At 54.1% G+C, this 66,470-nt stretch overlaps 8 protein-coding genes across 8 annotated transcripts in view; 6 read left to right on the top strand and 2 right to left on the bottom strand.

Moving 5' to 3' along the window:
* The window catches only part of LOC113147519 (probable serine/threonine-protein kinase mps1), a gene marked incomplete at its 3' end in the record, with an annotated part of 2,384 nt that extends 318 nt beyond the window's left edge, over window positions 1–2,066 (top strand). Inside the window, exons 2-5 of the mRNA XM_026338346.1 lie at window positions 88–315; window positions 464–585; window positions 1,665–1,799; window positions 1,962–2,066. Coding sequence (XP_026194131.1) covers window positions 88–315; window positions 464–585; window positions 1,665–1,799; window positions 1,962–2,066 — 590 coding nt within the window. The remainder of the gene's footprint in view (window positions 1–87; window positions 316–463; window positions 586–1,664; window positions 1,800–1,961) is intronic.
* A 27,439-nt stretch (window positions 2,067–29,505) lies between these two features.
* On the top strand, window positions 29,506–37,303 carry LOC34624335. The gene is made up of 8 exons (XM_026338336.1): window positions 29,506–29,803; window positions 29,888–30,524; window positions 32,140–32,436; window positions 33,719–33,978; window positions 34,185–34,430; window positions 36,047–36,132; window positions 36,734–36,934; window positions 37,184–37,303. The coding sequence occupies exons 1-8, from the start codon at window positions 29,506–29,508 to the stop codon at window positions 37,301–37,303; spliced, it is 2,145 nt and encodes a 714-aa protein (XP_026194121.1).
* Window positions 37,304–37,613: 310 nt separating this feature from the next.
* Window positions 37,614–42,905, bottom strand: LOC113147515 (mucin-19-like). The gene is made up of 9 exons (XM_026338327.1): window positions 42,600–42,905; window positions 41,630–42,434; window positions 41,487–41,506; window positions 40,674–41,378; window positions 40,127–40,571; window positions 39,202–39,959; window positions 38,775–39,108; window positions 37,979–38,045; window positions 37,614–37,779 (listed from the first exon to the last, which is right to left on the bottom strand). Exons 1-9 carry the CDS (start codon window positions 42,903–42,905, stop codon window positions 37,614–37,616), a joined length of 3,606 nt encoding a protein of 1,201 aa, XP_026194112.1.
* A 770-nt stretch (window positions 42,906–43,675) lies between these two features.
* LOC34617952 lies at window positions 43,676–45,805 on the top strand. The gene is made up of 5 exons (XM_026338317.1): window positions 43,676–43,899; window positions 44,074–44,220; window positions 44,988–45,108; window positions 45,353–45,440; window positions 45,543–45,805. The coding sequence occupies exons 1-5, from the start codon at window positions 43,676–43,678 to the stop codon at window positions 45,803–45,805; spliced, it is 843 nt and encodes a 280-aa protein (XP_026194102.1).
* Window positions 45,806–48,484: 2,679 nt separating this feature from the next.
* On the top strand, window positions 48,485–50,121 carry LOC34617953 (thioredoxin-like protein 1). Its single transcript, XM_026338307.1, has 7 exons — window positions 48,485–48,553; window positions 48,636–48,761; window positions 48,953–49,085; window positions 49,317–49,342; window positions 49,439–49,532; window positions 49,855–49,928; window positions 50,065–50,121. Exons 1-7 carry the CDS (start codon window positions 48,485–48,487, stop codon window positions 50,119–50,121), a joined length of 579 nt encoding a protein of 192 aa, XP_026194092.1.
* Window positions 50,122–51,049: 928 nt separating this feature from the next.
* Window positions 51,050–54,273, top strand: LOC113147510. Its single transcript, XM_026338296.1, has 7 exons — window positions 51,050–51,261; window positions 51,436–51,747; window positions 52,096–52,404; window positions 52,586–52,830; window positions 53,253–53,443; window positions 53,658–53,915; window positions 54,055–54,273. Exons 1-7 carry the CDS (start codon window positions 51,050–51,052, stop codon window positions 54,271–54,273), a joined length of 1,746 nt encoding a protein of 581 aa, XP_026194081.1.
* A 788-nt stretch (window positions 54,274–55,061) lies between these two features.
* Window positions 55,062–57,213, top strand: LOC34617954. The gene is made up of 4 exons (XM_026338287.1): window positions 55,062–56,126; window positions 56,326–56,390; window positions 56,647–56,779; window positions 57,106–57,213. Exons 1-4 carry the CDS (start codon window positions 55,062–55,064, stop codon window positions 57,211–57,213), a joined length of 1,371 nt encoding a protein of 456 aa, XP_026194072.1.
* Window positions 57,214–58,159: 946 nt separating this feature from the next.
* Window positions 58,160–59,734, bottom strand: LOC34617955. Its single transcript, XM_022731302.1, has 4 exons — window positions 59,669–59,734; window positions 59,266–59,355; window positions 58,701–58,862; window positions 58,160–58,426 (listed from the first exon to the last, which is right to left on the bottom strand). The coding sequence occupies exons 1-4, from the start codon at window positions 59,732–59,734 to the stop codon at window positions 58,160–58,162; spliced, it is 585 nt and encodes a 194-aa protein (XP_022587715.1).
* Between the last annotated feature and the right edge of the window lie 6,736 nt (window positions 59,735–66,470).

Raw genomic sequence — 66,470 nt, 5'->3', positions numbered from 1 at the left:
GTGTATGTTTATGTGTATGTTTGTGTGTGTGTTTATGTGTGTGTGTTCATGTGTATGTCTGTGTATGTGTGCCACTGCTTGCTGCAGGTGAGTACAAAGTAGGCCTGTCTCAGGTGTTTCTCAGGCAGAACGGCCTTGACAGACTCGACGCCTTCCTCTGTCCTTCAGCCGGAGAACAACAACAGCAGCAACAACAGCAGCAACAACAGCAGCAACAACAGCAGCAGCAGTTTGAGGATCTGGCTGCTGAGATGCTGCGGCTACGGGGGGCCTTTAGGCGGCGTCGCCTCCTGCAGCGACTTCGAGGAGTTGCGCGTGTAGTCCTCTTGCTAAAGCGGCAGAGAGGTTTGTCTCATACTGTTGCTCACCTGCAGTGTGTTGCTAGGAGCACTCAATCTCTTTCATCGTTCGAGAACCTCCAGCCTCTGTCTACGCCAACGTTGTGCTGCCTTCTGCGTTGCAGCGAGTTGCCTTTCCCGGCTGTGCGCTGCCCGCGTATTGCTGTCTCGGCTCATTGAGAAGCGCAGAACGGCCTTACAGAGGCTTTTAGCTTCTGTAGTCGCCGAGCTGCGTGCTGCAGCAGCAGCAGGAGAAGGAAAAGCAGCAGCAGCAGAAGCAATAGCGGCTGCAGAAGGAGAAGGAAAAGGAGACGTATCAGCAGAAGCAGGAGCAGGAGAAGTATCAGCAGAAGCAGGAGAAGTAGCAGCAGAATCAGGAGCAGGAGAAGCATCAGCTGAAGCAGGAGCAGGAGAAGTAGCAGCAGAAGCAGGAGCAGGAGAAGTAGCAGCAGTCGCCAACAGGGGGAGGGAAGGTGATCTGCTGAGGGTGGAAGCGGCAGCGCGTTGCATGCAGGTAATTCAAAGAAAGGCAGCTGCAGCTTTTGTATCCAGCAGCTCGCAGGACCCGCTCACCGAGCTCTGCAGCTAGCTACAGCTGGCTAGCTAGCTAGCTAGCTAGGCCGCACCTCTTGCCAGAATAGCATTCGCAGTTCCTACACAATTATGCATCCCGCCAATGACTTGGAGGAGATGAATCGGACGAAACACGCAGCTAGCTGGTTAGGGAAAAAGCTTTTTACGGGCTTTTAGCCACGCTTGAAGACCTCCCCCCGAGGGCAAAGCGCGCAGACGTCGACAGGTAGTAGCGACTCGCCTTGTGTCTTTCAGTTTCTTGGCTAGCTCTCAAGCGCCGCCGTGTCTACGAAGGCACTTGAGAGCGACTCTACTAGAAAGAGATTGAGAGAGGCAGCTATGCAGGGGTGGAGATTTGTGTTGGGTCGTCTGAGCACACAGAAAAGGTCCACAAGGGCTAAACGCGGCATCCAGCTGCGTATCGAGCAACTCACGGCTCAGCAAGAAATCTTTCGATGCTTCTTTCTGCTTCAGCGCCACTGGAGAGTATACCGCATGCACCGTCTGAAGAAGCTGCTTCAGCGGCAGTTGCAGCACCAGCATGCAGAGACGCAGAAGGACCAGCTGATGATTCAGGGAGGCTTCTTAAGGCCTTCCGTTCTTAACAGGCAGGACGCCTCAGCAGGGGAGGCAGCGAGCCGTCGAAACTTCGTAAAGCGTGGTCGGTATGGGGAGGCGGCGTCTGCGTCTGTTGCTTTTCTAGAGCAGCAGCAGCAGCAGCAGCAGCAGCAGCAGCAGCAGCGGCTGCAGACATTCGTGGAGGCGGCAGCAGTATGCATTCAGAGACACTGGAGGGGCCTTAACAGCAGGAGGGGAAAGGAGGAACTTACACGCCAAGTCATTCTCTTGCAGAGAGTCGCCAGAAGGTGGCTAGCCAGGAGGCAGGACGCCTTTAGGGCTTCTGTCAATCAACACTCTACCCGCTCTGGTATCTGTACTGGTACGTGGCAACAACAACAACAAGAAAAGCAGCAACAACAAGAAATGCAGCAGCAACAACAAGAAAAGCAGCAACAGCAACAGGAACAGCAGCAACAACATGAAATGCAGCAGCAGCAACAACAAGAAAAGCAGCTGCAACAACAACAAGAAAAGCAGCTGCAACAACAACAAGAAAAGCAGCTGCAACAACAAGAAAAGCAGCTGCAACAACAAGAAAAGCAGCTGCAACAACAAGAAAAGCAGGCATCACAGTTGCAGGTTGCAAGAGACGAGAACGTCCGTTGTGTGGACGCCTCTGTCTTACTCCCTGAGTGGAAACAGGCAGCAGTTGATGCGGCAGCAGCAGCGCGCTGCGCTGCAGCAGAGGCCCGCGCTGCTGCAGCTGCGGTGTCTAGACAGCGGACAGACATGGCAGGAACCTCCTCCCAGATTCCAAAGCCCCCGATTGCAGCTTCTCTGCTTAAGGTAAGGAGGCTTCAGGTTGCTGAGCGGGGGTGCAGGCAAAAACTGTTTTACTCCTTGCTTTGACAAGAGTTCTTGCTGTGTGTTTCTTTGCGTGTGTGTCTGCCGCGATGCCTGGCCGTGCGCATGCTGCAGACACGAACGGACTGCAGCATGCGCTGCACCTTTGCTCTGGAGGGAAGGTCGTTAAAGCCACGACGATGGAGCAATCGAATTCCCTCGGCTCCTGCTAGTTCCTCGGGGGGAGGTTATTCTCTCTCTAGCCAGCACTTTCCGCCAGCCTCGCCCCGTGCGGGTGCTGCTGCTTTCGATGGCGACGGCACTGCCGAAGGTACTGCAGAGGCCGTCAGTACACCGCAGCCTTCGGCAACGGGCTTCACAGGACGCAGCGCCTACTGTAACATTGCTCAGTCTGCCCCTGTATCTCCGTTCCAGCCAATGGCTACTCCCAGCGCTGCACTGCCACCTGCTGCTGCTGCTGCGATGCCAGCGATTTCTGTCTCGGAGCTGTTCTACAAATCCCTCATCCCCCAGCCGCGCGTTGCTGGCCGTACGACTCCCCACACGACACTTGAGGGGGCCCCTCCTTCACAGTCGGGGCTTGAAGCCTCCGAAGGGGGGGGGCCCCCTTCGGCTTTTTGCACCAACATTCCTTCGCCCTCGCACTTTGTTCAGCAGCGAAGGAAACGCGCACTGGCTCCCTAGGAACCACCGCAGACGCTTCAACTATCCCTAGCTACAGCGAAGAAGGGGAGTAGATGCATGCTGAAGCCCCTCCCTCTTCGGCGAAGAATCGAGGGATTTCGGTTCGGCCTTCGGAGAAATGTGCAGTGCACTGATGCTTGCCTTTTTGAGCGCAGCACTTTGAATGCAGGACAGAGAAGCACCCCATCCCGCTTAGCAAAGGCGGCATCCAGAAGCAACTGGAGCCAAGCAAGGGCGCTTCAAGATCAAAAACAATTTAGGACCCCTGCTCACTGCCCAACTAGATGAAACCAGACGCTTCGCTAGAACCCAGTCTCTTAGCGGATCCTCACCAGACGCTTCGCTAGAACCCAGTCTCTTAGCGGATCCTCACCAGACGCTGCTTTTTAAGCAAACTGGTGGCTTCGAAAGAGGGCAGTTGCAGCCTGCTGCGCCATAGAAGCGTCTGCAGCTAGAACGCTTTGCATAGGTTCCTATCCCCGGAGGGCAAGCGCGTCCTAAGGATAAGTGCCACGACTTGATAAGTGCCCCTGCAAACTCTGGGGTAGGCACCCCCACTTATGTTTTAGCTTGAGGAGGCCGCCCTTAGGACTAATGGGGAGGAATGGATAAAAATTCTCAGACATACAACCAAATTCTACTCGCACTGGCTTCGCAGAAGCTCCCAGACGCTTTCTTTTCTGCTCTCTTGCTTCCCTCGCTTTCTGAATGGGCCATATGCTAGACACCGCAGCAGCCGGCAAGAACGGCCCAACGTCTATTGTGCTGCCAGCCGTAGAGTCCACCACTCTCACAATAACGCAAAGCCGCAAGCGCTTAGCGCCTTGCGCTCTGAGCGTGCTCTTTGTATACACTTGATTTTCTCAGGGGTGGTACAGCATACACACATCTCGTAGTGCACCCACGTTGCATAGCCAGGGCCGCCACATAACAAACGCTCGGAACATGCAAGGCGCGCTCATGAACGTGTCTTTGCATGCGTGACAACTGCAGCAAGCTCCGCATGCTGAGAGATCGGCCGCACGTGGAGCAGCAGCGCAATACGCAGGAAAGCTGTTCAAAATGCAGCCTCTAGTGAACTTCTCAGTGCAGCTTGCACTGAGAAGTTCACTAGAGGCTGCATTTTGAACAGCTTTCCCAGACATACTTACACAACTATCCGCCAGTCAACGCGCTCGCCCTCCGGTATTTTTTAAATGAGGCCAAGATTAATTTGCAAGGGACTCTCAGGGCGTTGGAACCAGATGTCTTCCAAGTGCTCCTATAACCACACGAGAACTTGCTTTTTGCACCGCTGTGCTGACGCGATAGACATGGGGTGATATAATAAGAACAACTGAAAGCAGAACGGACTATTCAAGTCCTTGAGGGTCGTTCATACGACGGGGGGCACCTGTGCATACCACTTAGGAGTGTGCTGATCATCGTGAAGAAAGAAAACCTGCGCGAGAAAAACGAGGCAGTAGAATAAGCGAGGGTCGTTGGATTTGTATTTTATTTACTTGCACGTATGAGCTAAATCGTCCAGACCAGTGCAGATATACTAGGCTTCCCTAATTTTTGTGCAATCTCTCTGTAGCATTGCTAGCTTGGCAGATCGCTAACACTCTTGCGCTTGCCAGGAAAGAGTGCACCAGCATCCTTGTGCTTTTGTATCTCAGTGAAAGAGAAATCACACCGCTAAATGGGCAACCCTGGCATGTCCTCTGCTGCATCGTCTGGGCTAAAGTCACACAAAGAGATCAAGGCCCCAACTCGAGCTTCAGCGAACGCCACTAGAAGGGGCTTAGTTACTTTGCTGAATTCATGTTATCAGTATTAAGGCCTTTATCGTATACGGTACTAAAAAGAAATTTCGACCTCACGAGGCACGCGTGCAACAAACTTGCTACTTCAAGCCTAACCTCACCAAAAGTGCGCCATCATGGGCAAACGGAGTATGTTGATTTGCAACAGTCCCCAAGCTTCTTATGATGGTGCTAGTTGTGCTCTGAAAAATGAGAATAAGTGTTTCAAGTAGGCCAAAACAGAATTGGCTATCTCTGGTCTATGATTAGAGCTGCAGCACGCAAAACAGGATGTGGAGTAAACGCATCGGTCGACGCACGGTGAAGTTAAGAAGTTTGTGGCACAGTCCTACTTTCACACTCACAGCATCCGGCTGCGCCAAAGGTGTTTGCGATGGCTATAGCGCCTTAGATGTGGGAAACTCCAGTTCTCTCCTAAAGGGTGGAGCCTGGTGCGTTGCTGAGAAGTATTGCCTGTCGCCAATATACGGAGCTCCAAGTCGCTGTAAGACGATCAGCTCCATCGTTAGGCTTGCCGGAATTCTGACCAAGAGGTTTTCAGTAAAGAGTCCAGCAACCAGTAACTTCGCGGCACAGGCCTTCCAGCTAGGCACGCAATCAAGGAATTAGAGTACGTATTTCGTTCCAAGTCAGATCACTGCAGCAGCTAGCGATGCAGCAATAGGCTTAAACTGGCCATATTCTTTTCTCTTGGGAAGTAGCCTTAATCCAATTTACAGCCCCTGTTGTTGGGGAGAAACAATATAAGACTTCCGCGTTCCAAATATAGGATAAGGCGACATCAAAGATTCGAAAACAACATGGCTGTAAAAGAATGGCTGCCGCCAGCCAGTTGTCCTTCTGGCAACTCTTCCGACACCCGCAGCTGCAAGTTTTTAACATTTAAAGGATCCATTAGCCGTGATTTCACAATTTGGATTCGTGTCGGAAATCAAAACCAAGACGCCTTTTCCTCTTCGGGTTAACAGTAGATCTTTGCTGTTGTTGAGCTTGTCTTCTGGACACCTGGATTTTTTTCCAGATGTGTCACCCAAGCCAAATCCATCGCTTGACTACACTCGGCGCTGAAGCTTGCGGAAGACACCCCTGGCAGTGTTATTTCACGAACCCCGACGCTAACGCAAATGCATAATCTCCTCTGTCGTTCCACGAATTTCGACAACAATCCCTCACCTCACCACGGTTAATTTTCCCTGCTGAAACCGCCGAGCCTGTTCCTTTGGCTCTGGCTTCGCTGGATAGCTTTGATCTATTCATGCATGCCACTAACTAATCGATGAGACACTAAGCAACCTTTGAGAGCGAAAATAATATGTGGGTCGCTATTACCCGTGCTTGAATTGAATTTTGTCAAAATTGACCTTCAGCGCGGTGGGCACGCTTCACATTCTTTCAACGCCCTTTGCGGCTATGGCAATGCCTTACAAAGAAAAGACGTGGATCCTTATCCGCCACACCTTAGTTCTTGTCAGCTGCTCAATGCGCACTAAGACCAACGGTTGCACCTAAGTCAGTGACGGCAGTTCGCACAACACGCCTCGTGGCAGGAACAAGCCTTCGCAGCACCGTTGCACAAAGGAAGCTGACGGATGCAATGAGCACCTAGCCCTCATGGGCAATTCTTTTCCCAAAGTTACGGATCCACTTGCTGACTTTCCAAATTTGCTTTCTTTTGTCGAGCATAAGATACCATTTCTGACGGCCTGATGTGCGCAGGGGTATGGCTTTAAGTGCGAAAAAGTGACTTTCTAGTCGTGAAAGCCTCGAATTTGCTGGAAGCAAGAAGATGCTACCGCGCCTTACTCACAGTAATGGGAGAGCACCGTGAGGCTCGTGCAGGTAATCTTTGCCCAAGGCGACTCCCTGCGGCTTGCCCATTCCTACGCGAAAAGTCTGAGGTACTGTGGTACGGCTTGGAGCTACGAGCGCTTGGATGCCTTGCCAAGCATGGAACCAATCATTGGACTCTTTTGACGGCTCAGCACGCTGTGTGTTGTGCCATGTGCTGCATTTCTTCAAGCTTCCCAAGAGCTTGTGTTGGGTAGCTCTCCTGGATCGCTTCTGCGATCTTGACGCTGGCACTGGTGATCAGAAAAATAAATGCAGCGCCACGAAGGTAATTCCATTCACGACGCTGCTCACAGGGGAGGGAAGACAAGGTGCGTAAGCTTTGCACCCTGGGCCGTGTGCATAAGAATGCTGAAGACGAAAAAACTTAGTAATTGCCTGATGGTATACTAATGCTCCACCGCAGCTCCCCATGAGGATTTAGCGGGTTTGCCGACTCTTGTCTGATTTTCAGTGAGGTTGAGAGGTGCAGCAGAGCCAGCGTGAAGCTCATCGTCACAAGCCGCCTTCAATGAGCATTAATTAAGACACCTTTGAATGCGTGCTTTGCTGTAAGTCATTCTATGCGAGCGTGCTTCAAGAGCCCAGGATATCGGTTTCCACTAGTCACCGTAGCACTAGCGTGTGAGGACAAGATATGCATCCTGACTGCCTGTACCAGCAAAAAACTTCATTCTTTGAACAGATCGTTACTGCGAGGCCGTCTCTTGCAACAAGGTGCGTGATCCACAGAAGATGGGTTTTTTCAGTGTGCCCCTCCGTGAGCAGCTCTCCCAAGCCCGTTCCATGTTTGAAAGCCTAATCAAGACGTCTACGAAGTAGGGAAACTGTCGAGCTGAGTTAACGTCCTCAGAGGGCATTGAAGATGCCCATACAGGAGAAGAGACTGACCATTGGTTCGTACACCCCTCCTCTGCACAGCAGAAAGAGATTAGGCTTTCGCACGCAGTCAAGCGGCATTCGAGAGGATTGATATAATGGCATTATAATTTGTTGAGCTCGACCAGAAGGCGAACAAGTGGGTAGCCATAGCGGCATAACAAAACGATCGCGTAGCAATGAAGGGCCAATAAATTGCGATGCTGGGTACGTTTATACAGTTTTTCCCCACAATCCAGGGCGAATAGTAGTATGTCTTTCAATCTAATAAAGTTTGTCGTCATCAGCTTGCCGGAAAGGGACTCATGGAATCTCAAGACACCAGATTACACGGAAACCTTGCTTTCGCAGGTAGAAATGTACAAGGTTCGTCCATAGCGTTTTCACCTTGCCGGCTATCCCATTTTTCAGAAAGCACCTGACGGACTTGAAGCAAGAAGCAACAGTCCCTGGTTTTCCGGGATAGACAGAGAAGCGCATCTATTGGGCTTTTACAAGGAACGAGCTTCTCCATCGTTCCTGTAGTATCTGAGACTAGCACTGGCTCAGTAAGTCTGAGACCACAGATTTACGGAGTGGGGTCGATTTTCGCACTATCTCCTTCATTTGCTACGCACTTAGAATGAGTGGGTGAAGCGTCCCTGCAGCGCTTACGCTGCTGGGCGTTTTGCGTAGGACAACAAAAGGCGAGTTTTTATTTGGCCTCTAATCATCTGTAAATGCCTTAAGCGGGGAATCGTGAACATCTTGACGCTGCTTTGCAGCGCTCAATGGGGCCTACGGGGACGGGATTTTGCACTTTCTCATATCGTCCGCCGTGCACTGTAGAAGGAAAGAAGGAAGGCTTTAGCTCAAGTGGTAGAGTTTGCACGCAGCATGTCAAAGGCAGAGGGATCGAGGTTCTGGTTCAGTCGCTGCCTTGCCCAACTACGTAGCGAATCTAGGGTACATCTGTGTGGCTCTCGCACGTGCCCCCGGGGCAGTTACCGAAAGTATGCTGCCAACTACCGATCAAACACTCTATATGCTGTATCCATACCTGAAAAGGTGGTAAGTCAGTCTCTATACTGAGAAGGCAAACGCATGTTTGCTTCGTTTGCACCTAATGTCTACAGACTCATATACACCCCTTCAGGGGCTCCCTTCTCTCTGCAACTGACTCAACTGAAGCTGCTGCAATGGAGAGTCTCTCTCTGTACTGCCCAGTGCGCATTTCTGAGACGCAGGTCGACAGGCCATGTATGCGGCCTGCAAGGGTCCTAGAGACTCATTAGGATTCAGATCCTCCGAGCAACCGAGAGTCGGAGGCATACTTCAATAGTCCAGCAATCTGCGCAGTTAGCAACTATTTACCTCGTTTGCCATGTGTTGGTGCGAGAGGCCTAGGAGTTGAACTCTTCTACGTTGAAGCTGTTCCTTCTCGTGCTGGTGGGCGGCTGCGGCTTTTTCTTTCCTGCGCCGCAATTCTTCTCCCTGAAACAAAAATAGAACCACGCTCTCGTATGTACTTTGGAGGCTTTTAAGCCTTTTCCCCTGTCGTCGGGTAGCTTGACAGGAAGAAAGGCGGGCGGTTCATACGCCTCTCCAGCGCTGCCAAGGCATATCAGAATAGCAACTTTCAGTCTCACCAGAGCCATCCTGGCGGTTTCTTGCAGAGCCTGATACTCTTCATCTTGGATGCGAAGACGTTCTGTCTTGGCTACGCGCTTGCCGGCTATAAATGCAGCCCGCTGCTCCTTCGCACGCTGATGCACACGTTCTGCTGCGTCCTGAGAGATATTGCACATCGCATGCGGCTTTCAGGTATTCTTGTGCCCTCGTGTAAGGCTGTGTCGATTTATCCAAACTCCGTAACTTTGTCTCGCTCTGTCTTCCTCTGCCCGTTTGGCTCCAAGGCTATTTGCTTGTTCGTAAGGCCGAGTGAGACCGCTTGCCACGCCGCACACCTGCTGAGATGGGCAAATGAACTACGGATAATGCTTTCAAGTAAGGCTTTGTGAGATTGTTTGCTAGTGCCGCTGAGGATCTGTGGGCGTGCTGCTTCAGCTGCACTTACTCCCTCCGTTAGCCACGCCTGCTGCCTGGCCAGTGCCATTCTCTCAAGGCCTTTTACGAGATCCTGCTGCGCTGTAGAATAACACGCAGTGACTCATGCAAGACGGAGAGATGAATCTTAGCAAGTAGGTGAGCGCGGCTGCTCTAAAGCCTCTTAGCGCAATCTGCCGAATTGTGGCTTGCCTGCTTGCTCCGAGCGCTGTTTCTTCCCCTGCTCGTACTGCTGGCAGATTTGTCGTTCTACGAACTCCTGAGGAGATACGCAGGAAGTCCCTTAGCGTGTTTGCTTACATGCAAGCGAACATCTACGCTGGTAATCCTCGGGTTGTACATGGAATTTTAGGGCACGGCTCTTAGCATTTTGGCCTCTACCTGCGCTAGAGCAGCCTGTCTCTTGAGCCTCCTCTCCTTCTTATCCAGTATCTGCGCATGCAACGTGTGCCCAGAGCATTAGCAGTAGCGGCAACACCAAAAGTGGCGGGCATAAGAGCGAGAGACTGCTGCTGCTTGCGGGGAGCACTGGGAAGCGCAGCGTACCCAAGCTGACGCGAGCAGCGCAGCTTTGCCTGAAGCAGACAGGCGAGCCTGTTGAGCGCATTTTAACTTCTCAAAGCGCATGCGTCTGTTATCCTCAGCTGCCTTCCTCAGCAGCGACCTCGCCCTGCAGCAAGAAGATGCAGCAGTAATTGCACCCGCCACGGCAGGTGCAAGTACTAGTGTAGGATGTCGTGCGCCAGCAGAAGCACTAAACACAGGAAAAAATATCAATTAACCTTTCAAACAGCAGCCTGAATTACGTGCTCACGAAGGGCTGCATATACACCTGCACTGCCTCTATGGTTTGTAGTAGATACGAGGGATATATGCTCCTGTCTCTTTCGCATCCCATTGACCCTAAACATTGGCTACGTTCGCATTGAGCGCTGCTTCATCTTGCAGAGTCTTCAGAGCCTCGTTGCAGCAGCATGCCTTACGCGGCAATTCGCGCTGCCTTGTTTGCTAGTGCCTCGCAGCGCCGCTTCCGCGCATCGAGGATTTCTGCGCGGCGATGTTCGACGGCTTCAAAAGCCCTGCGCTGCAACGCAGAAAAATCTCACAAACCCACAGTGCTGTACAGGCGTTGGACACTTCAGCTCGGTAGAAAGTAGGGACTGTAACAACTACTCTTTGAGTGAGAGAAGGCCTGTTCGTCCTCAAAGAAAGGCCTTCTGGAGGTTTTTTTTTTCTGACGCCTCAATGCGCGCCTTATGGAAACCAGCCCCTCCTGCAGGACGTTTTATGTGTCAGGTTTCTCGTAAGCAACCAGCGCAGCTTCCTCGCTGAATCCTGCAGTCCTTGTGTCGGGTGCTAACCTTCATGACTTGAGATCTAATGCGAGTCTCGAGGAGGCTCATTGAGCCGAGGAAGAGCGGCCCATATGTGCCTGTGGAGGTTATATCCTTCTTTGCCCGTACGGCGGCTGCTCGCTTCATCTCTGCTAGAGCCACAGAGGCTTGCTGTAGCCTTCGCAGACGGGCAGTGGCTACGCGCCGCTTCACAGCGGATTCCAGCGACAGCCTGATGACACAATCACGCCACATATACGTGCCGCAGTGAAGCACCAACGGCAGCAGCTACGTACAGCAATGGCTGCAGCAGTGACACGCGCAGAACTAGCGGCAGGCCCATATGCAGACATAGCGCTAGCAGCCACTCAACACAACGCAGCAACCGGTTCTTCTCAAGGATCACGCCTCTAGGCACTGACTTGGCTAGATCCTTTCGAATTTGATACGTCTCGCACTTGATCTGCTCGGCGCGAAGTCGCTTCCTTCCCAGCAACTGCGTAGCCACCGCGAAAGTGGTCCCATGCAGGGAGACAGACCCCAAAGCCAAAAGCTTCTCTGTGTTTGTGTATTCTTGCATACACATGCGTGGACACGCATTAGTTTCAGGGGAGCGCACGCATACGTTACGTGCTCATAGCTCTAGACATTGGCGCATGCAGCTCCCTAATCATGAGCAAGAGGTCTCTTCATCATATGCCGAGTGAACCGGTTGTAAACGTTCATTGGGCTAGAGGGGCTCACACACGCCTTTGCAGAATCGTGTGCCTATACAAATTGAGATATGCATGTGGGTGCCCACGCCGTTAATTTATGTGTGCGAGGGAAGCCTTGCTGTTTTGTACACCTTGTGACGCCACGTGCAGGTTGAGTCGACTTCTAACTCTACGTCTTTCAGCCAGAAATAGGGGGCAGAAGGTAGCGGAAAGGATTCGAGACTGTGGAGAGTTATTTTATCACACCTTTGAGGCCTTACCTTCAGCATTGCTAGGCGAGGTTTTGCTCTCAACGAGTCTCTGACTCCACTTCGCTCGCCAGCAGAAACGAGTGACTGCTTTGAATCAGGGATTTGAACACACTGCTGTCCACTTTGCAGCTGCCGCTGCCGTTGTAAGCGAGCTTCCACTGCAAGGCGCTGCTTGGATTCATTTGCAGCTCGCAGTGACTGGGTCCTGCGGAAGAAAAACATACACACACAGAAACACACACAGTCCTATGCATACGTGCGCGCATACCCACATACACGCGTGCTTCCCCCTTACATGCATACAGACACGCACTCTCAGAGTTATGCATACCTCCATACGAACATGCATGCATGCACGCGGTTGTGCGTCTACGCAAAGAAAGCTAAAGCAGCAGAGAAGCTTTCGAGGCGGCATGCATGCGGTTGTATGTCGACGCAAAGAAAGCTAAAGCAGCAGAGAAGCTTTCAAGGGGGCATAACATTGTCGTGAAGACCCCGATGCCTGGAGCCAAAAACAACCGAGCAGCTGTTGAAGAAGGAGCCACTACAGCAGCGATGATGATACCGACAACAAGAACAAAAACTCAGCATCTGCACCAAAAAGCAAGAGCAACTGAAGCACCTGGAGAGTTGGTCTCGGACTCTGCGGGCAGCTACTCGGCATTTCCTCTCTTCAGCCTCTGCGCAGAGCTGAGTGTGCCTCAGGAGGTTGAGGGTTCTTGCGTCTGTCTGCTCGAAAGGCGATGCGCGTTGTTGAGTACCCTGTCGTGCATCCTGCAGCAGAGCTTCAGCACGTTCTCATGAGACTTGCGTATCCAGCTTCTGACGTGCTCTCGATCGCAAAAACTTTCATCTGGTCCAGGAGGGGTCTTATTTTCTCAATCGCTGGTTCTTAGACTCTGTGTATCGCTTTAGCTCGACCTACATACACTGTCGAAGCTGTGTGCTCGCAACAGAGCTACTGAAAGGTGTGAGGCTTCTCACCTTCAGCAGCAGCAGTCGTTCGGCTCGGAGCAACGAAGTCACCGTGTGCCTGACGGCTGCATGCGGTCTCCTTCTCGCCCGTGCTGAAGTTGAAAGCTGCGCTGCGGAGCACAGCAAGATAATTCACACTATCTGGCTGCGTTCTCGACTGCGATAAACGCGAGAACATACCTACCCTGGTTGCCTGCGTCGCCAGCTGAAGGCTCCCAGGCCCACACGATGTGTCAGGGGCACACTCCACCTGAGCAGACTGTTCAAAGGGAGGGGAACTCCTGTACCAATACAGACGGAAGAAGAAGGAAGGGAAGGATAATCTTACGCTTAAAGATATGCACAGCACGGAACCGTTCCTCCTCTTCGCGAAGTAGCACACCCAGCTTGGATGGCCGTGTAGCAGTTCTTAGTCGAAACGGATGGGAGACTGAGGTGTTGAGGCAAAGGAAGGCGCGAAGGAAAGCATGCGATGCACAGAAAGGTCGCTGACGCATAGCTTGATATCGCTGCAGCTGCCTTTTTCAAGGAAACAGAAGAGGCTGAATCCGTATCTCTAAACACCGTGCGTGGTTGCCTTGTATCGATCTGTGAGTGTCTCTGCCTGCCTCTCATTGGCCACTCCCCTTCCATACGTTTAAATTCGCCTATGCCTACTGTATCGTTTGGCTGCGGCTGCCTCTAGCTCTGTGGCTATCGCTGCTGCACATATGCCTCGCTTTGCCTCCGTGCGTTTCGGGTGCCTCGTTATCTAAAAAGGCAAGAAAGGAGGCATATTAGGACATCCTTGTTACCGGTGCATTGAGTACTCCGCTTTGCTGAGCCACCTTTTACAGCAGCATTAACGGCGACACGAGTGGCAGCACAAGCCTCATCGCGCTGTAACTGCTGCGAATGCGCTTGTTCGTGTTGTTGCAGGCAGTCGTCTGTCTTTGCAAGTCTCTCGCTTTCGCATGATTCGCCATGGGAAGCTGTAGGCGCGCCAGCATCTTCTCTACATTCAGCAGAAAAGTGCCTCGGTGGTCCCTCTATCTGCCGTGGTAAGTGTGCATGCGTGGTATCGAGGCCTGGGGCAACATTACATTGCTCTTGTAAAAACGCAAAGGAAGTGGACTCTGCATGATTTTCTCTTGGAGATTCGGATATGTTTCCGGATGCTATGAGTGTCTTTTCAGACTCGCGTTCTCTCTCTGTGCCTTCTGCGGGTCTTGTGGAAGATCTCTGGAGTCTAGACAAACAGGCATGCACGGTACTCCTACGCTTGTTGACTTCCGGATGTATAGGGCTAATGCCCTTCAGATATCTGGGAAAAACTGCTGCAGTGCTGCGACGGAGGGGGACGCACGCCGCTCCTTTATCGGAGGAAATACGCAGCATTACGTTAGGTGTCTGAGTCTTGCTTCCCCCCAGTGCCTCCGTGTTGGCAATAGTTGTTCCACTTCGTTTTTCTTTGGTTTTGATTGTGACGCATTGCGGAGTTGCCACTGCTTCCAGAGGCTCCACTGCCCCAACCAGCTTCCTAAGACTGGTCAGCAGGGAAGAGAGAATTTGTTTAGAGCTTTGAAGCTGCACAAGAATTGTATGTTCGAGGTACTCTGTGTCGTAGGCTGCCTGCCATTTGGGGAACACGCTACGGCGAATCTGATGCTCGTCGAAGAGAAACTCAAGAAGCAGATGCATCGTTTGAGGGTTATTATACGCCTGCAGTAGCCACACCACAGCATACCTGAGGGCCTGCAATAGTCTCTAGGCGCGCTGCTCTCTCTCCTGCTCCCTTGCCTTAGATCCCTTGGATTCCCCACTGAATCACCCTGTGCCTTCTTCTTCCTCTAACTAATTGGTACACCAAAGATCTGGGCTTTTCTTTGACGGCTCACGTGAACAAACCCTTTAAAGCGTTTCGGACCGATCTCAGGCAACAGGAAGAGCACCATATAGCACAACACCTGATAAACACGACGATGCAGCCTCAGTGGCCCCACCGGGTTCCGATACAGAAAGGCATCAACGAGAGGCAGCAGCAGAGGCTCGTAACAGTTGGACTTGTCAGCCAACTGACATACCAAATCAGCGGCTGGACTTGAACAGTCGCTGAAAAGCAGCAGGCAAAGCTGACAAGCAAATATTTCGGAACATATCCTGACAACTAAACGCAATCTATTTGCATCTAATCGTAGCCATGTCGCATCTCTTATAATTTTTCGCACAAAAGATACGAATACAGCTAGTCGCCAAATAGCTAGCGAACTCCTTATTTACGATGCCAGGACACTTTGACAGGGGATGTCGACTAGCCATGCTCAGCGCCCTGTGGCTGATGCCCCAAGCATTTAATTCATTGAGTCACGTAAGCCAGTTAAAATTGGATTTTGCCTGTAAATATCGTTTGGTTCACTTTCCGTGTATGTCATCTGCTGTTTCTGTTGAGGTTGGCCTCAGTAGTGCCCCATATTTTTAATGTGGTGTATATCGTCTTCTTTTGGGTTTCTTCTGGTGGCACTGCAGCCTTAGACGTACCCTAACAGCTCCTTACAAAGCCCTTGCAGCGTCTGATACACTGGGTTGAAGGCAGCAAGAAGCGTGCCACATTGCTCCAGGATGTTTCTGTAAGGCCAGGGGTGTTCGCCTCGCGCATCGTCGAGGGCATGAGACGTTAAGGAATCCGACGGCCCAGTCAATGCATCCAATGCATGTAGCTTCAGCCGCATCCTTGAGCAAGCCTAGAGCCTTTCAATGGTTTTCATAGGTGAAAGGGCAACTCCCTAATTAGCTGGGTGGCTACTCCAGAAACACAAGCCCCCATTACCGCATCAACGGCGGCGGGAGACCTAGGACAGAGCACCTTGCTTGCCCTTCACACCCTCTACCTGTAAAATATATGTTTCTTCATGGAAAACACCGTTCAGACTTCCAGTGGCGAAGTCTTCCTTGAAAAGACAAAAGTAATCGGAACGCGACGGGATACTAGGTGACCCTGCACTGCTCGGTTCATGCACTGATCCTGGAGAGATCCGGAGTAGCAGCCAGCTATTGGGGGTGTCTGCTTACTGCATTGCCTCTTATGCAAAAGCAAAGAGAACGAGTCACTGCATCGGATTGCATGCGCCCCGGCCCCGGTGGGTGTTTGTATCGAGAAGCAGCGAGCATTGCGTCGTCCTCGCAATGAAGGAAAGATGACTATCTAAGGTTTGGAGGCCTAGAAATGAGGTGTTTGAATGTTTTTTTCGGTCGTTCAACATTGCGATGGTACACATCTTGCGATGGAGACAGGTGAAGATTTATAGAGGGTCTCCTGCCGTGCAGCATCGGGGAGGCAGCAGTAGCCGTGTGGCGGTGACTGCTTGGGGAGGAGGTGGCCTGGTATCTCTCTGCTTCGAAGGAAGACACGGAGAATGTTTTAGTCGTTCAAAATAACTTAGATAGGCGGCGAAGGAGCTCTTACTAGATTCATTTAGCAAGTGAGACAGTGCGCGCTAGCGAGGATCTCCAGGTGTACATGTACCTTACCACTGACAAGCACCGGTCCAGCGACTGCTTCACGTAATGTCTCACCCTGTTTCTCAATTCGGCACACACGTACATTGGAGTAATCTAAATGCCAACAATAAGTAGGTATGTACATTTTCCGCAAGAAAATGGCGTACATGAGAGCGCCCGCTTCCCTCGCAGGCTCCTGGGTAGCATAGCGGGCAGCACTAGAGGGCGAGAGGCTGCGCAGACCATCCAGCTGAGGACTTCTTTGTTTGTGTGAACCCCCAGAGCATCTCCGTTTGGCACTTTAAGGATTTCCACCCAGAGACTTCCTGTTCTTCACTTGACTTCTGCGCCTTGTCGTGAGGCTTGGCACTGCCCTGCACGGTGACGGACGCGAACGGCTCTGCATCCCTGCTGCCGCTGTACTGCCCCTTCCCCGTGTGTAGAAAATCCCCCCTAGGGGTATTTCTGGCCTCTCTAGCACTCTCTTGAGTGTACAAGGAGCCACTGCAGAGACAACTGCTGGTCTCCACGCCGCCCTTGGGCTCCGCCTCGGCAGTGCGGTGCTTGAGTAGAGAGGGAGAAACTGCTTTTCTTCATCTCCTTGTATTTGCGTCGGCTCTTCCCCTATCTTCGAGCCTCGAAACGGGGTAGGAGCAGTGTTCGACCCCCAACGCAGCAGCAGAAGTAGGAGCCGTCTCACGGGCCTTACGTGCATGCCGCGCTGCAGCGGTATTCCTCTCACCGCTGTAGCAGGAGCGCTTGCGTGGTTTGCACGGCGTGCTTTGGAGGTTCTCCGGAGCCTCCGATCCCCTCTGGAGCGGCTGCGCAACTACCATGGAAGCAGAATCGAGAGGATACACCACACTACGCGCGGCAACCTGACTGCGCAGGGGCCCCTATATAGTACTAGGACTCAATTGATTTTTGGCTGAGAGCCGCCTTGGCTTCCTCGAACTCGTCTTTTCCTGCAGTCTGTCTTTAAAGCTCTCAGCAGCAGTAGCAGTAGCAACACGATGGGTTGCATGGTGTTGGCAGGGGTCTTCACCTCTCAGTCCGCTTCGTTGTGAGGGCCCTATTCCTTTCTCCATTTCGTCTTTTTCAGGGGGAGCAGTGAGCGCCTTCTAAAGGATGGCTGCAGAGACAAGTCTTTGGGGGCGTTTGCTGCGGCTGCTGCAGCAAACGCTGCGAGACGCAGCAGTGGCCTCTCTTCGACGGGTGGTTGTGGGGTCGCTGCTGAAGCACTTGAGCAAGCAGCAACTGGACGTCGCAGTTTTGGGGGGCGAGGTTTGTTTTCTCTCGGTTGACATCGAAACAGTCCCGCTCAACGAGGCTTTGCACGCAGCAGGCTGGGGTTGCTTTTCGATCGTCAGCTGTCACATAGAGAAACTCAGCCTCAAACTCCCCCTGACTCTGCGGATCTTCAGGCCTGCAATTGCAATTCGGCTTCAAGCGCCGCAGTCTGTTGCTGTTCCTCCTGCGCCTTCTGCACCGAGCGCAGCAGCAGCAGCCACGCAGAACTGGCGCAGACAGCACCACTCTCAGCCCCCGCACCCCCCTCCGCAGCAGCAGCAGCAGCAGCAGCAGCAGCAGCAGACGCAAGGCCCTCCAAAGCCTCGGAGAAAAACGCGCAGTGGTGGCTGCCGAGAAGCCGCTGCAGAGGCGGGACGAACGGCGGCAGGCGCCTCGAGACGAAGTTCAAGTCGAAAATCCGGAGAGAGACAGAGCGTCACCCCAGCTAAGAAGAGCTGCCCCGGAGGAGGGCGCTTGGAATCTGCTCCTGCAGCCGCTGCAAGAGAAGCCGCTGCTGCCGGCAAGTCGCCGCTTCGTGGCATCCATCGCGTGCTTCCCAGAGACTTGCGCTGCTGGTCAGGGGGCCCCTTGTTTGTGGGGGGACGGGGAGACGAGGCTCTGCTCGAGGCCAGTGGGGTTGCGGGGGGCCCCCCCACGGGGGTGCTGCGAGGGAAGCCAAGGGGCCCCCAAGGGGCCCCCCACAGTGCCTCGAGCAGCGACTCGACTGCTCTGTACAGGATGGACTCGCTGCTCGCACTGGTGCGGCGAGCCCTGCAGAGCGCAGCCGGAGCAGTAGACATGTCTGTCGAGACGGCATCGGTTTGTATTTTTGGGGAGGAGGAGGGGGATCTTGGGGGCCCCTGCGTCTCGGGGGGCCCTTTCCCAAGCGAAGGCGACAAGGACGGCGGCTGCGACGAGAACGACTGCGTAAAATCTTGGGGATTGTCTCCAAAGTCTTTTGGTCGGAATCCTGGCTCCCCGCGTGAAGTGTCAGATGCCTGGAAGCGCGAGAGAAAGGCTGCGAAAGCCTCCGGCGACTGCTCCCACGGGTGCAGGGGGCCCCCAGCGAGGCCCCTGTGGGCCCTGCGCATGCAGCTGGAGCACATGAGGGCATCGGATTCGACGGGGTCGTGTGCGCAGTTGCAGATCGGCACCCTCTACCTATCCCTGCTGCCGTCGCTCCCCCCGGATGCCTTCTCTTCTGGAGGTCGTGGTATGTGGACGAGTGCAGTGGGGCTCCTCCTGCTCGTGACGAAGGCTGCCTTCCCCGCGGCGACGCGGAGAGACTGCCCGCTTGCTGCGCATCGTGCGGCTCGAAGACGCCCCCCCGCGGCTGCCTTATCGACGGGAGGGAGCCTCGCTGTCTCGGAAGAAGGCAGCTCCTTGATTACGGGGAGGGTGGCTGTTCAGGCCGGGCTGCGTGCAGTGACTGCCATGCAGCCCGAGGCTCACAAACGGGAGTGCGTGAGTCTGCTGCAACAGCCCTGGGGGGGGAGCGGAGTCTTCCACCAGGATCCGACTGCGGCTGACTCTGCCGCTGCCTACCAGAGTTCTCCCGTTGCAGCTGCGGCTGCAGCTGCTCGCGCAGCAGAGAGCAGTGGCCATCAAGCCGCAGCGGCAAGGCAGCGTTCGGGAGGAGCTCGACACCTGCCCTATCCCTTCAGCAGCAGCAGCGACGCAGGAGGGGCAGCTGCAGCGGCGGCGGGAGGGGCACGCGCTTCGCCGCATGCAGGGAACTGCTGCTGCTGCAGCTGCGGGGGGCCCACTGCGACAGGAGGCGGGGTGCTGGGGAAGCTGCCGTGCTGCTGCAATCGCGGAGCTGAGGATATCTGGTTTGACTACAGCCTTTGTCTGTCCATCCCCACGGTAATTGTATTTGCGGGGGCAGAGCACCTCCGAATTCTGAAACAAGTCGCGGATGCCTTCAGTCTCGCGCAGGGGGGGGGCGCGCCCTCGTCTGCCGCAGAGAGAGGCTCCATGAGCAGCAGCAGCTGTCACAGCAGCAGCAGCTGTCACAGCAGTCAGCATGTGCAGTGCTTGGGGCATCTTGGAGAGGCCCTTTCAAAAGCAAGACAGCAAAAGCGCTTAGGCGTCAGCGGCAGCTCGCCGACGACGTCGGCGGAAATGTTGATCGGCTTGCAGCAAAACAACACGTTCGCTGGAGTGGGAAGATCAGAAAGCCGCTCTCCGCAAGGCTTTCTGGATCAACGAGGCCCCTCGACGCCTTACACCCCAGCAGCAGGGAGCGCTGCTGGAGTGTCGGACTGTTTCGCGGTGGACCCGTCGCAGACACCCCACGAGCCCCCGGGGGCCCCCTGGGGCCCCCTGGGGGCCCTCCGAAAAGGATCGCTGCGGTGGCTCAACGCAGTGGGCTTTGCCGCTTTCGGAGACTTCGCCAACGCCCGCGGGGGGGGGCGGCTGAGTGCCCCCTGGGAAGCCTTCGAAGACGTCATCCCCCCCCATGACGGCTACTCAGACGATGTCGACGTGCCTCTGGGAGGGGAGGTTCTTCGCTTTCTGGAGCTTGGTCAAACACAACACAAGAAGCAAACGCGGCAGCGGCAGAAGCAGCACTGCCGCCATCATCGAGAGGCTGCAGGAGGCGAAGCCGCAACGCAGCAGGAGCAGCAGCCGCAGAAGCTAGCGGCAGCTCATGCGAAAAGCGTCGGCGCAAACAGACACTGCGCAGGGGCAGCTGCTCTCCAGCAACCCCACCCGACCGACAAGCCTCCAGCCATTCCCGTGGATAGCGTTGTTGCAGCAGCGGCTCCTTGGGCTTTTGTCTGTACACCCCCGCTGGACTGCAGCATCCCTGGAGTGGCAGCAGCTGCTGCTCCTTCAGTACGTGCAACTTTAGCAGCAACTGCAACAGCGGCGACTACTGCTCCAAGTGTAACTGCAGCCACTGCAACAGCAGCGACTACTGCTCCAAGTGTCACTGCAGCAACTGCAACAGCAGCGACTCCTGCTCCAAGTGCACCTGCAGCAAGTGCACCTGCAGCAACTGCAGCAGCAGCGACTCCTGCTCCAAGTGCACCTGCAGCAAGCGCAACTGCGACTGCAACAGCAGCTACTACTGCTCCAAGTGTACCTGCAGCAGGTGCAACTGCAACTGCAACGGAAACAGCACACCAGGCCAAAACTGCAGCAGCCGCAGTCTCACCCCGTGTTTCTTGCGCGATCAGCATCGCTGTCGAAACCTTAGCCGTTCATTTTGTTGCAAGCTCTGAATTCTCGCCAGTAGTGCTGCCCGAATGGAGGAGGGCCCCAAGGGGGCCCAACGCGAAGCCTTTTCCCCGGGGGGGGGGGGCCCCTCGTTCAGCGCAGCCGGAGGGGCCCCCCAGCAGCAGCCGCGATTTCCGCCGCAGAGAGGCGGCCCCTTCTGAAGCGGTGCCTCAACGCATGCAGCGGGAGGCAGGTGCCTCGGCAGCTTTTCCGGGAGACGCTGCCAGCAGCTCTGCAGATTCGTCGATGCAGTGCACAAGGCAACTGAACAGGACTGATGCCGTGCTAGCGTCAGGAGGGCTCTATGGCAGGGAAGCTCTGCAGAGTCTGCTTTATATCCCTCCTCCTGGAGCCCACGTTCTGTCGCTCTGCGTCTTCGACGTGTCAGTCTCTGCCTTCTCGCCGCAGTGCTGCAGCAGGGGCCCCCCTGAATCCGCTGCTGCAGGTTTGCAGGGCCCCCATGAAGGGCCGTGCTTCCCATCCGCATCAGCAGCAGTTTCAGCTGTCAGCACTTCGCCCGCTGCCCCTTCTGAGCCTTCTGTCCTTATCCAGAGGGGCACTTCTTCGGCTCTCAGTTCGGGGAACATGCTGGGTGGGAGCTTCGGAACGAAGAGGGGCCCCCTACTCCAGCACGGTAAGCAGCATGATCATGCTCATCATGATTGCGATCATCGTGAGCATCAGCATGATCATGATCATCGTGATCACGATCATCGTGAGCATCAGCATGATCACGATCATCGTGAGCATCAGCATGATCACGATCATCATGATCATGATCAGCATGATCATGCTCATCATGATCATGATCATCATGAGCAGTCTGTACACCTCATGCAAAGCGTGGTGGCGGTAGGAGAGTGGTCTCTGAAGTTCTACGAGCTGAAGACTCCTGGCAGCAGTTCCTTAGCAGGAGGGGGTCTGTGCGCTGCAGCTGCTGCTGCTCCTGGGGGATATCTCCCCCGCATTCGGAGGTGTCTTGAGAGATTGCAGACAGGATCGGCGAGAGAAGACGTTCCTCTGCCGGCTTTTAGCCGTGCTACACCTGTCGGGGAGGCCCCTCGTTCGACTGGTGTGGCTAATCACGCGCGATGCGTGCAGGGAGCCGGCAGCGTTGGCAGTGAGGAGACAGCTGCTGCTTCTGCAAGGGCAGCAGCAGCCGCTGTCTCCTCACTGCCTGCAGCCAGTAGAGGGAGCACGGCGCTTCCCAGCCCTCACGTTCTCCACACGCCTGCCTCATTCCGGAATTTTCCTCAAGCCTCTCAGCCCGTCGTCGGGAGTGCCTTTGAGTGGAGCGATCCGTTGCTTTCCAAGGATGGCAGCGGCAGGTATGGCTTTCGAGGACGAGGAGTAGAAGCAGCAGCGGCTGCTGCTGCTTGTGCGTCCAGCAGAAGCAGCTGCAAGAGCGCTGCAGGGAGCCACCAATCAGTCGCTTCTCCCGCAGCTGCGAAAGAGAGATGCAGCAGCGTGAGCAGCAACACCACGAGCATGAGCATGAACACGAACACGAATAGCAGCAACGGGGAGAGCAGGAGAACGCGCGGGAAGCCCCCTTCTCGACACAGAAAGGAACGCAGAAGGCGCGTAGGCGTAAGGGGGGAGACTGGTGTAGAGTACCCAGCAGCAGCAGCAGCAGCAGCAGCAGCAGTAGCAGCAGCAGGAGTTCTCGAAGATGCTGCTGGCGCAAGCGAGAAGGCAGAGGCTACGCTACAGGAAGCACTGTTTGCCTCTCATATTTGCAGCAGAAGCAGCAGCGCGTTTCTAACGCCTCAGTGCAGCAGCCCTCCAAGCGAACGCCTCGCAGGGGGTATGCCCCCCCAGGGTGCCTCGGAGACAGCCGCGACGGGGTGTCTCGACGGCCAGAAGTGCTCGCTTGTAGAATGCCATGCGCCGCTGCTTGCAGCAGGCGACGACGCAGCACTCCCTGCAGCAGCAGCCGCGTTGGAAGGGGCTGCATGCCTTTCCGACGGCTTCTACGGGGGGAAGCTTGACGACTCGGAGGCTCCCCCGTGGGGTGGAGGGGGGGGGAGCCTCGGGGGAGAAACGCTCGAGGGGCCGTTGGGTGTGACCTCTTTTTTCGGCTTTTTCGCCATGCAGTCGCAAGGCGGCGAGGGAGAAGAGGCTGTCTTCCCAGCAGCAGCCGCGCGGAGGGGAAGGCTCAGGCAAGAGACAGAGGCGAAAGCGTCTTTCCCAACGAGGGGGTTGAGTGACAGGGAGTTTGCGGCGTTTCCTGAGGAGCTGCCGCGGCGCGTTCAGGATGTCTTGGAGTCTGGTTCTTTTGTCGCCGCGCTGCGAAGCTCGGAGACGCGCGACTCTTCCTCTGCAGTCCACAGCAGCAGCAGCGGCGTCAGCTCCAAGAAGAAAATTCGGCAGCCGCCTCCCGCAGAGGCTCCCAATAAGGCTCTGGAGGGTGCAGCAGCCGCTGGCGGCATTCACCGGCAAGGCGACGAGGCTGTCTACGAGATGCATCTGCTGCTGTTTGGAGCAAGGGGGGAGAGGGTGGGAGAGGCGCGTTCTGCGCCGCGTGCCGAGGATCAGGGAGCAGCAGCCGCAGCGGCAACAGCTGCTGCCGCAAGGAGGAGGCGCCGGAGGAGCAGGAGGCGACGCCTTCAACGCCGCATGGGAGTGTGCCAGAGACTCCGCGATCCGTTTGAAGTGCTGCCCAGCAGCAGCTTCAGCGGCAGCAGCGATCGAAGCACGAGCAGCGACGGAGGGAGCTGCAGCAGCAGTCTCCTCCTTTGCCCCCTCCATTCGGATGGCTTTCCCCACGAGGAGCGGTGCAACATGCGCACAGGGGAAAAACGGCCTCCTTGGAAGGCGTGGGCATGCTCTTCAGAAGCCTCCAGCTGTACTTCCGAGGCTTCTCCTTCGGAGTGCTCTCCAACGTCCCCTGCACGTAGACGTTCGAGGCACTGCCCCCTCTCTAGCAGCAGCAGCAGCAGCAGCAGCAGCAGCAGCAGCAGCAGCAGCAGCAGCAGCAGCATGTCGTGGTTCCTTCGAATACCGGAGGAGACTCCTGAATGGGCAGCTCCAGAAGGCCTTCTTTTGCCTCCCCTTTGTGCCCCTCCCTCTCTGACTGCTTCCTCGCAGACACTAGCAGCAGCAGCAGCAGCAGGAGCAGCAGGAGCAGCAGGAGCAGCAGGAGCAGCAGGAGCAGCAGCAGCTGCTGCTGCTGCTGCGAGGCATTCCAGACACAGTGCCTCAGTGCCTGGGGTTGAGGAGGAGCGCCGTGGAGTGGGCTCCTGTGGCGCTTGCGCGGAGGAAGACTCTTCGGCTTGCGGGGAAGCCTCTTGTGTCGGTTCTCCCCTGATATCTCTCAAGAGCTCCTACTTCTTCGCGCCGCTGCCGTCCTCCTCGAAAGCAAGACTGCCTCAGACGAGCCGCAGCACCGCCCTTGCGGGCACCTCAACGCAGCCGTGTAGCAGCAGGCTGCATGCGACGGCGCCTTGGTCCCCCCCCAGCAGCAGCACTCCCCACACAGACTCAGCAGGAGCTGTTGCTGCAGCTGCATCGGCGCCAGGCTTGCGTCTACTGACCTTCGATGCGTCTTCTGCTGCATTGCAGCAGACTCAATCGATGTTCACAGGGGAAACGCCGACTTTGCCTGCAGCAGCAACAGCAGCAGCAGCAGCAGTTGACTTGCGCTTAAAGGCGGTTGTGATGCATCTGCCGCTTCGGAGTCTTGGAGAGCTTCTACGGGTATGCTGCGTGGATTTGCTGCTGACGTGTGTCTCTTTGATGAGCCCACATCGCCTCGCGTTGCTGTTTCTCTTGTGTCTTTCGCTGGCGGCTGTTCTGTCTCCCTTCGGGAATTTCCTGCATCTGCTCCTTCTGACGGGAGGGTAGTCGTCTAGGCGCTTGGGGGCTGACGTGTAGCTGCAGGAGAGCGACAGAGCAGCAAACAAGGGCTTGTGGGGATGCTGCTGGTAGGTGTCTGGGGCTGCTGCTTGCCGCAGGCATTCGACATTGCCAACGTGGCACTCCGTCGAGCATCCTGTGAGGCAGCGGCAACGGAGCAAGCCAAGGCAAAGAGCCTTCCTGGATTACCTGCTGAGCAGTTTTTAAAAAGGCCTCTCGCGGAGAGGGCACTGCCGATCTTTGTGTTCTTGGCTGCGCCTTGCGTTCGTCTGCACATTGATGCATCGGTCTGTGGTGCTACAGCAGCAGCAAGAGGAGCAGCAAGAAGAGCAGGAGCAGCAAGAGAAGCAGCAGCAGCACGAGGAGCAGCAAGAGCAGAAGCAGCAGCAGGAGCAGCAAGAGCAGAAACAGCAGCAAGAGCAGAAGGAGCAGAAGCAGAGAGCAGCGACGCACGTGCCTCTGTGCAGGAGGTCTGGAGCCAATGCCGCCGTGGCAAGCGTGCATTGGCAGAGAGCGAAGAAGAGGATATCAGCAGCTCGCTGATTGTTGATTTGTGCTGTCTGCGAGTCTCCTACTGGCCAGGACCTAGACTTGGAGGTGAGCGAGGCAGCAGCGGCATTTGCAGCAACAGCAGAAGCAGCAGCAGCAGCATTTGCGACAGCGGTGCTGGCAGTAGCGGCTTCGTGGCTGCTGAGCAGCAGCACGCGTGCCTCGCCTCCTTGGCGTCGGAGCATCATCTTCGTTGCTTCCTTCTGTATCGGCAAGAAGGGCGGGCGCAGCAGCGAGAGCAGCAGCAGCAGCAGCCAGCCTCTCGTCTTGCTTGGAAGTGCCGTCTGCTGTTTTCGACATGCATGCCCAGTGACACCGCAAGGCACTCTCGTGACACGTCGCTAGTGGATCCTCGTTCGAACCAGCAACGCGATCGATTGATACCCCTTAGTGTCGTTTTAAGGACAGCCGCGCCGTCAGTATCATTCTCCTGCCTCGCACCGCTTCCAGAGCTCGCCGCTGCAGCGTCGTCTGGAGGAATAGCGTCTGCTGCATCTGCAGCAGCCGGAGCAGCAGCGGCATTCCAGCGCGTGCCACCTCCTGCACATGCACGAGCTCTGTTCGCAGACTTCCCTTTCAGAGACACCCTGGGAGTGCCTCATGAAGGCACTGTGGACCTCTCGGCTAGCAGCAGCGAGCAGCAGCAAGAGCAGCAGCAGCAAGAGCAGCAGCAAGAGCAGCAGCAGCAAGAGCAGCAGCAGCAAGAGCAGCAAGAGCAGCACTTGTGCGAGACACTCTCCGTGAGCGTCCCCTTCATCGAGACATCTCTGAACGCCGAAGTGGCACGGCTTTTAGGGAGCTTTATTCGAAGCTTCTCGATGGCGAGTGAGGATCTGAGCACGGGCGAAGACGCTGTCAGCTCGGCTGCAGAGAGACAGCCTCTGCCGAAGCAGCAGCAGGCACGGCTCTCGGAGGCGCAAGGGCAGCCGACATGGCGAAGGCGCTTTTGCTGCACTCCTGGCAGCTGTGTGAGCGTCTTTTTAGGTGCCTTTTCTCTGCATTGCGACCAGCCTTCTGCCTGCAGGAGAAACAAAGACAGCCGCGGAGGACCGTCTTCGCGCAGCGGCGCCCTCCCGTCGAATCTCGGCAGTCTTGCAGCAACAACTGTGATCGCCACGGTCGGCGAGAAGAGGCTCAGCTGCAGCAATTCTACGCGGGAGGGAAGGGGAGGAGGCAGGGGGGTTTACGTAGAGATGGGTAAACTGAACGTCTCCCTCTCCTGCCTTCCGCGACTTCCCAACACCTCTCACTCTGCAGCAGCAGTGCCAACAGCCGATAGTCGTAACACTAGCAGTCGTAACACTAGCAGTCGTAATACTAGCAGCAGCAACACGAGCAGCAGCAGCAACACGAGCAGCAGCAGCAGCACGAGCAGCAGCCGCCTTGTGGTATTCGGTTCCTTAGGCAGTGTTGCTGCCTTCTGCTGCACTGAGCCTGTGCTGTATACCTGGCGTGCGTCGCTGTATCGTGGTTCTAGCTCTCCACGGGGTGTAGAGGCAGCAGCAGGAGTGACACTCCAGGCGGAGGGGGCCCCCTCGCTAGCTGCCAGCGGGGGGGGAGAGGGAGGCAGTGCAGACTCCGTGTTGGTGCGTGAGCGCGACTGCGTCTTTTCTATGTGTTTGGATTGCCGCGTCAGTGCGCCTCCCTCAGTTTGGCTGGACGAAAGCAGCAGCAGCAGCAGCAAACGCGCTGTCTGTGTGTCGGTACAGACAGCAGACGTGCGTGCCGAGTGTCTCGTGGGGGTTTGCAGTCTCAGCGCAATTCAGGGAGCAGCCGCTGCTCTTTCAACGCTTTCTCTGTGCGTGTCGGCAGCCACAGCCAGTCAACAGCAGCAGCAGCAACAACAGAAGCAACGGCGGCAACAACGGCAGCAGCAGCAACAACGGCAGCAGGGGGAAATCACGCTGTCATTCGAGGATTGTCGGCTCGATGGCAGCGCTTCTCAAAGTCTGCTGCTCGTTCCACGTCCTTCTGCATGGCTGCTGAATGCAACGGCTGTGCCTTCGCGGGGGGGTAGACATTACGGGGAGGCACTTCAGCGTGCTGACGAGGAGGCTGCTATGGGGGTGTCAGGCAAGTGTGCAGGGAGCTCTCCGCGATGCTGCTGCTGCAGCAGCAAGACGGCAGTGGACTCAGAAGGCGCGGGGTGGTTAGCAGCGGTACATGTGGCAGCGGTGAGAATCGGCTTGGGAAAGCCTTCTCAGCAGCAGCATTATGAGCAGCAGCATTATGAGCATTATGAGCATTGTGAGCAGCAGCATTATGAGCAGCAGCATTGTGAGCAGCAGCATTATGAGCATTATGAGCATTGTGAGCAGCAGCATTGTGAGCAGCAGCATTGTGAGCAGCAGCAATCAGAAGAAGGGGCAGTTTCTGCAGCAGTATCCGCAGCGACGGCGTCTTCAAGAGCAGCATCCTCTACGAGGGAAGCATGCGATCGCCGTTTAGAAGTGTGTTGCAGCACACTTGAGCTTTTTCTGCTGAACGAAGCCACACGCCTTTGCCACGTTCGCACAGCCGAGGGGGAGCCGCTGCAGCAGCTCTCTTCTTTGCCGCTTCCGTCTCCGCTTATCCGGCGACCTTTCGCGGCGCACGCAACTTGGGGGGCCCCCTGGGGGGCCCCCTGGAGGGCCCCTCACGGCTCTCACTGCTACTCCCGTTGCAGCAGCAGCAGCAGTTCTTCTTCTTGCTTCGGAGACGCCTGCGCTTCTAGGGGCAGACTTCAAGAGGCGTCCAGGTTCTCTTCACACACAGCAGCAGCAGCGTTGTCTCCCCCCCCACTACCCCTGTCAGCAGCAGCACACCGCAGAGACGCCCTCCCTGCGCTTGCCTTCCGAGCAGACACTGTGGCTTCTTTGCTGCCTCGCTGTGGCTTGGTTCGTCTGCTTCGAACAGACGGTTTGCTCTTCTCTGCGGATCTCTGGGGGCCCCCCGGGGGGCCCCCAGAGATCCAGTCCAGATCGTCTTCTTCGAAAGGGAGGCGTCTGAGAGGCGCCGTCAACTGCAGTGCCTTTGACGGTCTTCTCTGCCCTGACAGCTTGCGCTGCCTCCTCTTCCTCTTCACGGATCTGAATGCGCTGTTGTCTCTCCAGACAGCTCCGCAAGAGCTCTTGTTCTTTTCTGACGCTTGCGTGCGTCTCCTGGCGGCAGCGGCTGCTCCCGCCGCCTTTCCCCAGACGCCTGGAGGCGAGGCACCGGCGGCGGCTGAGCGTCTTCCCCTTGAAGCCTCCCGCGAAGACGGCGCTGACAGGAGCAGCGGCGAGGGGCCCCCCCCCCCTCCTGCCTGGCGGAAGGCTCCCGAGTTGAATCTCCTGGCAGGCGTCGACGTCGGAGCGTTCCTCGTGGATGCGGACGGCGAGAGAGGGGGGGGGGGGGCCCCCCCCGCAGCAAGGGAACTCGGGGGGCCCCCATCTGGAGGCTCCTTTTACCCCTGTGGCACATATCCGACAGTTGCCGTTCCAGCATTTCAGCGGACGGCTACTGTCCACCTCTCGCAGGTGCGAGCTGCCTCTCCCCCTTGCCGCGGCTTCGCTCTTATCAAGAACTATGTCGCTCCACTGCCTCAGTCTCCTGCAGCTGCTGCTGCAGCTGCTGCTCGCACGCCTGCGACGCCGCAGCGGAACGATGATGCAGACACTCCGTGCGAAGCAGCAGCAGCAGCAAGAGTGCCAGCAGCAGCAACGTTGAAGGCTGCACTAGCTGCTGCAGCAAGGGCAGCTAGGAGAGCAGCGGAAGGAAGAGAGGCGAATGCCAGCGCGTTTTCTGAGTCTTCGTGGGAAGCAGCAGAAAGCGATTCGCGAGGCGCGCCTTCCTCAAGGGGCGTTCGCAGCAGCGATCGCAGGAGTTTTGGCGGAGGGAGAGGCCCCTCCGCAGCGCAACTGCGGCAGATGCAGGCGGAAGACGCGGAGGTGAGATCCACGGTGGCTGCCCTCTATCGCGCAGAGGGGGCCCCCCCCCCTCCCCCCGTTGAGGCAGCAGGGGAGGGCGAGGGGCCCCCACCTGCGGCATTTTTCCCTCCAGAACCTTCTGCTGCCGCGAGCTGCCGAGTCTCTAGGCTGCCTCGGAGTGCAGACATGCCTTCCAATTTGGCAGCTGTCACCATAGAAGATCACTTCGGGGGGGGGGGGCCCCCGAGGCGCGTGACTGCCGAAGGATCCGGCGAGCGGCTGCGGGGGGGCCCCCCAGGAGGCCCCTTCGGACGGCTGCTGCTCCCCGACGCGAGCGGCTGCATGCAGACAGGGGAGTCGCCTCTCGACATTGAGAAGGGGATTTGGGGGCCCCTGCTGAGGCAGAAGGCACAGCAGGGAGACTTGGAGAAGGCTGACGAGGGACGGAAAAGCGCATGGAGTACTTTGCTCGAAATCGAAGTAGCGGATGCACAACTGACGCTTTCGAAGGGGCCTCATTTTCGTGACGGAGGGGCCTCCCAACTTGGCGTGCGCGCCGACGTGCTGAGGCTCTCGCTCAGCGGCACCAGCTTGCTGCTTGCCTGCAGCAACTGCAGCAAAGACAGCAGCAGCAAGAGCAGCAACTGCAGCAACAGCAACAACAGCAGCAAAGACAACAGCAACAAAGACAACAACAGCAACAAAGACAACAACAGCAACAAAGACAGCAGCAACAGCAAAAGGCCGCAAACTGCCATAACTCGTTTGATGGGTGTGTCAGTGCGGGAGCTGAGAGTAGAGGATTTGGTGGAGGGTTCTGCTTTTGGCTATTTGCTGCGGCATTACGAGGATGAGAAAGCAAGACCTTTGCCTTTTACTCTCCCCATGCTCCGTGCGATTGTATCGGAAAGCTGCCTTCCCCGTCAGCGGCTGCTGTTGCCGCGTCTCGAGCAAGAGCAGCAGGAGCAGCAGGAGCAGCAGGAGCAGCAGGAGCAGCAGCAGTTTGAATACGAAGTGGACGTCAAGATGCTGCCTTTCGCAGTGTCTCTGCACCAGTGCACCGTCGACGCACTGGAGAGTTTCTCTCAGCAGCTTCTTGTCGCAGGAGTCTTCGAACTTCCCACCCCTGTTCACACGCCTGAAGGCGAATCTTCTTCCAGCTGCAAGCATCATGGCTGGCGACAATCTTCTCGCAGTCGGAGGGGCCCCGGAAGCTGCAGTCCGCTGGGATGCAGCAGAGAATCTCTCGCCGCGGCTCCTTCCCACTCCCACACGCGGGCGGAAAGACGCTGCGGCAGGCAGCGACAGCAGCAGCTGCTGCTGCTCCTGCAGCGACAGCAGCAGCAGCGGCTGCGGAAGCGGCAGCGGAGGCAAGACTCCAAAAAAAACTTGGGGTGGAATCCTCCAACGGCGGCTGTCAACCCCTTCGAGGTTCCCGAGGCTGTCAGAAGAAGGTCCTCTCGCTCAACGCTCAGACACTGGAATTGTCGCCGCAACACTGTTTCTAGCAACTGCAGCAGCAGCAGCGGGAGCTGCCGCTGCAGCGAAGACAGACGCGGCAGCAGTCTTCGTGCTCCTGCGTTCGCCTTGTTGGGCACTCCTAGGGGCCCCCCTTGCGCAGCAGCAGCAGCAGCAGCAGCAGTCGGTGGCGAGGTAGGCGGGGGGGGGGCCCCCACAGGGCCCCCTCGAGCGTCGACCGTCCCCAGCGAGTTCTTCATCCGCTCCTTCAAAGTCTCTGCGCTTCTCATCAAGGTAGACTTCGCTGCACGACAACCCAACCCAAACGGAGTCTGGAGGGGGGAAATCAAAGAACTGCTGAATCTCTTCGCCTCCTGCTGCAAGTACGAAAAAACACCTTGCATGCAATCAACCTTACCACGTATCTGGCTCTTCACCATTCACTCTCCATACAGCTCGCGACCTCCTTGTTGAGTCTATATATATATATATATATATGTGCTTGTCGATTTGTTTTATATATGTATGTATATCTATATAGACATATCTACGTCTATATATATCTATCTACACCTATATATATCTACATATCTATATATGTACATATATATCTATCTACATCTATGTATCTATATTTATATCCTAGTCGACTTGTTTTATTTGTAGCGTGATGCTGCTGTGCGCGCGTTGCCTTTGCCACGTTTCTCTCTCTCTCCATACTGTGCCTGCATTTCCTCTTCTGCTCCGCTCTGCCTCTGGTTTCCTTGCTTTGGAGGGCCTATAATTGTTTTGCCTTGGGGGCTGTGAAACGGCATTTTATACCTGTTTTCTGCCCTTGCGCATTTCAGGTTTGAAGGCATCGAGGTGGCATTTCCTGCCTTAGTGCTGTGTGACGTATCTTCGCTGCATCTCCTTCTGGAGAAGCTCACAGCTCAATGGGTGTCTTGCGCAAGCCGGTAGGAGGGCTGCACGATAGGACGGACCGCAGCCTGCCTTGCAGTGCTTCCCTGAACCACTGCAAGCGAGGCGGGTAGAGCGAGTGAAAGCCTCGTGTATGAGCCGTCTGAAGGGGGGGTAGATACACGCTTCGGCGCTTGCATGGGGGGAGGGGGGAGAGGGAGAGGCAAGAGAGAGAGAGGGGGAGCGGGAGAGGGTGAGGGGGACAGGGGGAGAGGCAAGAGAGAGAGAGGGAGGAGAGGCAACAGAGAGGGAGAGGCAGAGGCAATAGAAATAGAGGGAGGAGAGAGAGGCAAGAGAGAGAGGGAGAGAGAGAGAGGCAAAAGAGAGAGAGAGGCAAAAGAGAGAGAGGGAGGGGAGGCAATAGAAAGATAAAGGGAGAGAGAAAAGAGAGAGGCAAGAGAGAGAGGGAGGGGAGGCAATAGAAAGATAAAGGGAGAGAGAAAAGAGAGACGCAAGAGAGAGACAGTGGCAAGAGAGAAGGAGCGACTGTGTCTCGAGAGGCTACATGTGTTTCTGCACAAAATTTTCTGTGGTGTATGTGTGTGGGGTGTGCTGCAGAGCCGTGATGATCCGGTGTATAAACAGCGTGGCACCTGTCAACGGCATTCTTAGGGGGGGGAGGACTCTTCGCGCATGGCTGCTGAGAACGTTTCGTCGTCATAAGGGAGGCTGCAGTCGAAAGTCTCTTGCGAATGCTGCTGGAGTCGAAATTCGCAGTCAGAGGGTAGTGTCTGCTGCGCTGCAGCAGCTGATGATGACTTCTCCGGATGCGCGAGGGCTTGCGCTGCTGCTTGCAAAGAACGTTGCTGCGGCTGCAGCTGCTGCTGGCTTCAAGAGCTTGTGGGTTACTCGATGGCTCTGTTGTTACTGCAGCCAGCCTTGCGCCTTCCAGACTCGTCTGCTGCTGCTGTTAGTGGCTGCTGTCAGTGGCTGCTGTCATTCGATGTGATTCGATGTTCTCATTTGCTGCGCTTACTTGCTGCGGTTCTTTGCTGCGGTTCTTTGCTGTTATTTGATTCCGTTATTCGATGTTATTTGGTGTTGTTTGCTGCTGTTATTTGCTGCTGTTATTTGCTGCAGTTATTTGCTGCAGTTATTTGATGTCATTTGATGTCATATGCTGCTGTTATTTGATGTTACTTTATGTCATTTGCTGCTGTTAATTGATGTTATTTGGTGTTATTTGTTGCTGTTATTTGCTGCTGTTATTCGCTGTTATTTGATGTTATTTGGTGTTATTTGTTGCTGTTTTCTTTTACTGTGATTTCCTGCTTTGATTTGCTGTTGCTTGCTCTTATTTGCTGTTATTTGCTGCTCTTACTTGCTGCTGTTATTTGATGTTATTTGCTGTTATTTGATGCTGTGATTCGATGTTATTTGATGTTATTTGCTGCTGTTATTTGCTGCCTTGATTTGCTGGTTTTTGCTGTTATTTGATGCTGTTATTTGCTGCTGTTATTTGCTGTTATTTGCTGCTCTTATTTGCCGCTGTTATTTGCTGTTATTCGCTGTTATTTGATGTTATTTGCTGCTGTTATTTGCTGGTGTTATTTCCTGCAGTTCTTTGCTGTTATTTGATGTAATTTGCTGTTGTTTTCTGGTGTTATTTGGTGCTGTGATTTGCTGCCTTGATTTGCTGCTTTGATTTGCTGCTGTTCTTTGCTGTTTTTTGCTGTTATTTGATGCTAGTTGATGTTATTTGCTGCAGTTATTTGCAGTTAATTGTTGTTATTTGCTGTTATTTGATGTTATTTGCTGCTATTTGCTGCTGTTATTTGATGTTATTTCCTGTTATTTGCTGTCATTTGCTGCTGTTATTTGCTGCTGTTATGTGCTGCCATTTCCTGCTCTTTGCTGTTATTTGATGCTGTGATTTGCTTTAATTTGATGTTATTTGCTGCTGTTATTTGCTGGTGTTATTTCCTGCAGTTATTTGCTGTTATTTGGTGTTATTTGCTGCTGTGATCTGCTGTGTTTTGCTGCTTTTATTTGATGTCATTTCCCGCTGTTATGTGCTGCTGTTATATGTTGTCATTTGCTGTTGTTGTGTTTTGTCATTTGCTGCTGTGGTTTGCTGTCATTTGCTGCTCCTATGTGCTGTAACATTGTGCTGGCGATGTAATTTTCGCCATGCAAGGCTCCCACTGCGTGATGCTGCTGATTTCCGTCGCTTGTGCTTCTGTTGCTGTTTGAAAGTATCCCCTCCTCTGGCTGTGGGGGCTGCTGGGGGTGTTGCGACATGTGCATGCATGATGAAAAATGATGGTAATGGTAATAGTGGTGGTAATAGTGGTAATAGTGGTGGTAATTGTGGTAATAGTGGTGGTAATTGTGGTGATGATAGTGGTGATACTGGTGATAATAGTGGCGGTAATTGTAGTGATACTGATGATAGTGGTGATACTGATGATAGTGGTGATACTGATGATAGTGGTGATAATAGTGATACTGGTGATGATAGTGGTGATGCTTGAGCGCTGGTGTGCGTGTGTTTCTGAAGTGGGGTTGGCGGCATACCTGTCACCCGTCTTTGCTCCTGCACGTGCTGCGGTGACTGCTGTTGCTGCTGTTGCTGCCATGGGTGTTGTATTGCTGCAGATGCCTCTCGGAAAAAGCCTTGCGGGGCATGCATTCGCTGCTGTATCTGCTCGATCGCGCGTATACACCAGGCAGCTGTCCGCCTTACCCTTCTGCTACCTTCCGTTCGCGAAGCAGCAGGGGAAGCGACGTGCTGCTGTTGTGTCGAGATCCCTTCGCAAACAGCAGCAGCAGCAGCACAAGGCGCTTAGCAGGCAGTATACAGACGACGCGACGGCACAGATTAGGCCTTACAGCGTCTCAGACTTCCGGTAAGAGGAGAAAATGCCACTTTTGTGCAGCAGCGCAATCTCTCATGAACAACGTTCTCTGCGTCCCTACACCACATCTGCTAGAGAAATTAACAAGCAGCAAGAGGGGGGATTCACTAGGATTAACAAGCAGCAAGAGGGGGATTTTATAGGCAGCAAGAGGGGGGATTAACAGGCAGTAAGAGGCAGCAAGAGGGAAGATTAATAGGCAGCAAGAGGGGGATTTTATAGGCAGCAAGAGGGGTTAACAGGCAGTCAGAGGCAGCAAGAGGGGTTAACATGCAGCAAGAGGCAGCAAAAGGGGAGATTAATAGGCAGCAAAGGGCAGCAAGAGGGATTAGCATGCAGCAAGAGGCAGCAAAAGGGGAGATTAATAGGCAGCAAGAGGGGGGATTCACTGGGATTAACAAGCAGCAAGAGGGGGATTTTATAGGCAGCAAGAGGGGGATTTTATAGGCAGCAAGAGGGGTTAACAGGCAGTAAGAGGCAGCAAGAGGGGTTAGCATGCAGCAAGAGGCAGCAAAAGGGGAGATTAATAGGCAGTCAGAGGCAGCAAGAGGGGAGATTAATAGGCAGCAAAGGGCAGCAAAAGGGGAGATTAATAGGCAGCAAAGGGCAGCAAGAAGGGAGAGTAATAGGCAGCAAAGGGCAGCAAGAGGGATTAACAGGCAGTAAGAGGCAGCAAGAGGGGAGATTAATAGGCAGCAAGAGGGGGGATTCACAGGGATTAACAAGCAGCAAGAGGGGGATTTTATAGGCAGCAAGAGGGATTAACAGGCTGTAAGAGGCAGCAAGAGGGATTAACATGTAGCAAGAGGCAGCAAAAGGGGAGATTAATAGGCAGCAAAGGGCAGCAAAAGGGGAGATTAATAGGCAGCAAAGGGCAGCAAGAGGGATTAACATGCAGCAAGAGGCAGCAAAAGGGGAGATTAATAGGCAGCAAAGGGCAGCAAGAGGGATTAACATGCAGCAAGAGGCAGCACGAGGCAGCAAGAGGGGAGATTAATAAGCAGCAAAGGGCAGCACGAGGCAGCAAGAGGGAAGATTAATAGGCAGCACGAGGCAGCAAGAGGGAAGATTAATAGGCAGCACGAGGCAGCAAGAGGGGAGATTAATAAGCAGCAAAGGGCAGCAAGAGGGAAGATTAATAGGCAGCACGAGGCAGCAAGAGGGAAGATTAATAGGCAGCACGAGGCAGCAAGAGGGGAGATTAATAGGCAGCACGAGGCAGCAAGAGGGAAGATTAATAGGCAGCACGAGGCAGCAAGAGGGGAGATTAATAGGCAGCAAAGGGCAGCAAGAGGGATTAGCATGCAGCAAGAGGGATTAGCATGCAGCAAGAGGGATTAGCATGCAGCAAGCGGCAACAAGAGACAGAAGCTGCATTGTGAAACCTTCCAAATCCCCTCCACACGGCGGCTCCCCCGAGGAGGCTCCTGTTGCCTCTTACTGCTCCTTGCTGTTATGCATGCGCGCTTGCCACGCTCCTGCCAGTTCTACGAGGATTGCTGGGGAATGCCTGCTGCACAAATCAGCGCGATTGCTTGCTGGAATGATGCTTCTGCAAACATGTCTCGGCGTGTTTATTGCAGAGATTGATGACGAGTTGTTAGGAGTTGACAGCAGCCTAGCGGAAAGTACCTTGGTGGAAGCCAGTAGCGAATGGGCAGTAGTACATCTAGGTGCAGAAGGCTTGTACGAGGTTTGTCTAGGGCATTTTATAAACTATAAACTATGCCTGGAAGCTTATGCATCCGCATGCAGCTCTCTAAGAGCTGGCCAGATTCCCCTGAGCCTTGAAATTCTCCACACACGCCTGCCGCATATATACATATATGTATATATATTCTCATACGCGCAGCGCCATCCTCTGTCTCCCCTTTACCGCTTGTTTACACGCTGTCTGCACGCTGCTGCGTGGTGCCCTGCTTGTACTTTTTGCTGCATCCATGCTGCTTCCTCCATGCATGCATCCATGCTGCTTCCTCCATGCTGCTGCGTGGTGCTCTGCTTGTACTTTTTGCTGCATCCATGCTGCTTCCTCCATGCATGCATCCATGCTGCTTCCTCCATGCTGCTGCGTGGTGCTCTGCTTGTACTTTTTGCTGCATCTGTGCTTCTTCCTCCATGCATGCATCCATGCTGCTGCGTGGTGCCCTGCTTGTACTTTTTGCTGCATCCATGCTGCTTCCTCCATGCATGCTTCGCTACCCCCACGTTGCTTTCTCCCCGCTGCTGCGTGCTGCATGCTTCCTCCCTACTGCAACACTTTTGCGTTTGCTGCTCTCTCCTGCGTGTTGCAGCCGGAGGGGGTGATGGCAGGCATTGGCGATGCTTGCCGCTGTGTCTCCCGTGGATTCACTTCTGCGCGCGATGTGTTGCATCGTCTGTACAGTCCAAACACCATGGGCGTAGAGATGTTGCAGGTAGCTGGACGTGTCCTCCCTGCCCTCATCCTCAGACCCCTACTGGGCTTCTCGGAGGGATGCACTAGGGCTGTGCAGGTGAGCGCGGGCATTTTTTATCGAATAAAATGCGTATGCATGCGTGTCGATTCTTCTGCTTCGTGCTGCTCCTGCTTTTCTGCATGCCTGCGTGATGCTGCGGGCCCTTGGAGCAGTTGTGTGACTCGCTCTCGCCCAATCCTCTGCCGCAACATGCGCGCTGTCCACCTCCTGCATCCCCCCTGCTGCTGCTGCTGCTGCTGTTTTTCGCATGATGCTTCTCGCCACCTCCCTCTCTGCCTCCCTCAGGGTGCCCGCAATCAGCTGCGACCATCTGCCCGAGCGCAGTGGCTGTCTGTAGCTCGACGTCCTCACGTGGAAGTTGGCATCATCCCCTCCGATGAGGATGACGATATGCTCATTGCGTAGAACGAGCAGACAGCTGCCTCGCTCGCTCGAGGGGCACCTACACACAGCGAGCCGGGTGGCAAGTAATAGGGTTGCCTCCCAGCTGAGCAGCAGCTAGGCTGAACGCACTCCGCTGCTGGGCACTCGCTAGCTAGCCACTCCGCTGGTTCTACAGCTAGTGGGCTCCACGTGGGCAGCTAGCTGCTGGCTAGGGAGAAACGCCGGGAATCGCATCAAGAGGTAGCTAGCAAGCCCATCCGCACTCCCCACATTAACTACTGGAGCGGCTCGCGAGCCGATCGACCTAGTCTAGCCGCTAAAAGCCTCTATTCTAGACTTGAAAGGGACAGCAGTCAATAGGTATAGCACACCAGCTGTCTGCGGCGACGCCCTGTAAGGCTGCCGCTGCGTGCGTCGCTCCTGGCTGGCCAGTTACCCCTTTTCGCCCTTCGTCTAACTTGTAGCTAGCCACCTCGCTAGGCAGCCCCGCAGGTGCCCTACTCCGACACGGACGTTCCGGCATTCACATGTTTTCTGTCTACCAGAGAGAGCTATGGCTAGCTGAGTGTCTACAGTGCTTGTTTTGTTTCCAGCGGTTCCACAGGGAGGAAAAGCCCATCCGCCAGCCTCCCTTCCCCCCCCCCCCATTACTCCCGTCACGTCCTGAGGACGGCAGACAGACAGAAGCTAGCAAACCTCTGAGTCGCATAGGCGCAGTCGCACTGTCGTTTGAGTGGTATTCTAGACGCGGCATTATGCGGAGCTAGGGAACACAAGAGAAACCCCTAGCCGTTAACCCCGCCTCGCGCATGCATGCGCGACGCATGCATGCGTACACATCTTATCACCACTGTGGCGTGGCAACGGTGCGTCGCCCTCCGCTGCCGCTTGAGCTTTGCGCATCCCCTGCCTGCAAGCCTCGTCTGCGAATAAAGGCCAGCACGCCTTCTAGTCACAGAGGAGCAGGAGCCACGACTCGAGAAGCAGCGCAGGAGCTGGCTTAGGTGCACCTTGTCTCTTGGGGAGACGCCAAGGATAAAACCAAGGGGCATATATACATATATGTATATATATATATATACATATATGTATATATATATATACATATATATATGTATATATATAGATATATATCAGATATAGAAGGCCTCCCTCCGCCTCTATCATGCAAAGGGGCCCCCGCCGCCCGAGCCTCCTCCTCCGCCCAAAAGAAACTGTTTAGAAGCCCCAGGCGCAAATCCAGGAACGCCAATCTGGGAGGAGGCCCCTTGTGAAGGCGCTGCTCCTCCAAAGAGGCCCCCTGCCCCCCCAGCCGTTTTCGAGGATCCAGCAGCTAGCGTCAAAGCACTGCTCCCGTCTTGAAACACCCTGCTCTGCGAACCTGAAGCCTCCGAAGAAGAACCCGTGTTCTCACGAGTCGCAGGTGTCAAAGGGCCCCCAAAGACGGAAGGCGCAGAGGGGCCCCCAAAGAGGCCCCCCGAACCACCACCACCCTCGCGCGTCCTAAATAAACCTTTCGAGGGGGGCCCCTCCGACTCGGTTCTACCCCGCTTACCACTACCGCCGCCCTCCACGAATAAATTCCCTCTCTGACTGCCCCCTTCGCTATCCTTCAAAAGTCCAAAGTTCAGAGAACCTCCCGAAGGCTTTGAAGCGGAGAAGGGAGCACCAAACAAATTGAAAGATGGGGTGCCCTTGCTGCCACTGCCACCAAAGAGGGAAGGCTTATCGGCTGCTGCTGTTGCACCTACTGCACTGCCACCGAAGAGGGAAGGCTTATCGGCTGTTGCACCTGCTCCAGCTGCACTGCCACCAAAGAGAAAAGGCTTATCTGCTGCTGCACCTGCTCCAGCTGCACTGCCACCAAAGAGGGAAGGCTTATCTGCTGTTGCACCTGCTCCTGCTGCACTGCCACCAAAGAGGGAAGGCTTATCTGCTGCTGCACCTGCTCCAGCTGCACTGCCACCAAAGAGAAAAGGCTTATCTGCTGCTGCTGCTGCACCTGCTCCAGCTGCACTGCCACCAAAGAGAAAAGGCTTATCGGCTGCTGCTGTTGCACCTACTGCACTGCCACCAAAGAGGGAAGGCTTATCTGCTGCTGCTGCACCTGCTGCACTGCCACCAAAGAGGGAAGGCTTATCTGCTGCTGCTGCTGCACCTGCTGCACTGCCACCAAAGAGGGAAGGCTTATCTGCTGTTGCACCTGCTCCTGCTGCACTGCCACCAAAGAGGGAAGGCTTATCTGCTGCTGCTGCTGCACCTGCTCCAGCTGCATTGCCACCAAATGTAAACAGCTTATTTGTAGATGCTGAGGAGCTGCCAAAGAGGGAAGGCTTATCGGCTGCTGCCCCCGCCGCAGGAGTAGTGCTGCTGCTGCTGCTGCTGCTGCTGCTGGTGCTGCTGCTGCCGAAAACGAAGGGCTTCTGCGCTTCCGATGCTGCCGCTGCAGGATCGCTGCTCTTGTTTGCACTGCTGCTGCTGGCACCGAAGACGAATACTTGATTTGCAGAATCGTTGCTGCTGGGGGAAGATCCCAAAAGGGCAGGAGGGGCCGCTGCTGCTGTCGCCGTGCCAAACAAACTGCCGCCAGCGCTGAAGGGGCCCCCCCCCTCCTTGTTAATGCCGAAGAGCGACATGCCACTGCTGCTGTTTTTGCTGATGTTGCTGCTGGAGCTGCCTCCAAAGAGGGGTGATCGAGAAGCAGGAGCACTGACACCAGGGGACTGGTCAAAAAGAGGCGTTTTCTGAGTGCCGCTCGGGAGGGTGTCTTCGCCTCCACTGCCGCCAAAAGTGAAGAGCGAGGGGGCCCCCCCCCCCCGTTCCCGCTGCTGCTTGCACCTGCACCAAAGGTGAACAGCGAGGGAGCAGCTGGCGCAGCCTTCGGAATTGGCAGGCTGCCAAAAAGGCCGCTTCCTCCCCCCCCTGCTGCGGACTGCGCTGCTGTGCCTCCTCCGTCTCGCGCAGCTGCATCTGCAGCAACGACGCCAGCAGGAGTCGCAACAGCAGAGTCTGCAGACGCCTCTGCAGCGTGCTCCGCAGATCCCTCGTCATTTGCATTCTCCGCAAAGCCATCAGCCTCAATAACGACTTCGCACGGCTTGCCCACGTTGGCTAGCCACCAGGGCACTGCAGCTGGCTTGCTACCTTCTTTGCTGCTGCTACTGCTGCTACTGCTCGTGCTGCTACTGCTGCTCGTGCTGCTGCTGCTACTGCTGCTGCTGCTGCTGCTACTGCTGCTGCTCGTGCTGCTGCTGCTGCTGCTCGTGCTACTGGCTGCGAGCTTTGTGGCCTCTGCCGCCTCACTAGCAGCAGGAGCAGCGACTGAAGCTGCATCCTTCGCCCCTTTCTTCCCCTTGGCGCTGCTCTCCTGTGTCACGAGGCTCCCTGTCACCCCTACGAGGCTGTGTGTGGCACCTGGAGCCACGCCTCCCAGGAGACTCCCAAAGGACGCCTTTGCGGAGCTTTTCAGCCCAGCAGCACCGAACAGACTGCGAGACGGCTTCCCCGTAGTCTCGTCCTTGTCTGGGGAGGAGACTCCACTCACCGCAGTGCGGCTGACAGTCTCCGCCTCGGAGACAAGGCCCTTCTGCGGGGGAGACGAAGAAGCCTCCTCAGAAACCTTTGCTTGCGCTTGTGTTTGGTCTCCTGGAGGCTTTGCAGCTGTGCCTGTGCCTGAGAGAAGAGGCTGCTCAGCCGCAGCGCTGCCAGCAGCAGCAGTTCGTCCGCCGGTGACAGAGGTTCCTGTTGCACTGTGCGTCTCCCCCCTGCTAAGCCCGAACACGGAGAAGCCGTTCGTCGCTCCTGCATGCCCTCCTGCGGCAGCAGCAGGCTGCTCAGTCCCCGCACCGAAGAGGGAGCCAGAAATGCAGCTCGCACGCGACTTCGTCTGCTCTTCTGGCGTCGCATCTCGCTGCTGCTGCCGACCAAACATGGAGCCTGCAGAAGAAGAGCCTCCTGCGAGGCCGCCTCCTGTTTCCTTGAGGCACTCCGCCGCAGCTGATGCTGCTGCGGAGTCTCCTGTCTCTACAGCCCCTCCCGCTGCGGAGGCACGCGCGTCTTTCGTCGCTACTGCCGACCTCGTGGAGACACCAGCAGACTGCGGAAGGCTGGAGCATCCTGCAGTGAAAGGCGAAGAAGAAGAAGCTGGCTTGGTGCTGCCGTTGTCTTGCGTTGGAGCAGTGGCTGCTGTGAGCTGCACTTCAGCAGCAGCAGCAGCAGCAGCTGGTCGAGAATCGCCTGCTGGTGCAAAAGGGGGACCTTTTTGCACAGACATGCGCGCAGGCAAAGGATCCGTTGAAGGGGAGGCTGGTTTGAAGAGGCTGCTTGCTCCTGTCTCGAGGGCCCTTGCTGCCTTGGCTGCGGGCTGAAGTGCAGCAGAGGCTTCTGCGAGCACTGCTTTTGCTGCTGCTGCTGCTGGCGAGACACCTGAGGATTCCGCCGAAGCACCGGCCTCCATGCGGCGCTGCAGCTTCTCGAGCAGACGCTGCTGTTTCTGCTGTTGCAGCTGTAGCTGTTGCTGCTGCAATGCAGCCTCAGCATCCAGCTGAAACAATTCCATAAGCCGCACATGCCAGCGCAGGGGGTGACACCGAAGGTAGAGTTGCTGCAGCTCAGTAGCAGAAACGTCTTCTCGGGGCTGCTGTCGCTGCTGCTGCTCTTCCAGCATATCCTGCTGCTGCTGCTGCAGCAGCAGTTGCTGCTGCTGCTGCTGCTGCTCTTCCAGAATAGCCTGCTGCTGCTGAAACATGGGGATAGCTGCTGCCGTGTCTCTCGCCTCCGCTGCAGCAGAAGCCACGTGCACTTGTCGGTATCGCTGCTTCGGCTGCACTTGCTGCCGTTGCTGCAAGTGCTGCTGCTGCTGCAAGTGCTGCTGCTGCTCGAGACGCAGCTGCTGTTGCCTGTCGAGTCGAGAAAGGGCGGCCAGCTGTGGATGCATGCGCTGCCAGGGCCCCAAAGCCCCCGGGGGGCCCCCCGAAGGGGCCCCCGCAGGGGCCCCCGTGTCGCTCAGTTCCCATGGAAGGGCCTCTACAGCCGTCCCCGCCAAATTTGTCTTGTGGGGTCCTCTCAGCTGTGGCTGCTGCTGTTGGGCGAAGCCGACGTACGGCAGGGAGGAGTTCGAATAGTTTCCTGCTGCTGCTGCTGCTCCTGCTGCTGTTGCTGCGGATAGCGCTGCAGGGGCCCTCTGCTGCTGCTCCTGCTGAAGCTGATGATGCTGCTCCTGATGCTGCTGCTCCTGATGCTGCTCGTGAGCAGCACCAGCACCAGCAAAGCTCCAAGCTCCTTGGGTTCGGTGTTGGTATTTCTGATCCCGTGGAACCTGCAGATACTGTTGATGCCGGTAGTCTCTGTGAAGGGGGCCCCCTGAGGCTTCACTGCGCGTCTCGCTAAAAAACGAGCTGCATTCGCTCATGGCCTCGCTCTGCTGCTGCAAGTGCTGCTCGCTGCTATTGCGGGGCCCCCGCGAATTCCCTCTAAGGGCATTCATGAAGAAAGAGGAGACGCGGGAAGCCACCCGCGTAAAAAGGGAAGGGGCCCCTTGGGGCCCCTCAGAGGGCCCCCCATACGGGTGGGGCCTCCGGGTTAGCCGCTTTTGCGGGTGCCTGCGTTCCACGTAGGCTGACATGGTTGTTGGCGCTGCTTCTGCTGGCTTCTGTGCGGCCGCTGCAGCAGCTATTCTGCATGCAGGCTGCGTGTCGTGCTGGCGCTGCCCCTGCCACGTTTGCTGCTGCGAATTCTGGGCGGCTGCTGAGGGGTGTACGCCCGCAGGCAGGCGGAAAAAGTCGCCTCAAACGCGAAGAAACGGGCAGAAAAAAATGGGGAAGGGGTGGGGAGCCGCTGCTGCCGCTGCTCCTGGTGTTGCTGCCTAGGAGGAGGTCACAAGACAGGCAAGGGAGGAGATCGTCGGTGTTGCCGGATGAAAAGCGAGGGGAAAGCGATGAGGGGAAGCAAATTAAATGACTTCGGAGACAGCTTATGCTGTTTTCACGGGTAAGGAGGCCTAGAATAAGGCTGTGGCATCGCGTCTAGTGGGTCTATGGCGAGGAGCAGCTGCTGTGACAGCAGGAGTCGCAGCCACACCGCATGCAGCCCCGCTGTTAAAAAGGCAGGCATATTTGCGAGTTTTTCATGACCAGAAACTTGAAAAAGGAGGAGAAAGCAAGCTTCATCTTTTGCCGGTGCAGGGACCGACAACTTTCACGCAAGCAAGGCAGTGCCTCCCTCTGTGTGTGTGGATATTTAGCGGCTGCTCCTGTGATTTACAGCCCTTTCTTGATTATAGAGGCTTGCCTACTGCTCTCGGCTCCGCGCAACCGCTATTGCGGCTGCTGCTGCTGCAAGTGAAGCGAAGGGGGCACACCATGCGCAGTAGGCAAGGCAGCCCGCATACGACACATGGAAGAGTCAGCGGCGTCTTCGCCAAAGCATCGGCTGGAGCCTGAATCCCCGTGGTGTAGTGGCATCAGCAGCAAGAGCCTTGCGTGGCGACAGCAGGCGAGAACTAAGGTGCTGGAGGATCTAACGCGAAAAGGCTTCCTCATGAAGGAGGGTGCCTCCTTTGGAGCAGACTTTCTAGGATACGCAGCCGATCCACGAGACGCTCATGCGTCGTTTCTAGTGTTTGTGCATCCCATGCGCAGCAGGAGCAAGGGGGTCAGCTGCTCTGAATGCAGCTTATGCAGCAGCAACAAAAGACGCCGGCTCTCGCCGCCTTGCAATTCCCCCCTTGGGTGCCATGACGTAGAGCCAGACAAAAACAGCGATGTAAAGACTATCTCATGTAGCCTATGTAGCAGCACCAATGTGGGACCTTCCTTTTCCCTGATATCTATGCAGCGTATCGCCAACAGCACCAAGAAGGCGGCCATCGTGGCTCTGGTCACGTGCTCCACGAACCCTCCGGTGTACATACAACTCGATCGAGTCAAAGCTTCTCCGATGTATTCATCATGATCTTTTGTCGCGGTTCGTGAATTCCGAGTAACTACTAGAGAAATGACGCATTTGAAAATAGTGAATCATCCCCCACTAGGAATTAGGGTTTGGTTTTCTGGCTTACAGCACCGCAACAGCGAGTACTGCCGAGTATTCCATTAATCGAGATACGGCTGTGAAGCGACTGTCTTGATGGCTGCGTGTACCCTGATTTCTCATTTTTCCTATACAGGCACACCCGCATCCTTCTTGCTGGGTACGTCGCCGTTCTCCTCTACATAGTTTATTGCTACGGGCCCTCTGCCTTCCGTTGCGCTCCTGCCTTCTCGATTGCTACCTGGATAGGTTTTTTGCAACTCGAAAAAGAGAGAGCCACGGGCTTCCAATTGCATACGCACCCTGAGGGCCAGTCGCTCATAGGAGTATTTGCTGCGTGGCAGGGGCTGTAGGCACATATTTCCTCCTATCTCCGACTAGTAGGACCTCTAGAGAGACTATTGCCAGCCGTGGCCACTCGCAGGAACGGGCTGAGCTCCCAAAATACGGGTAAACCCTGCACACCACCTGCTCACCCCCCGTAGTCAATCAAGAGAAACGGTGGAAGACCAAAGCGCACGGAGATTTCGACTGGGGAGGACCGCGTGTCTCCTATGCCACGAAACACTGCCGAGAAAAAGGGCACTAGCCGAGTTCAACCATGCCTTATAGAGGGCGCTTTGGGAGAGTAGGCGGATGTTCAGTCCGGCGATTCTCCCTCGATTTGTTTTCCCAGCAAAAGTAAAGCAACTGAGAAATATTGTAGCTCTGAGGCGAACGAGGTTCCCTATGAACCCGTGAGCTCCGTAGGGCAGGAGCAAGACGCTTATGACGCGACTAAGGATTTCTTGCTGTCTGTACTTTAGCCTCAGCTCTCCTGTGTGTCTAGGTCTCTTTTGCAGACCACAGACAAGATTTCAGCATCGAGGCGTTGCCCTCTGGATCAGAACGAATATAGACGTCACGTCGGGGCCGTTTCTGGTGACCATGTGCCCTATGGCCTTTAATTCTATGCATTTGGGCATCTTCACGGCTACCACCTCGCACGCGCTAGATCTTCGTGGAGTCGCATACTTATTTCCTTCCCTATTCTGCCTGCAGAGACACAGAACTGCTCGTGTAGAACGTGTGGGTATGAGCGACTCTGCAGACGACTGTTTGACAGCATGTTATCCAAACACTGCCAAAGGTCTGCCACTGTGGCGTGCTTCCAGCTTTCCGTTGTTTCTGCAGAGACTTTCAGCACTTGGGTTCTCTCAAGATCCCCTCCCTTTTACTTTTTCTATTTTAGCGAATTTACATCTCAGTGACAACAGCCATTTTGTAGTCAGAGCGCCCTTTTTCCGTAATATGAACATTGATCTGATGTATTGCGCTCCTATTAGCGGCCCCCGCTGTAAAAGTGCACGCAAACAACTTTCACTCTTTGAATTGTTGTGCGAAGCCTCGTCTTTCATGCTGCATCTTTCTGCGTACATGTCCCTACAAGGAGCTCTTTGTACAGCGCACGTTTATGAACGATCCTTTGCAATGCAGCATGAAGCGTCTGCATAGAAAGGGACTTCAGTTGGACCCTAATTTGAGCGCGGGAACCGCGCGGGGTTATCCATCGGAGCCTTGATCTCGTGATATTGTGCAACGCCCCACAGCAGTACAGAAGCAGTGCGAGTAAAAGGGAGCTGAGGGGAACGAGCATATCAAGAGGCTGCTTTGAACCAAAATGCGTGTGGATTATACACGCCAAGTATACTTCAGCGATTCAAGCTACCTTCTATTCCTGAGGTTGCTGGGTTTGGCTGCTGTGCGCAAACGGGGCCCTCAAGGCAGCTTTAAAGCTGCCCCTAAACCGCTTTCACACGTTTGATCTCACGAAAAAGCTCAACGAAACGTTTGGTCCATAAGACTCAATTCCAAGGAACTCTCAGGAGCAAGCAGGAAGAGCAAACATATTAAATTTCAGCCCTAATTTGACTAGGATTATTCAAGCTCGCTCGCCATGACTAAATGCAAAGTGTAGAGCTCTTGCCTAGGTACGGGGCAAGGATAATTCCTCGTTCAGTTTGAGCGTACCGCAACGTCGCTGCGATTACACAAAAAGCTGTTGGGGCCTTTATAGTGGTAGCGAAGAGCCTGGAAGCTCTACAGGCGCGGCAAGACTTCGGTTAGACCCTATAACGTCCAGTGGTTGCAATCTGATGGCTGGATACAGTGAGGTAAGCCACATTTGCCACGACCATGATGGATGAGTGTGTGCCTTTGCTTAAGCGGTGAGTAGTGAGTTGCCGCACCAGTAAGGCTTGAAGCCGGGGCGCTTACAGTTCCCACAAGCGTGTCCAAGAGCGAGTACCATCGCTTGTTTGTGAGGTCCTTATGGAGTCAACTGTTGACGTTTTTAACGCTTCTGCCAGCCATATGTATTTAGTATCACGATTAATGTATGGGCACCGGCTTTTAAGCAGTGGGGTGCTCGATTTGGCGGGAAGTCACTTCACGCATAAAGGTGGTAGATGCTAGCAATGAAGCGCTAAGAAGTAAAACACTTGACGGAGAAGTTTGCCTTTCGTATACTTTATTTAATTGCATCGTACTGTTCGCATGAACAATGAGAAGCACTTTTGTGTGCCTGTGTGGTAGATGCTTTATGCAGCTAGTTGTGAATGTCTTATGTGCCTAGACAGCACAGCAGTGTGCATCCTATTGGTCTCTTTTTGTTCGTGTCAGGACCTGAGGAGCTTGGGCAGGAAAGAGCGAGAGCTATTTTGTAAACACTCAGTCTCTATTAGCTAAGGCTAAGTAATGTTTTCTCCTGCGGAGGCATCAGCTTACGCGGAACGTTTAAGAAAACAAGGTAACTGCGCAACGGAGATGCCAAGATGCAATGAGCACGCAGCAGGGACAAACGTTTGTGCCAGGGGCTGCCACATCCTGGTTGTAGCGATCCATCTTTGGCCTACGTATCAGGGTGTTCCGATGTAGGGCTATACGGGCGGCTATCGTGCGCCTTGCTGCATACTCTCAGCCCTTCGAGCGTTCGCAATCAGTTGCACACAACAAATTGGTTCACAGACACCAAAGTTCACCTGTATAATTTTGAGCAGTACCATTATGCAAAGAATTGCACAAAACAGCAGCCACCACCGAAGGGTCGATCCTTGAGTTTCCCTTAAAAAGCCACTCGATATATCGGAGAGTGTTAGAGTGAATCGTTTGTGTAGCTACACTCGTGGGACTGTCGGCGGGCAAGATTTTCTCAGCGTCTTCGAGATTTGGTGACAAGCGCGTTGCCAACACAACAGAAAGGGCCACTGGTGGAGCGCGCAAATGGGACTATCTGCATTCATACCTAACATCCCGCTGAATGTTATGCTGGCACTCTACTTGTCTCCAAGGCTACACACGACAACACCAACTGTGGGGACGCCCGGTACCGTGGCCGCAGTGGCCGACTGCCATACTTCCACCTCTGTATGATGCGTCTCAGCGCTTCTGAGGCTGCAGAGATTTGTTATTTCTTGCAGAGGTACCTTGCCTAGCAGCTCTGCGCAAGTGTATACAACTTCGCTTGTTTCAACTTTTTAAACGCCCTATCCGTGTTTTGGTACAGAGTGGCAACTCATGTGGTCAACTCTAACCTACGATGAACAAATTCTTGCTAGACTTTATTTTCGAGAGAAATACTAGGAAAAGGTCATACATATATATATAGCTCCATCTGCTCTTGCAAGCGCTGCTTCCGAGAAGTATTCATATACAAATAGAAGCGTTTTGAAGCTGGAAATTCGCAGGCCCCATGAATGCTAGATGCAACTTGTAGTGGCTTAATGCGTGCTCTTTCTGATTAGGTCGTGTGTGGGAGAGCAGCCATGTCCAAGACTTCCAAGGGCTTTGGGTAGGGTCGTTTGAATCCACGATTTGCATGCATTTGTGGTCGATCGGCGTGCCGCGTTGCAATCTGCTCCGCTTTCCATTTTTCGAAAGGAAATAACGAATATATTATTTCAGAGCCTTTGCAGTATCCCGCTCCACGAGAGCAGGGGCAACGCCACGATGAGTACGGGGGCCCCCCAAAACAGGTGAGCAACAAGAAGGGCCCTTAAGGGTCACGTCTGCCATGTCTGTGCCTTCCTGTTGAAATAACAGGGTGCTAAACCCAAGCACTGACCGTTAAGCACGTCGTATGCGTTGGCTCTGGAGGAGCTTTTGATTAATATCTTGTTTGTACTGCCAGGCTTCATGAAACCTCAAACACTCTGTTGCTGCGGAGAAGCTATCTGCGCTTCAGGCGCTTCCAGTACACTTAAAGTAACATAAAGGAGCTGCATGGGCACGGGAATTTATTCGATGTCCTGTACTCAGTCTGCTAACGCTCTTGGAGCTGAATCAGTGCGAGTGCCGAAACGAGGCGACACCCAACGCCCTCCTCTCTCTGCTAAAAAGCCAAAAGAGCGACTCCGAGTCTCCAGACACCCCGCTTGAATCGGGAAATGAGGATCCTCAGCTCTTGATATCCGTCAGGCGACCCCCCGCACTGCCCCATGAACTAGGGTCGGGGGGTGAGATCGGCTAGGCGATGGAGAGCGTCGAATTCGTTTGTGCCTCTTGCGTCTCCTCCATTGGTGTACGTGTGCAAAGGCTCTATTATCTGCGACTGCAAACTCAGGATTTGCGTTGTGCAGTGAAGTGTTTGTGATTCTTGTGCAGTTGGGCTTCTCAGTGCCGGTCCGTCTTACGGGTTTGCGATTAAGGGCCCCCATAGGCGCTGCGAAAGCGGGGGAAGCCCCTCGAAGATTGCGTATATTCTTTAATGATCCCACGAAGTCTTTCGCTGATGCAGGTAAACAGCACGGCAGTAGTGTGTAGACTCGTACTGGAGCTCTGGACGCGTGGTAGAGGCCATGACCCCTTCAGCTTGAAGTTTGCATACTTCAGACCACGTCATGTTTTGCTGTGGTAGAGTGCCTTTGCGTATGTGTATTATGTATATGTATCTATGTATGTAAATATAACTGTATGTATGTGTGTGTGTATGCATGCGTGCGGATGTGTGTATGTGTGTGCGTTGTAGAGACGGATCCGGCAACCGACGAATTTGTAAGTCTGGTTGCCAAATCAGATGGTTTCTGAAGCATCTTAAAATGATTATTCGAATTATCTAGATGCTAGATCGTATTTTGTTTTGCGACTTAGGATGTGCCTGAAGGCGAGAGCTTTGAGGCAGGCATCAACTTTCCCCTAAAATCTGTGCGCTACAAATGCGTAGCTTCTCTCCAGGTCTTTGTTGGTGAGTCTTCATGCTTATGTGTGTATTTGCACGCCGTATCCTCCACCTGTGCCTGTTCTCTTCTCATAAGGGGCTGGCTTGTGACCCCGCCTTTGCTGTACATACAGTTGGCGTGTTCGGTCTTTGGATGCTCCATATGCTGACTCTTGACCGCGCAAACTTACTTGAGCCATTTGACTTGGTCTTCAAAATAGTAGCGATTAAAGGCATGTTTTAGAAGTGAATATGCTAGCTTCCCTCCAAGAAGTTGTACCATTCAGCTATTCATGGTGAAACGACCCGATGCACCCTCAAGGCCCCTGCTGCGTTGTATTGCATTCAGCTGATAACGGAGGCGCCCCCGTCACCAAAATATCCGAGTTGGACGTCTTTGGCACGCCAGTCGACAATCTGCAAGTGCGTTCAACCGATCGGTTGTTTGGGATTGTGGAGATATGGTGTCGAGGTTTTCCCCACAGGAAGTGGCATTTAAGCGTTGAGCCTAAGACTTGGGAATAATATGTTTACAGGTTTGCATTTGGAATGCATGCAGATGAAGGACTGGAAGCCAGTGAATTCGGAGGACGCAATTGCCCAGAACGGCATCTGAAATACACCTGCTACCCTCCTCACCAATATCCGTATCTTTTCCTTAGGGCTGCACTCTTTGCCCTGTGTCTGTCTCTCTTCTACGGAGCTTTTAGCTCCCTCTGAGAGCCTGATGTCTCGGGAGGCCTTCACTCGTGAAACCGTGCCTCCAGCTTCGCGTTGGATACTGAACGTAGCGTGTGTCTCAATGGCCTTTCTGGGGAAGCCTAGGCTTGTTTCACCCTGGCACTGCACGTTTATGCGCACATCCTGCCGGATCTCGGTTGGCGTGTAAAAGCAGGCTTGCACACTTACACCCATCTAGCAAAGTGCCGGGGGACGAACCCAATGTGGCGGGGCCTTTGCGATAACTTGAGACTTCGAAGTGTGTTGGCTTTCACATCTTACACACAAGCCCCCCTTAGTTCCCCGCTATGGCAGTTTGGCTTTGCTCTTGAGCCTTTTTCCTCCAGCCAGCTAAGGCTAACTGCATGAGCCTGGTCGCTCCTGGTACTTCTACAGCTGGTAATGGCGTCTTTTTCGCTCGGGGGGTGGCTCTCGCACCAACTAGAAGACTGTCACAGGCGCCACCTCGACTTACATAAGGATGCCCTTTTCTAGCAATTTGGCTCGACGAGACACTTTGAAAAGTCGCGTCCTTGGTAGCCTCCTCGACTCACCAAAACCACTTGAGCTATCTCGCTAAGAGGGCTCAGAAACGAATCCCTAAGGGTCCACAATTGTCGACGCAGCTACGCTCGTAGGCATCTCGCGGGTGGAGGCAGTGCAGTAGGCCTCCACTCGCAAGCCTATTCCGCGGAAATGTCTTCGCCCGCAAGCTGTGTGCTTGCTCCCCTCTACAATACTCGCTGCACTTTAAGAAACATGTCTGGGTGTGGGGTACAAACGGGGCTTTCCCCACGCGTTCGTGTACCACCGGATTTCCAGCCATGGCATATAACCTCGATTCCCGAGTGTATGTACTTAAAGGCGCAGGCTCTAATGACGGATATGTTTGGCTACTTGGTCTCTGTTTGACACAGAGAAAGGACGGGAGGAACCCCAGTGGTCAAAGGGAGCTTCTTGGCCACAGCGACACACATCCTACATCATTAATGGGTGCTGAGACTCCCGGTGCACACTGCCCATTCCACGAGCTGCTGTAATTGGTGTTGTCAGTGCCGCTTCTTATAAAGTTCCTGGGTGCTTTTCTTTCCCTTATTTACGCCGAATTATTAGCCTTTGCACTTTGCAGCGAAGACGGTTTTGATCAGTGCAACTGTTATACCCATGAGGTTATCTTTTTGAAGCTCAGCCGAAGTTTGTTGCCTTCCAGCATGCCATGGTGCCTCAAGGTAAAAGATGCTCATGCTTGCGTTTCGGCTCCATGTGCACACACACACATGTGCACACACACACCCGCGCAGAGCAGTACAGCAAGTATACAGGGGCACCCAGTTGCTACACCTATTTTTGGCAAAAAGAGAGCTTCAAATGAAATAAACGAATTGATAACTCCGCTCTGCTCGAGGCAGTGCCATGGGCAATTCAAAGAACCTGGAAGGGGCCCTCTCTCACCTTTACCTGGGGGCCCCCCCAAAGGGGAGAGAGGGCCCCCAGTAGAGGCGCGCGGCTGCTCTTTGCGGGCGTGTTCCCTCAAGAAGGAAATATGTGTCACTCTATATATTCTTATAGCTGCACTGGTAGGGGAGGAAGCTAGCAGACATACGCTTTGCTGGATCGAGGAGCTGCAGCAACTCCTAAAGGTTCCCCAGTAGGGGAAGAGGAAAGAGAGAAACCCCAGGTTCCAGACCCCACTAAAGCGGTCCACTGGAGATTTGATATCCCGGTGTGACAATATGCAGTGCTTTGTACTACGCTGGGGGGCCTCTCTTCTGGTGCGGCTGCTGCTGTTGCTGCAGTGTCTCGAGTGTATCTCCATACAAACAGGCGGAGATTTCCGCCGAAGCGCCTCTTCGGGCAGCCCCTTTGCCAGTCTTGGCTTGTGGCCTTCCGCCTTGCCTGAGCCTCGTCAAAGGGCGTTTCGCCTCTGCTGCACTGTGCAAATTCCCAGGGGGGTTGAGGCTAAGCGCGCGCATGCGGCAGCAGCAGACAGCTGCAACACCAACAGGCTCTCAGAAGCATCGCGGGTAGCAGCAGCCACAGCTGAAGCAGCTTCAGCAAGAGCAGCACAAGGGCCTGCCTCCGTTCCAACGTTGCATGCCGCTAAACGCCTCGCGTTTGCCAGCGCTGAGAGGCAGCCGCGACAGCCTTGGAACCACAAACAACGGCCAGCATCTGAAAGGCGATCACTTCGCGGCTTCCTGTGGCATCTACTACGGCGTATAAGACGCCTTCGCAGCTTGCCGAAGAAAGAGTGAGCGAGCGCTAAAGCTTACGCAGTCCTCCTGTTGAATATCCCAGGCTTTAGCTCCAGGCCGAGGCAAGGTGCACGCCAGTCGTGCTGTTTCTTTGTGTTTTTCCAGATTGTCGTTGGAATGGCACTTGCTAGGCATTCCCGTCTTTGCAGTGGTTGACTCCACCGGAAGCCCGTTTGTCTTTTCCGAAGAACGCGCACCTCGCAGCAGGAGCAGAAGGACTTACTGGGATCGCTTGAGAGGAAGAGGCCCCCCCCTGAAGAGTGACCCCCCACGGCTCGTGCAGAAGGGCCTCCTCTTTTTTGATGCAAATGAGGCTTTTGCATACCTCCACCAGCTCCTAAAGACCTCCCGTAAGTCCCTTATGGGGACCGTTGCGGCTGTGTTTTCGTTACTAGGCCTCTACTGCTTGCCTTGATGTTGCTGTCTCCCGCTGGCAGGGGGTCTGGTGGTCATGCTGCAACGGCTTCTAGGGCGTGCAACTTGCGACTCGTGCATATTCTGCTAGCGCTTTGCTGTGTGCGTTAGTCACTAAGCTTGTACTGCCTGAACTGGGATCGCTGCTTCCCGCCGGAAGGGGGCCCCTGGAGGCCGTACTGCGACTGCTTCTGAAAAACGGCAGAGCGCTGCGGCTCGTGCATATATATATATATATACATGTATATTCTGCTAGTGTTGATTGCATATTGTCGCGTGGCAGGATGCAGCGGCGTTTCCCGCTTCTCCCCTGGCTAACGCTGATGCGGCTCGTCTTGGTGTTGCGCCGGTGACGCAGCCCACGTGGACGCACGCGTCGCTGTGCTCTCTCTCTCCCGTGTTTTTCCTGAATTTCGCCGACAGTCGCGCCTCCTTCTGAGGCTTCCGCCCGACGATGCCTCCCACAAGGCCCCCATTTTGGAGCAGCGCCAAGATCACGAGGCCCTTTCCCCCCTCTTTCAGTGGCTTTTTGTGCCCTCTAGACGCGCTGTAAGGCTACAAGTATTCTGAACGCACACAGGTCCAGGCTGTGGACGCCAGCCCATTGTTTCTGCAGCTGTAGCTAATTGAGCGCAACATGGCGCTAGTTGCACTACTGCCGGGTTGCTGATTGTCTCCATTTGGCTGCTAAGTTGGTGCATGCTGGTACCCCTGCGCGGAACGTGCTGCGCGTTGCATGCAATCTCTTGATTCCTGTGTACAGACTGTCCACGCTAGGCAGATACGGCGCGCTCTCGGGGTCCCCCTCTTTTACAGGCGTGAACTCCGCATTCTGCGGGGAGGGAAGTCAATTCTTCCGCTTTTCTTCGACCTCGAAGACCTGCAGAGGACTTGGAAAGCAGCATGCGCTGGGAACGGGGGTGCCAGCAGTTGCTCGAGCAGTAACGAAGGCGATGACAAGGCGGGCGTGGAGATTGTGGATTTCTTGGACTTGCTCCTGAGAGCGGCTCTAGAGCCGCAGGTATCGTGTACATAAATATATATACATATATATTTATTTATTTATTTATTTTCCCTGTTGGGCCTGCTGTAGTCATGAGTTCTTCAGGTGATGCAGCTCCTGCAGGGGGAGGTGCGCTGCTCTAAAGCCCCATTATGAGTCTGCTGCCTGCGCTCAGGGAGACTTGTCGAACGGCGCTGTGACACCTGGGCAGCAGCACCAGCAGGGGAAGCAGCCTCAGCAGCCACACCTCCTGGGGAAGCTGCTAGAGGAGGGTCTGTGGGGGCTTGTTCCGAGCACTGTGGCGCTGGAGCAGGTAGAGGCCCTAAAGAAGGGTGGCACACGGCCCGCAGTCCTCCACACGTCTCCAGACGACTAATTACGCAGTCACAGCAGCAGAGAAGAAACACACCAGCAGCAGAACTGGGGGAAATCGACAAGGAACTGCGGGAGCGCGGACAACAAGAATAACAGCGGCAGATGTCGTGGCTACGGAAAATATCCCCAGCCGAAGAAGTTGCAGACATAGCGTGCTGCCGCTCTCTCTGCTGCAGAGTCGTCATTCATTGATTGCACTCAGGAGGGCGTTGCCGTGTGATGATCCCTGGAAGATCGGGGGTCGACCCAACAACCCCCGTAACCAGACTGCACAGAACGAGGAAACATCCGTTCGTGCTTCACTGTACCTACATTTGAAGTAAAAGAGCTCATGCTTCCTTGTAACCCATGAGCGGGCAGTGCCGTCTGCCAGCAGCTGCTGCTGGTGCTGCTGCCGGCGGCCTGCGTACTCAAGCGCCCCGAAATGAGGCGCATTTGTTGCTTTCTTAACCGACAATCATTCTATATTTCCCCATGTGGACTCTTCTCACATGTATCATACCCTGGCGCGCTGCAGTAGGGGGGCGAAGTCTTTGCGGGCATTGGGACTTGAAAATTCCAGGCGCTCTGCTGTATCGGCAGCTTCTTCTTTTTTCATCTTCTTCTTTTTTTCATCTTCTTCTCCCTGCAACTTCTTCCTCATGACGGTAGAATATCTTTTGTGTACGCACGCAGTCTAGCAAGCATAGAGAGCGCTGCAGAGCTCCACCTTTACAGAACCTCCTGAACAATCAGCCGCTGTATACGGTGGGCAGCAGCCCGACAACCTGCCCAACCCCATGCCCCGTTATGACTTCGCTGGAGGCCATAATTGCACAGAACTTTCCAGATGACGGCACAGATCCCCCAAGTGCCGCTTTAGGGGCCCTCACGCCGTCCGAAGCGGAGGTTCCTGAGAGGGGGGTGACGCCGCAGGGCGTTCTGGGGGCCTCCACAGTCGTCAAAGAGGTTGCGTTTGTGAAGTTTCCCGTCCCCAAGAGCAAGAAACCGTCTCATGCTGACGCTCAGAAGGAGACTGCGGCGGCAGCAGAGGTCTCAGGGACGGCGGGAGAGCGTGGAGCGGCAGTATCAGGACTAGACGGCGTGCCAGTGGTGAAGTATGGCAGTCTATTTGAATTCTCAGACACCGCTGAAGACGACTGGGTGGCCGTTCGAAACCTCCCGAGGCTTGCTGTCAAGAAGGAGGGGGGCGCACAGGGGGCGCCCTCGAGCGCAGAACACAGAGGAGACTCACGTAGCAGGAGACTGGCCTTGCTGCAGTCTCTTCCCAAACCTCAGGGCGTTCCCCCAACGGGCTGCCTGGGCAGTGTGGGCTTTTCCTCGGGGCTCAGCTTGAGTGTACGTACACCAGGAGACGACACAGCAGCAGCGCCGGCGTCAGGGAATGCTGCGATACAGATGGTGCCTCGTGCGCTGCAGCAGAAACAGAAACGTGGAAGGAAGCAAGAGGATGACGGCGCTGCCGTTTCTGCTCCCAACGATGGTCTCACATCTGCCTCATCTGAGGACCTCAAGAAGGAGGCGGGGGCCACTTCTGCAGAGGCGGCGGCAACAGCTCCGGCGGAAGAACCGTTTCTGACTTCAATGTTTACCCTGTACGAATCAGATGGGGAGGAAGAAGCTGGAGCAGAACCATCCAGCTGTAGGGAGGTGAAAGACGCCTCCAAAGTGAAGGATCAGGAGGCAGTTGCATCTGCTTGGCCCGTCACACCCGCAGCTCAGGCAGCACATGTACCACCCCCCCCAGCAGCAGAGCCAAGTGCAAATTGGGTGTCTCGCGGGGAGGAGGAGACGCTGCAAGAGTTGGGGATCGATAAGACCTTGCTGCAGGCCTCAGGGATATCTTCAGCCGAGGTAGGGTGGCATGCAGGGCACTGGGTGGGAGAGCAAGAGTTGGTAAAGGCCTTATGGCTCAGAGTTAGCGAAAATGAAGTGCACGGCAGTGGAGAAGAGTATCTCGAGTAAGGAAGAGTGTTTTCCGCCCCTCCGGTGAACTGCTAAAAGGGGCAGTCATAATAAGGGTGGTGGCTCTAAGTTCAATTTCTGTCCGCAGCTTCGTGACTTGCGTCGAATGGGCACGACAACAGTTTCGGGCGATTCTCTTAAAAATCCAGACTGGTGAGTCTTTGTATTTCTCGAAGCCCAGCCACAACTCTTTGACTCTAGTCCTTGGCTGAAACTATGGCTTTTAACTGGGGACCACTAGCTTGATACTGGCAGGCGGAACTCATGCACTGCACCCCCATCGTAGACGCTTCCTGCAAATGTGATTCAATCGAGATCTCGCTATGCTTGGAGATCAGCTGAAAAAATCTGGCCACCAAGCAGTCACATTTTGCAACAGTGTGCGTGGCTGATGGGGGGCGGTGTACAGGTATGCAGCGTCAACGTCAGGGCCTCTGGCTAAGAAGGCGAAACTGCGGCTCGCCACAAAGGTGTGGAGCGCTAAAGATGGCACTGTCACAGAGACGCTTGAACCCAAATTCATGCAGAAGAGAAAGCACCAGGTGAGGATCTTGTCGCTAAGCTGCTCATGAATGAGGGGTCGGGTGTAGCAAGCAGGGTTCGATGTATAGTTTCTGGATATTAGGGACTACAGGAACCTAGAAAGCGATGGAAGGGCTCCTAGAGTGACTAACTATGCAGATGATGCATGGGGTAGATGAGAGTTGATAGCTTCTAGGCTGCTTTGCATGCCCCCTTCCCGTGTCGGCGGCAAACTCTTCCGCTCATCCTTCGTCTACAAGCGTGCTGCCTAGTTCTCGTGGCATTAGATTGCGAGCCAGGGCGTCTGCAGTAGAGTGTTTGCTCCCATTTTTCGTGATTTGCGCAGATCAACTGGTTGGCTGCGGAAGCGCACGAGAAGGAATTGGAAATGCTAGAGTTGACGGCGAGGACGCGGCAGTCCAAATATCAAACTGCCATGAAATATGGGTGGTGAAATTGCGAGAAGTGCGCGCACACCTGGGGTTGGGACATGCACTTTTCCGGACATCGGTTTGGGAGGTGTACGTACACTTGGCGGTGTACAGTGTGCTTCGCGTGTGGAAATCGTTCCTTTGATGCACAAATGCCTGTTACCGAGGTTACGGGGGCTAGGGTGCCTATACATGTAGGAACAGCTGTCTATGGGCTACAGGCAGCACTCGCGGGGGAGTCAGGGTGTGATTCTCCCGATGGGGGCTTCGAAAGTGTTTCCACACCAGATACACCTCCTTTTCTCCGCCAATTTGTACATCGCCCTTTCCGACTACACCGCAGTAGCTTGCTTGATTTTTAGCTTTCTGTTTGTGTTATCCTAGTAGAGCCCCGCGAGCAATTTGTAACCGCTACATCTACCACGTACCGCATAATTCTGCTGCTTCGCAAAAAGACTGTTTTCGCCATCTGGAATACACGTAAATCCCAGCGCCGCTGAGGCGTGTATGTATGTTATTATATTTCACTCTTTTCAGCGTATTTCCACCTGTATTTCAACGTCTAGATGCCGTCGCATGCACTCAAAAAAAACCGCCTTCGAAGGGACAAGCAGGAAACACTACCCTGATGCGGATCTGCTGCGTGCGCTCTGGCCAGGGTGTCACCCAATCTCATGAAGGGTATACGCCCCTGACAGGTTGTTGTCGGCACTGCTTCCTCCCCACTTGGAACCCATGGGCTTAGAAAGTTTCCTGGCCCCTGTGTTCAGGGCATTCATCGAGGAATGTAAGCAACGAGCCGTGGAGAGGCTGCACATGCAGCTGCTCTGGTGCGATTCTGTCGCCTTGTCCAAAATATGCGCCGCCAGGGTTGCTCGTCTCCCTGGTTCTTCAATGTGATAGTCAAGTCCTGTTTGATAATAGCACAAGTCCGATGGGGTGTGGTGGACCTTGTTGACTGCTGGTTTTCTAAGATGAGCTTGCGTTTTGAGTGCTGCCGCTCTTGGCGTACAGCCCCAGAACCTTCATGCACGTAATGAATCTGTCTCTTCCATCAGGACCCCCTTGCTCCAGCAAAAACAGCCGGTTCAGGTGGGAACCCCCGCTGTCCACATACTCCAGCATCACCAAACTGTCCGTCACTGAGCTCTCTAAAGACTGCAAGCCAGGCTCCTTAGCCAGACTAGCCGTTGCCTTGTTCTCAAGCAGTGCACTGTGACTGTAAACCTCGTGCAGCTGCAGAACAGCGCACATACAGAGTAGACGAACATGAACCTTCGGCGATCGAAAGCATGCTGAGCCGTGGAGTGCCGCCGAAACCACACACGCCACGTAACTGAATAGGGTGTAGTGCACGGACAAAAACACTAAGCTACACAACTACTCTACAAAGCCTTGTGACTACCCCGATCTCGCAGGTCAAACCCTGAGCTCCCGCATCCAGCCTTCAGATCCTTTACCGTATCCCATATAACCCCTAATCACGACCTGTACCCTAACCCCAACTGACTGCTTTGAGGGGGAAGGAGTGTTGGACACTTTCTGAGAAGACAAGTCTAAAGTTGGTTAGCGTCTTATCGAGGAAGTAGCGCCCTGGAATTTGGCGTTGAGTGGTCAAATCAAGAAAACTGCATGCAGCACCACCGACTGCGGCCTTCGCGAAAGACTTCACCTGAAACCAACAGGGGCAGGCACAAATGCACATATCTACAGAGTTATTATTTTTGACACTGCAGGCAGTCTGGAGCAAAGATGACCAGAATACGGGAAGAAAGATCCAAAAACATGAGAAACGGGCAAGCACGACCAAGATAATCTCAAGAAGCAGGGCACACATAGCGGCAGGTAGAGACAGAACGTGGGTGGCGAGCTAGAGGCACAGATACCACGCGATGCGAGAGCAGAGGTGAAAGCAATTAAAACTTAGCACGTCTCCTTCCATTCTATTAGTCGAAGGGGCAGAAGTCATCAGCACCGGAAGCATCCAGACACCGTGCAGCATCAGGAGCAGCAAACTGAAATCCCTAGCGCCTGTGACCAAGCACAGTGGCAAGCGCGGTGGAACTGATACGCACGAGTGCTTGAAGTCTCTCTTTTTCCTTTTGCTTTTGTTCCGCCGTCATGGGCATGTCTTCACTCCCTTCATGGACCTCGTCATCGCAGGGCTGTGCATACACCACATAAATCTAAACCCGTAGCTTTGAAACCTAAAGAAGGCTCAACAGCGCACACCGTGGCATTGCCCACGCAGTCCAATGGCCTACTCCACCTTCTCGATTAGCTGCCAGGGATGCAGCAGAAGAGAGGAGAAAAGACAGGGAAAGGCAGGAAAAGCGAGGCTGGCAGATATAGGCGCAACCACCAAGTGGGACCAGACGAAGGGGAAAGAATGAGAATATAAACTAACGGAAGCAAACGCCAGACAGCGGGAGACTCAAGATCTGAAAAGAGAGAGAGAGAGAGACGGGGGTGCCCCACCTGGAGTTGTGTCTGTATTTCCTCCTCCGCGGTAGGGTCGCAGTTGCAGCAGGAGAAGAGCGCCATTCTTCCTCCGCTTTCTTACTGCTGAACAAGAAAATCAACTGCAGCTGTTTCTCTCCCTGCTAGAGGGAGGTGTAAGCAGCCCCTTGGCATTTAGAAGCCACTGCGGCCTCGGTAAGTTACTCTAGAAGCCTAAGAGAGAGATCTCCGACCTTCGCAGATGCCCTTGTGTACCTACGGACGACGACGTAGCAGCCTGCACCCTACCTCCCCACTAGCCCCCTTAGGAAGTTGCCGCAAGGGCAGCGGGAGCAGACCCGTCAAAATGATAACTTATTTGTGCAGAAGAAACACAGAACAAAGGTGGCACGAACGCGGAAGGTGGCTGGTGCTGCTAAAAAAAGAGCAAGCTCTCAACAAGGTGGCGGAAGAATTCAGCACGCACAGGTTCTGCAAAACTAATGGTCTTGTGCCCAGAATTTGCGACCGATGACGGCATAACCGTTTTGGGGCTGCCTGCGTCTGTGGTCTTCCCCAGAAAAAGGGGAAAAGAGGTGTTTCTGAGTGGGCGAAAGGGTGACGGTTGGACTATTTGCTTGATCATAAAAGCTATCAAAGCATGAAAGAAACAAGTACCAAGGAAACTCTGGTATTTACGGGCAGTCAAAGCAGCTGCTGCTACTGTTGCTAGGCTACTGCTACTGCTGCTGAATGTCACGGCCGCACTGTCCCACAGGCATTCATCTTCTTGATCCTTTTGCCCCCAATGATGAAACTCCTGTGGATGATATAACAGCCTTTCCTTGCGCTGTTACTTTCGGCAGTACGGCCGGTGCAGACTACTGATGGCTGTTTTGTGTTTCACTGTCCTCTCGTGTCCCTTCCTTCTGTGGTTGCCTCTCCCCAGCACTGGATAAGCAACAAATTGGCTGAAGTAATAAGGACATAATGCGGGAAAATAGCAACAATATAGCACTACTAGAAGTAGCTGCAAGCATTGTCTCTCGCGGGTCAAGCTAGAAGCTGGACAGCGTGTAGCGAGCCATTGTGCAGGCGAAATGCATGTCGCGACTTTGCACTAGGCTGAAAATACTTACTTTGAGTTAATAAAAGGCTGGATTAGTGCTGTGGCTGCTCTCATATGTGGTAGTATGCAGAAGGATTAGCTGAATAGGGCAAAAATAGACTCGGCTGCCTTGTGCACTAAGGTGGAATATGCAATTGGGAGATGTACCGGGCCAAGCGACATTGTGGCACTTTCCACCAAACTAGTTACATTTCTACTAAAAGGATATAATGATTGCGTGACTTGGCTTTTTGAATGTGCTGCTCACTGCAGAGTAACATTAGGGCACTACAGAAAGGATCGATTGAACGCTTCGTAGAACTCTCCGCAAAGAGCAACAAAAATCTAGACTCAGTACAGACTTATTATAATGCTATTAAACGCTTCTCATAGAACGTCCCGCGAACCCTTGCCCGCGCTCCCCAGAGTTCCCATCATTAGCGGAAGAGGACAACTACACGAAGCGTAGCTCTATCCTTATAAAGCACTCCGAGAGTAGCAGGCTACGCTACACCAAAACATTTTCTACTAACCAGTTATACATATGATTCGAATAAGTACAGCAGTGGCCAACTGGCTTGTTCGTGTACTTCACATATTGCGGAGTACTGCTTGCTCAATTCAAGAGCACGCAATGTTGCGTGCTTGTTTGCTAGAGGATATGTACAACCCAATGTCAATGCTCGGAGTGCTTAAAGACGGCACCTATTCACACTGTAGCTGTGCTCTCCCGCTTATGTATAGAACCCTAGAGGCAGGCGAAAGTTTAGTTGAAAACCCCCCCCTAGCTTTCTATTGCGTGTGCGTTGAGTCTGATGTCAGGGGTCTCCCTACTGAAGGCGTAGAGAAAATTCCACATGTGGCGACTGCTGGGAGTACATTCAAGCCTGCTGGGCACTTCAGATGATTCCTGAGGCTCACAGTCCTGCCAAATTTTACGTATGAGGTGGAAATCACACAACTGGCATCGGTCCCCAATCTTCCGCGCTCAAGCAAAGGCTCAAGTACTCAGATAAAGTCAAACGCTAGCACCCAAATAAAGGGGCCTTTGCTGATGGAAACACTTTAATGCTAAAAGCACATAACCAATTCCATGCGAAGTCAAGTTCAAATGAATGCTCAATCATCGATGATGGTCTCCTGGTGCATTGCTACGTTCAAGCCAAGCTATGGCTTGGGGATAATAGTTCTGCCACTCTCCGCGTCAGTCTCAGTTCAAAGGTGGTACCAAGTCTCTATTGAGCAAGCAAATTTTTGGCTGTTCATCCATCTTCAGCTCTTCCCAGTGCTATGCTTAGTCCTTTTGTCAAGCCTATATATGCACATATTGCAACCTCTGAGGTAAGTTTCCCCACAATTATTTTTAGTACATAACCGTCTTGTTTGCTCCTGATGTTGAAAACAGTGCATCTGAGCTCAGATCCCTTTGAAGCTGAGAGTCCTATTTGGCGAAATGACTTCAAGTTCCTGTAGAATCTAGAAGGGCTGCTCCAACTACGAATGAAGCAAATGGGGGCGTGATCGCAGCGCTAATTAATTACAAAGGCAATGGTCACCCAGTCAAGAAACAGGGGATGTGGTGTTTCGATGGCGCATTGAACGCATTCCCCGTCTTGCTGGGGAGAATTTACACACCAGAAAACTAGACTAAAACCACCTCTTTCTCTATTGCGTAAGGTTCTCCCTGATGAGGCAAGTACTACGGATTTCCTGTGAGGATACATATATTCTTCCCAATCGCTGCATTGTGCGAAGCGTTAACTAGTTAGAGGCCCAATATTAGTGAAGGGTGTGGGATGGCCTCAGAAGGTGCTCTCTACACGCAGCGGCCGTAGCCAAATACTAGGAGCAGAAATATGTGTGCGTATTCGGTGTATATCTTCAGTCGTAAAATAACAGTCTTTTCCAAGTTAACATGTGTAGCCGCCTTTGCTAGTCTAGTTAGGCCCAGTTTAGTGCTTCAATTTCTGCTTTATAAACCCCAACATCACTCTAGAAGGATCCGGCAGTTTAGTGGCTAACACTTTTCAGCATCTAGATTTGACGGGGGTTTGCAGGCTATCAAACAACCTCAAAGATACTTGCTTTTTAGCTAGAGTTGCTACATCCACTCTCTGGGTTGCATACAGCAGTGGTGCAGGTTTGTTTACCTGTGTGTCGAAGCACTGCACAGACCATGTTTTACATTGTACTGAGCGTGAATGTAGCCTCCGGTGAGGCTTCCATGCCTATAGTTTGCACTTCATGCCTTCTTTCCTGGTCCACTGGTGCTTATGGCTCATGAGGCTCTAGTTACAGTCCCAGCGATACGCGAAAAAGACGCGGAAAATGAAACACACCATAGGCATAGCAGCCTCACCTGAGGATATATTTCCATATAGCCCAATTAGAAGTTTAGTTTGTGGAAACCACCATTGCCAAGAACTCGCTGCTCTACTTCTAGCAGCCACTTTCACTTCTGCTTATAGTCCGAGGATCCAGCCAACATTAAAGAAAATTACCTAGTTATACATTTGCCTCGCTGATTACACAATCCCGAGAAGGTAATCATTTTGGCTAAGCGGATGGCTACGTAATGTTTTAGGGCGCACCTGCAACTGCAGTGTAGACATGCCTTTCGTTATTGCTAAAAGTAGCTATGTCGACACGCAGACACACAGGCTGATATGCATACACATATACAGGGGCTGTGGCATTGTGGATATGTTTTCACGTGCATCAAGTGACAATTTGCAGGTGTTCATGCAAGTTCCACACACTCTCATGACAAAGTCTACTTTTTGTGGTCATCTTGGGGTGATACGGGATATACGCCACCAGTCATCGTTCCTAGGGAACCCCCCTTTTCAGTCAGTAGTGTCTTATTCGGACTGTGTAGTTGGCCTACCGCAGCGTCACCCTGTCCACAGCATCTTCACCTGCTTCTAGCAAGCGCCCACAGACAACCAAGTGCTCCTTATAAAGTACCGAACTCAGATTAGAAGTGCTGTCGCGAACGCTAGCCACCTGCGCCAATCCTGAGCTGAGGCCTATTCCAGGGCCAAAGGCCAATGGTAGACTAGTGCAGCAACATGAGCTACATTTTGCATCACTTCCCGGCGAAAGAAGCGTTGCAAAGCACGCAAGGGCGCATATTTAACATGTGGGAGATACGTGACAGCTCAAGGATGGTAGGCAGGCCTGCTGGGATGGCACACACAGCCCTCAATTCGTTCTTCTTGCCTACTGAAGCAACCAGAAAAGTAGGACAGCCTAAAAGCTTGAAGATTCCATGCATAATCCTTCGAATACTACTTAAGACCCTGCAGCCCTGCACTGTAGACATCAAGTCTGGCTCTAAAACTCGTTTGCGCACCCTAGTGTTTGTCAAGAGCTATTTGACAAGGCTTTTCTTCTTGTCTTTGAGTTTGAAGCACAGAGAATTTGTAATGGTGTCATCACAGGAGCTCCACACTTTCGAAGTGACCAACAGAAGTCGTCCCGTCTCAGCCTGGGAGTGGCGTTGAGGTGCAGAGTAATGCACTATCCGAAAACTAGTAGGCGAGCAGTAACGTAATTATCAGGGCTTTGGAGGCGTGGATGCGCTGCTGAGCTCCAGGGAGACACAAGTGAGGGAGGCGACACAGGCGGTGGGGGATCAGCACAGGCCACAAAACATAGGATCTACGGCTAGAAAGTGGGGTTGGAATATTACGGCTAGGCGCTAGAATTTACGCTTCGCGAGCCATGTGTTGGTCTTAAGACTAGTTTAATAAATTGAAATCGTCTTCATTGTTCGCGCACCTTGTAGAGATAGAACAACTTCTAATACAAGCTACAAAGCCGAAACTTGCCGGATAGTCCGAGTCTGCCTTCTTCGTAAGCAGGAATTACCAACTCCTAAATCCCACGCTGTAATCCGCTTCTCACACATAATGTGCTAAACCCTAATCACAAGCCTGAACGCTCTGCTCATCATGTATTTGACTGGGCCACACGTCAGGGATTTTTTGTTACCAGGACTTCTCCACTATTCTCCCTTGTGGCACCCTTGCCTCACCTGAGGGTGCTGGTGTGTGTTTAAGCAGCAGCTATTGCCGCCAGATCGGATATAGCCCTGAGTGTAGAGCTTCTACCGCCACTCTAATCATGTGTACGGTGCAAACGCGCCTGCTGTGCTTGTCTGTTTGAGTACTACTGCAATATTTGCAGTTCTGGCTGTTGCCCTTATGCATGCTTTCTTGAGCACCCGTGGAAGCTCTTTCTGCTACTATTTCGAGTGATACTGCTGCTAATCGCAAGCCTCTCCATGGCAGTTGTTCGTTAGAGGAGATGCAAAGGTTATTTGAGGTGTTTGACGGGACCTCTGTGTACGTCAGCATATATTACTACCCACATGCGACCCTGCTGCAACACCGATACTGCCGTGGTGTGAGACCCCGCTGTTGCTGCTGGTAGAGTCCTTCTGAAGTTACAGTAAAGTCTTTCAGGACGACAGAAGACATTATGTCAGTTGACATAGTGCTTAGTATACCATGCCTTTTGAGCTCAAGATACATACAGCACCCCCGCGCATGCGTGCAGTGTCTGAATACACTCGATCCACTTGACGGGAGGACGGGGCAACAGTAGGGGCACAGCGAGCCAATACTTTACAAGGGTACTGCAAGGGGCACTGCAGCATAGGAGAGTGCGGCAGGACACAGAAGAAAAGCACGTAAAACGAAGGCTCCGAACACAACAGACAATGTCTTGGCTGACCATTGAACGCTGTCCCCAAACAGCATGAGGCAGGTGCACAAAAGACCTTGATCCGTGAAGTCACTGCAACCACTTGATACAAGCATAGAGCATTAGGCTTCCTAGAACAGCGCACAATGCCTCCGATAGAGCACACACAAATAAAAGAGTGTGGAGTAAGCCGAGAGGCAAGTAGAGAAGTTGATGGATGGAGAAAGATTTATAGCGCTGGTCATCTTAATAGAAGTAGCGATGTCGAAAAAAGGAGAACTTTGGGGATTAAATCAAGTGAAATAATAGGAGTATGAACACGCAGAAAATTTGGGCAAAGGGGAACACATGGGGAGCTTGATTGAGATTTGCAGTCCATTCTTACTGCAGAGGACCGTGCACGGCGAGCAGTGTAGACATACCGAGACAATTTCACACTAGCAAACTACATGAGAGGAAAGACGGCAAGCACCTTATGCGCAATGGAATGCGACAGCTTCAAGTCTTCGTGGCCAATGGGAAACACGGGCGGCGACCCTCAACACAGTACGACACATACACTCCGAATGCAATGCTTAGTCTTCGCTAAGGACTCTTCCGCTTTGCTCACCTCTAAGACTGTCCACATGCACAGACGCTAGACTTCCGCCTCTCAAGCTATGACTCGGCTACATCCACCTCCAAGGAACCGAGAGCCTTTAAGAATAAGAAGTGCCCACACCCCACGCGCCAGTGTTTTGCTCTCCGCAGTGTATTCAAACTGTCCTTCATTCCCTTGCTTTTCGACAGATCTCGTCCCCCCCTGTGTACTATACTATTATCTCATATCTCGTCCATTTTACCTGCAAAGAAACAACAACTGCTTAGCTTGTATGGCTTGGGGCCGCTAGCACTATTTCAGGAACCCTGCATGATCAGTGAAGGTATTGCTCGGGTTATGGGCAGTTTCACCATCCATCTCTGGTTTTTTTATCTTCTTTACCAGTGTAAAGCCCTATATATGTATGTAGAGCATACGTACAG

The sequence above is a fragment of the Cyclospora cayetanensis genome, unplaced genomic scaffold, assembly GCF_002999335.1.
Source record: "Cyclospora cayetanensis isolate NF1_C8 unplaced genomic scaffold, CcayRef3 CcayRef3_contig_102, whole genome shotgun sequence".
Classification (NCBI taxonomy): domain Eukaryota; phylum Apicomplexa; class Conoidasida; order Eucoccidiorida; family Eimeriidae; genus Cyclospora; species Cyclospora cayetanensis.
The sequence above is the reverse complement of the archived record's forward strand: the minus strand, read 5'-3'. Positions and strand labels throughout refer to the sequence as shown.

Bases quoted from the DNA above. Each gene is read 5' to 3' on its own strand.
- LOC34617955 (XM_022731302.1), bottom strand. From the start codon at position 59,734: ATGGCGCTCTTCTCCTGCTGCAACTGCGACCCTACCGCGGAGGAGGAA. The intron at 58,863-59,265 runs GTGCGTATCAGT...TGTTGGTTTCAG, and splicing joins AAGAGAGACTTCAAGCACTC to GTGAAGTCTTTCGCGAAGGC. The intron at 58,427-58,700 runs GTCAGTTGGGGT...GCTGTTCTGCAG, and splicing joins ACTCCTTCCCCCTCAAAGCA to CTGCACGAGGTTTACAGTCA.
- LOC34624335 (XM_026338336.1), top strand. From the start codon at position 29,506: ATGCAGACAGGGGAGTCGCCTCTCGACATTGAGAAGGGGATTTGGGGG. The intron at 36,133-36,733 runs GTTTGTCTAGGG...TGCGTGTTGCAG, and splicing joins GTGCAGAAGGCTTGTACGAG to CCGGAGGGGGTGATGGCAGG. The intron at 36,935-37,183 runs GTGAGCGCGGGC...TGCCTCCCTCAG, and splicing joins GATGCACTAGGGCTGTGCAG to GGTGCCCGCAATCAGCTGCG.
- LOC34617954 (XM_026338287.1), top strand. From the start codon at position 55,062: ATGACTTCGCTGGAGGCCATAATTGCACAGAACTTTCCAGATGACGGC. The intron at 56,391-56,646 runs GTGAGTCTTTGT...GGCGGTGTACAG, and splicing joins TCTCTTAAAAATCCAGACTG to GTATGCAGCGTCAACGTCAG. The intron at 56,780-57,105 runs GTGAGGATCTTG...TGATTTGCGCAG, and splicing joins TGCAGAAGAGAAAGCACCAG to ATCAACTGGTTGGCTGCGGA.
- LOC113147510 (XM_026338296.1), top strand. From the start codon at position 51,050: ATGGCATATAACCTCGATTCCCGAGTGTATGTACTTAAAGGCGCAGGC. The intron at 52,405-52,585 runs GCGATCACTTCG...GTGTTTTTCCAG, and splicing joins CAACGGCCAGCATCTGAAAG to ATTGTCGTTGGAATGGCACT. The intron at 52,831-53,252 runs GTAAGTCCCTTA...CCGGTGACGCAG, and splicing joins CCAGCTCCTAAAGACCTCCC to CCCACGTGGACGCACGCGTC.
- LOC34617952 (XM_026338317.1), top strand. From the start codon at position 43,676: ATGGAAGAGTCAGCGGCGTCTTCGCCAAAGCATCGGCTGGAGCCTGAA. The intron at 45,109-45,352 runs GTACTTTAGCCT...TTCTGCCTGCAG, and splicing joins CTAAGGATTTCTTGCTGTCT to AGACACAGAACTGCTCGTGT. The intron at 45,441-45,542 runs GTCTGCCACTGT...TTTCTATTTTAG, and splicing joins TTATCCAAACACTGCCAAAG to CGAATTTACATCTCAGTGAC.
- LOC113147515 (XM_026338327.1), bottom strand. From the start codon at position 42,905: ATGTCAGCCTACGTGGAACGCAGGCACCCGCAAAAGCGGCTAACCCGG. The intron at 40,572-40,673 runs GTGACAGGGAGC...GAGGCGGCAGAG, and splicing joins CCACACACAGCCTCGTAGGG to GCCACAAAGCTCGCAGCCAG. The intron at 38,046-38,774 runs GTGGTGGTGGTT...TGTGTTCCCTAG, and splicing joins TTTATTTAGGACGCGCGAGG to CTCCGCATAATGCCGCGTCT.
- LOC34617953 (XM_026338307.1), top strand. From the start codon at position 48,485: ATGAAACCTCAAACACTCTGTTGCTGCGGAGAAGCTATCTGCGCTTCA. The intron at 49,086-49,316 runs GTAAACAGCACG...TGTGCGTTGTAG, and splicing joins GAAGTCTTTCGCTGATGCAG to AGACGGATCCGGCAACCGAC. The intron at 49,343-49,438 runs GTAAGTCTGGTT...TTTGCGACTTAG, and splicing joins ATCCGGCAACCGACGAATTT to GATGTGCCTGAAGGCGAGAG.